Source organism: Mirounga leonina, unplaced genomic scaffold, assembly GCF_011800145.1.
Source record: "Mirounga leonina isolate KUSES-001 unplaced genomic scaffold, KU_Mleo_1.0 Mir_150, whole genome shotgun sequence".
Taxonomy (NCBI): Eukaryota; Metazoa; Chordata; class Mammalia; order Carnivora; family Phocidae; genus Mirounga; species Mirounga leonina.
In genome coordinates this window covers 29720317-29788047 of record NW_023270374.1, presented here as the reverse complement: position 1 = coordinate 29788047, position 67731 = coordinate 29720317, and the positions used below count along the sequence as shown (strand labels likewise).

General features: G+C 48.3%; 2 protein-coding genes and 1 long non-coding RNA gene across 3 annotated transcripts; all 3 read right to left on the bottom strand.

Annotated features, from left to right (window-relative positions):
• Positions 1-12528: 12528 nt before the first annotated feature.
• Positions 12529-17601, bottom strand: LOC118011481. The gene is made up of 2 exons (XR_004679482.1): positions 16968-17601; positions 12529-14486 (listed from the first exon to the last, which is right to left on the bottom strand). It is a non-coding gene; the product is annotated as an uncharacterized LOC118011481 (long non-coding RNA).
• Positions 17602-18159: 558 nt separating this feature from the next.
• ACTR5 (actin related protein 5) lies at positions 18160-45209 on the bottom strand. Its single transcript, XM_035006307.1, has 9 exons — positions 44806-45209; positions 43393-43622; positions 41090-41259; positions 35488-35705; positions 34587-34769; positions 25810-25926; positions 24915-25054; positions 23362-23494; positions 18160-18869 (listed from the first exon to the last, which is right to left on the bottom strand). The coding sequence occupies exons 1-9, from the start codon at positions 45202-45204 to the stop codon at positions 18612-18614; spliced, it is 1848 nt and encodes a 615-aa protein (XP_034862198.1). The 5' UTR covers positions 45205-45209; the 3' UTR covers positions 18160-18611.
• A 7083-nt stretch (positions 45210-52292) lies between these two features.
• SLC32A1 (solute carrier family 32 member 1) lies at positions 52293-56124 on the bottom strand. Its single transcript, XM_035005697.1, has 2 exons — positions 55732-56124; positions 52293-53516 (listed from the first exon to the last, which is right to left on the bottom strand). Exons 1-2 carry the CDS (start codon positions 56122-56124, stop codon positions 52329-52331), a joined length of 1581 nt encoding a protein of 526 aa, XP_034861588.1. The 3' UTR covers positions 52293-52328.
• Positions 56125-67731: the final 11607 nt, after the last annotated feature.

Genomic DNA, 67731 nt, shown 5'->3' with positions numbered 1-67731 from the left:
AAATAAATAAATAAATAAATAAATAAATAAATAAATAAATAAATAAATAAAACAAAAAGAACGGGAGAACAGTGGGTCTTGCATTCTTTCCATTGGCCGCCAGGTGGCAGCAACAGCTCTGCATCAAGGTTGGGAGTGCGCTGGATGGAGAGAGGGGGTCCTTGCCTTTACGGGCGGGCGAGAGCCAGCTCTGTGGGAGCTGCTCTAGAAGAGCCTTTGGGAATTCATGCTGCTGTGTAACAAACTTCCTAAAAACTTAGTGAGGGAAACAACCATTTTATTACGCTCCTAAATTCTGCAGGTCCCAAATATGGAAAGGGCGCAGCAGGGACAGCTTGTCTCTGTTCCACCTATCTGGGGCATCAGCTGGGAAGACTCGGGGTTGGGGGTGACTCAACAGCTGGCAGCTGGGATCATCTGGAGGTGTCTTCACTCACGTGTGTGCCGACTGGCACTGGGTGTCAGCTGGGACCTCAGTGAGGTCGTCAACAGGAACATCTACATAGGGCCTCTCCATGGGGCCCCTCCACGTGAGCTCGGGCTTCCTGCCAGCATGGTGGCTTGGCTCAAGTGTGAACGTTTCCACCCAGTTTCAAGGGGAGACAACATGGACCTGCAAAATGGGAGGAATGCCAAGGTCACTGTAGTGATTTGCTAAGGCCACCACAATATACCACAGACCGAGTGGCTTAAACAATAAAAATGTATTTCCCATAGTTCTGGAGACTAAAAGTCCAAGATCAAGGTGTCAGTAGGTTTGGTTTCTCCTGGGGCTTCTCCTCTTAGCTTGCAGATGGTGGCCCTCTTGCTCTGTTCTCACCTGGTCTTCCCTCTGCGTGCCCACCCCTGGGTCTCTGTGTGTCCAAATTTCCTCTTATCAGCACACCAGTCAGATTGGATTAGGGCCCATGCTAACAGCCTCATTTTAACTTAATCACCTTTTGTTTTGTTTTGTTTTTATTTTTTTATTTTTCTTTTTGTATTATTATTTTTTAAATGTTTTTATTGTTATGTTAATCCCCATACATTACATCATTAGTTTTAGATGAAGTGTTCCATGATTCATTGTTTGTGCATAACACCCAGTGCTCCATGCAGAACGTGCCCTCCTCAATACCCACCACCAGGCTAACCCATCCTCCCACCCCCCTCCCCTCTAGAACCCTGTTTGTTTTTCAGAGTCCATCGTCTCTCATGGTTCGTCTACCCCTCCGATTTCCCCCGCTTCATTCTTCCCCTCCCGCTACCTTCTTCTTCTTCTTTTTTTTTTTTCTTAACATATATTGCATTATTTGTTTCAGAGGTACAGATCTGAGATTCAACAGTCTTGCACAATTCACAGCGCTTACCAGAGCACACACCCTCCCCAGTGTCCATCACCCAGTCACCCCATCCCTCCCACCCCACCCCCCACTCCAGCAACCCTCAGTTTGTTTCCTGAGATTAAGAATTCCTCATATCAGTGAGGTCCTATGATACATGTCTTTCTCTGATTGACTTATTTCGCTCAGCATAACACCCTCCAGTTCCATTCATGTCATTGCAAATGGCAAGATCTCATTCCTTTTGATGGCTGCATAATATTCCATTGTATATACATACCAGATCCCGACTTAATCACCTTTTTAAAGACCTTCTCTCCACATTCCGAAGTACTAGGGTTAGGCTTCGACGTATGAATTGGGAGGGATTCAATTCAGCCCATAACAGCCATACTGTTGGAAGAGCATGGGGGATGGGAGAGAGTCCTATGGCCTCTTGGGAAAACACAATCTGCATGCCCCCCACCTCCAGTTGCTCCAACAGCTTCACAGTGTGTTAAGCCCGTGAGACTCATCCTACCCCCACGTCTTTGAACATGCTGTTCCATCTGCCCGGGATGCCCTCATCCGTCCAGAGCTCACTGCTCATCCAGAGCACTCCTGCCCTCTGTCCCCCGTCATCACTGACCATCATTCTATTCACCACCACTCTTGCCACACTGGCCACAACCACTACCATCCATGGACCGCTTCTTTGTGCTAAGCTAAGCTCTACTGATCTCATTTAACTCTTATAACAACATGTGAGGTCAGTTTTACAGATGAAGATGCCAAAGTGGGGAAGTTCCTAGCCCAGAGCTATGAACAAGTAAATGGCAAAGTCAAGACCCGAACTCAGGTCTTCCTGTTCCAGAGCCTGTGTTTGTCACCTCTGGCTCTTCTGGGCCTCTGATGGCCTCCCCTGGGCTGCCCCAATCCTGGTTCAACCCTCCTACCAAAGCAACAGCTCCCCTGCAATAATTCGGACTGTACCAGTGCCAGCCCCATCTGCTGGTCTTACCTGCTTATGCTCTGGCTGCTCCTGGGAAGGTCTCACTTGAGCTTGTGAGTAGGGGTTGAGGGTCAAGCGTGCCCTGCACAGGACGCTGTCCATTCCATTGTAATGCTATCACATTAACGGTCCCCCATGAACCACACCTCTCGATATCCATGCCTTCGCGTGGCCCCCTCCCACATGGACTTGGGACTTGTCCAAGTGACCTGCTGTGGCCAGTGCGACATCAGCAAATGTGATGCAAGAAGGAGCTCCAAAGGTACATGTGCACAAGCCTGGCTCTCTCGGAACGCTGCCACCTGGTGCACCAGACCAGAGCGGACCCAGGGATGAGAGCGCAGGGGCAGAGAAGGACCCAGCCCGCGGACCTAACTCAGGGGTCCCAGCTGGGGCCTGGATTTCCCTGTGGTCGTAAGCCAGCGAGCGTGTTTGTGTCCCATGTTTGCCTTCTTTGCTGACCTCTCAGTCTCAGGGCTTGCCTATCTTTGCCCAAGTTCACACAGCTTGTGAGTGGAGGACCCAGAATTCCAGCCCAGACCTGTCCATCTAGAAAGCTACAACAGCGTAATAATAATTAATGAATATAATAAAATACAAAATAAATAAATTAAACTTATAAAAATAAATATAATAATAAATACATTGTTTTATTTTACCTTTTTGCTATAAACCTCTACTTAATATCAAGGACCTTATAGATTTTAATTTTGATACACGTTTATCACCATATTCCCTATTTTTTTCAGGACAGCACACAATTCTTTAATTAGTGATGTTGCCTCTTTGCGGCCTAGTTGTTTCTTCTTTAATGGAGTATTATTCTTCCTGTTTTCTTCCTTCTTTAGTCCCCTCACTCTCGGTGCGGGGTCTCATGCTTGGTCTGCGCATCCTGTAGCAGGAATGAGCCAGGATCCCAGGCGTCCAGTCCCATCACACAAGCACAGTGCGGTCCCCAAGAATGTTACCCAGAACTCCGCTTTTATTTTTCAAACACCATGAAGGGCATACAGATACACAATTCCCAGGCACACTTACTCAAACCCTCATTTCTCCGCCCGCCACTCCCCGCACACACCCCCAGGCTTCCCAGTCTGCCTACCTCCTCTGTCTCTCTCGACCATCTCTTGACTGTCCTGCTTCCTCACTTTCCTCCAGCCTCTGCCTCTGCAGTTCTGTCTCCCTCTCCCCACTTTCTGGATTCTACATCGCAAGACTTGCTTAATTACCTGTTGACCACATAACACTAAAAAAGGTCTATGATCTTCTGCATTTAAAAATCCAACAGAGGGCGCCTGGGTGGCTCAGTTGGTTGAGCAACTGCCTTCGGCTCGGGTCATGATCCTGGAGTCCCTGGATCGAGTCCCTGGATCGAGTCCCGCATCGGGCTCCCTGCTCTGCGGGGAGTCTGCTTTGCCCTCTGACCCTACCCCCTCTCATGTGTTCTCTCTCATTCTCTCTCTCTCAAATAAATAAATAAAATAAAATAAATCTTAAAAATCCAACAGATTCTCATTCGGATCATGAGCACTAATAAGAGAGTTCTTCGGGGCTGTGAGATCTAGCTTTGTAAATGAACATCAGTGATACAGATCAGTGTAACAGCAATACAATTAGAAAATATCCTCTTAAAAAAAAGATGCCATTTACAATAGCAATAAAAGCTAAGAGGCATCTCAGAATAATAAACCTGCATAAGATCTTTATGGAGAAAATTAGAAAACTATAATGCCAGACACTGAAGAAGAACTAAATGTTTCATACTTTAATAAAATGAAAGGTACGCACATGAAATAAAGAGCATATACAAAATGTATATGAAAAAGATGTACATCCCATGTCAAACTAGGTAAAGGATATGAATGGGGAATGCTCAGAAGAAATACAAATGACCAGAAACCAAAGAAGTATTCACTAAAACCACAGTGAGATATAATTTACTGAGCATTAGAAAAAGATTTTAAAGTTGTAAATACGTGGGATCTATCCAAGGGTGGAAAATGGGTGGATACCTATAGAAAGTGTAAACTGGTACCGTTTTGGACAGTAATATGACAACATCTGTCAACATTTAAAACATCCTTTGGTCTAGCAATTTCATGTGTAGAGTGAATCCTTTCCAAATATGTGTGTGTGCAGGGATATTTACTGCAGCGTTGTTTGTAATGGAATAAACTTAGAAACAGATCTATTCAAATGCCGTCAAAAGTGGAATAAATTAAGGGACATCTGGGTGGCTCAGTCAGTTAAGCGTCTGTCTTCGGCTCAGGTCATGGTCCCAGGGTCCTGGGATCAAGCCCCGCCTCGTGCTCCTTGCTCGGTGGGGAGCCTGCTTCTCCCTCTGCCTGCCGTTCCCCCTGCTTGCTCTCTCTCTCTCTGACAAGTAAATAAAATCTTAAAAAAAAAAAAGGTGGAATAATTAAATAAATTGTGACATGAAACATCATGGAATACCACTCAAATGTTTGAATGAGTGAGTTTACTTCACAAAAAAAATGTGTAGGAAATATATGAATAAAACTTTTGAAGTCTATTGTGTGATGTGAAGACTTGAATAAAGGAAAAAGGCACTTTTCCATTTGGGGCTAGAAGATTCAATAAAGAAAAGATCCCACCTTTCATCGTTTAATCCATAATTTTAATGGGATGCAAACAAATATTCCAACAGGAGTATTCTGGAATTTCACTAACTGATTCCAAGGATCATGCAAGAATATAAAAATAAGTTCTTAAAAAAAGAGAGAGAGAGAATTCTGGGGAGACAGACTCTGCTACATTTTAAAGTGTGCAACAAAGTGAGAGTACTAGTTCATTATGAATTCAGGAATAGACAGAGAGATGAATAGAGCAGATGAGTGAGTCTGGAACTAGACCAAAAAATATAAGGTCATTTAATAAATAATAAAGGTGGCATATTTTAAATCAGTGGAAAAGAGATGGATTAGTTAATAAATACTGTTGGTAAAACTGGCTAGTTATCTGAAAAGTAATTCAGCTGGAGTTCTACCATAAACCTACACCAACATAAATTTCAACTGGATAAATAAATCATGGTATACACGTCAGTAAAATACTATAGAACAACAGGCCTGAATACAGAACCGCATGTAACAGGGATGGATCTTAAAGACCATGTTTAGGGATGCAGAATTCCGTGGTAAAACTATAAAGAGCACCGGAAGGAATACTCTAGAAGTTGGTACAGTAGCTTCTTACCAGGGGATAGGAGCAGATTTCGATCAGGAAAGATCATGCTGGGGGTTCCTGGGGAGGGGGCTCAGAGTAGCAATGTTCATCTCTCGACCACCGTGATGACGCAGGTGCTCATTTTATAACAAGGTGTTAGGTTGTGCACTTATATTTTATGCCATTATTTATGGTTTTTTGTTTTTGTTTTTTTACATAAAAAGGTTTTAAAGAGGCGCACCTGGGTGGCTCAGTCAGTTAAGTGTCTGACTCTTGGTTTCAGCTCAGGTCGTGATCTCATGGTTGTGGGATGGAGCCCTGAGTACAAGCCCCACTTCGGGCTCTGCACTCAGCGTAGTCTGCTTCAGATTCCCTCTCCCTCTCCCTCCCACTCACTCTCTTTCTCAAATAAATAAATCTTTTTTAAAAAGGTTTAAAAGAATTAAATATATGGAAAGAAAACGGAAGGGTTTTTTTCATTATCTCATACTGCTAAGTATGAGATAAGACCCAAAAGCAATTTTCAAAGATTGTTTGATTTGAGACCATAAGGAATTCTGCATGGAAAAACACCCAACAAAGTCAAATGACAAACACCCATGACAGGAAAATGGTTGCAATTCTTATCACATTTCTTGGTATGAAAGAGCAAAGGATTGGAGGGTGGTTTTTCAGAATCTTGTGAATGCATTTTCCGTTAAACATAAGAACAAAGGAGGGGCACCTGGGTGGCTCAGGTCATGATCCCAGCGTCCTGTTCCAGCTCCCCCTGCTTGTGTTCCCTCTCTCGCTATCTCTCTCTGTCGAATAAATAAATAAAATCTTTAAAAACACACACACACATAAGAATAAAGGACAAAAAAGAGAATGTGGAAGCTCTCTTTGTATTGATGTGGTGTAATCTCCAAGAAACACTGTTGCGCTGTGTATCATCTGCTATATTAGCATATATCTATGTCATGGATATGCAGATCACATTCCCGTGGAGTTCTCCACCATGTTTGTGGCAGATACGCAGGCACATACATTTTTCAAAGATGAGAGAGCAGCCGCTCTAAATGCAGTAATGTTGCATAATATCTGAGACCGATTGCTACAGGACAAAAAAAACAAGGCTAGATTGGAGTACTAGTACTTTACTTTTTTAAATGGGAAACTTCAAACACAAGCAAAAGTAGACAGAGGGATAATGAACAGGGGTGTGCCTACCCCCCCACACAGATGGCCACTTTTCCTCTGTACCTCCCCCACCACACACCCGCCCCTCTGCCCCACTTGATTACTCTGGAGCAAATCCCAGACACATCATTTCATCTGCGAATACTTCAGTAGGTATCTCGATAAGCCTCCCCAGCCCTCTGTCAGCATAACAAGCACATCGGAAAATAAAAACGTATCAATAATTCTTTCGTATCATCAACTATCCAGAGTTCACATTTCCCGGATTTCTTCAGGAGTTTATTTTAACAATTGATTCATTACAATCAGGATCCGAACAAGGTCCAAACTTCATATTTGCGTTTGGTTTCAAGTGTCTTTTAATTCACAGGTCTTCCTTCCTTTTATCCACTTTGCAGTTTATTTGTTGGGGGCAGGGGGGAAAGGTTAATTTATAGGTTTCCCCACTGGGCCTCTTTTCTCCCCTCTTTGCAATTTATTTGATGGAAGTTTCCGGAAAAAAAAGAAGATTGTCCTGGAGAGTTCTTTGCATTCTGAATTTTGCTGATTGCATCCCCAGGATGTTAGCATGTTTGTGACTGATTTTACTCATTTGCCCCACTCAGGTCCTCCTTCCACCCTTCTCCACACTGGTCTTTTCCCCTGGAGGCTGACCTTCGTGGACAGCATCCACTAGGCTGGCTCACACTCTGGCTCCAGGGTTTGGCCAATAGGGAGCCCTGGTGGGAATGGGAGGGAGGGAGAAGAGTAAGGTCAGTATGTTCATTTCCCTGGCCCCCCAACTGCAAGGCCACCTTGGGTTGGCTGTGCTTCTTGACTGAAGGTAATTGTTCCTCTCAAGACACAACTCCCTCCCTTTCCAGTTTCTACTGGTGAAGGCTTCTCTGCCCCTCATCCCACTAATTCTTTCCACGCTGCCTTCACCTGGATAAATAACCCCTCTTGGAATTTTCCTAATCGGAGTTCACCATCTGCTTCCTGTTGGGACCCTAATTTATACAATGTTTCTCTGCTCCCAATATTTCCAGGAAACTGGCAGTTAAATTTGGAGGCCTGACCAGATTCAGATTAAAAATTTTTTGTAAGAGTACTTCATGAAGGTGTTCATTGTGTTATAATGCCTCATATCAGAAGGCACCTGATATCTGTCCATTATAAAGGTACCTTCAGCTCTTCACCCGATGGTTCCTAGCAGGGGTTGATGATCACGGCCCCTTGCCATTATCCGGAGTTAGACAATTGTGGTATTCTATCATTCTTTCTTTATGTATTAGCTGGAAATCCTCTATAAAGAAAAATTCCCTTATCATCTCTTTGTTTACCATGGGAAACAGTTGGTACAGGAAAGGCCGGATCAATGCCTGCTTCTTTCACTTTATATCATTTGCAGAATTATGAGCTGGTTCCTCCAAAGATAACCAATGATGAATTCGTGGATTTTAATATCTGATGTGCTTTAACCCTTCATTTTTATTCTTTCTGAATGTCCAGTGATCTCATTCCTTGGCCAGTGGGAGCCACTTCAAGTTGGCTTCTGAGTTCTTTCAATATGATCCCAGGAGTCTTTGGGAGTCTTTGATAGTTTCCTTGCTTTCTGATGCAACAAGATAGTCCAGGTTCATCTTGTCTATTTCCTGCCCCAGAACTGGAAGCAGCCATTTCTCCAAGGAGCCCTGGTTCCTTTTAATAAGAAACAGTTCCTTCTAATGAGCCCTGGTTCCTTTGAATGAAAAGCCACACTAGGGGTGTTCCTTGATAACTGGGCTCTTCATTATTTCCAGATCATATTTTAGCTAAGAAATTAATACTTTTAGAGAGAAAATACATCACGTGTTCATACTGATGCTTATGACTTAAATTTAGGATTACAGGACTTTTTTTTTTTAAGATTTTTTATTCATTTGAGAGAGAGAGAGCATGAGCAGCGGGAGAGGCAGAGGGAGAAGGAGATGCAGGCTCCCCACTGAGCCAGGAGCCCGATGTGGGGCTTGATCCCAGGACCCTGGGATCATGACCCAAGCCGAAGGCAGACGCTCAACCATCTGAGCCACCCAGGTGCCCCAGGACTTTTCATTTCTGATTTTATATATATATATATATATTTTTTTTTTTTTTTTTGAGAGAGGGAGAGAGGTAGCATGCGCACGGTGGGGGGAGGGGTGGAGGGAAAGGGAGAGAGAGAATCTCAAGCAGGCTCCATGCCCAGCCCAGAGCCTGATGCAGGGCTCCATCTCCAAAATCAAGAGTTGGACGTGTGACCGACTGAGCCACCCAGGTGCCCCTGATTTTATATTTTTATATCTTGTTTCTTATGCTGGAAATCCTAGATTCTAGCAACCATAACATAATAATTCTAGCAACCTTAACATAATAACGTAATAATTCAGAATAGCCATACCAATGCCATTACTAACAACATAATTGCTGAAAACAGCAAGATTTCTTTACAGTCCTTTTTTGTTCTTAGACTATATCCCACTAAAGATGTACATTCAATTACTGGTTTTTTCCTCACTACTGTGAAAAAAGTCACTTAAAATAAAATCACCTAATTAAAGTCACCTCGTTCAAGACTTAAAATAAGACCTCTCTGTGTAAGTAAGCTACCAACCTGATAATTAGGTTCACTTGTTTCACTTTGCCTTTGATTTTTTTTTTTTTAAGATTTTATTTATTTATTTGACAGTGAGAGACACAGTGAGAGAGGGAACACAAGCAGGGGGAGTGGGAGAGGGAGAAGCAGGCTTCCCGCCGAGCAGGGAGCCCGATGCGGGGCTCGATCCCAGGACCCTGGGATCACGACCTGAGCCGAAGGCAGACGCTTAACGACTGAGCCACCCAGGCGCCCCTTGCCTTTGATTTTTAAGGACTGTGTTCTTATTTTGAATAAAATCTTGTTTTATAATTGCATATAACATATATACAATTCCAAAGCCAAATATACAGTATTTGTACATTGTATTGTGTATTGTTCATTTAAAGTCAGTCATAGGAAAAAGAAGAAGAGGGAAATTGCAAAGCTCCTCTGGTCAATACAGACAACGGACAAAGAGTTGTACCTTCATTTTTAAAACAGAAATGTCAAATGAAATGTTATTACTTGGGCTATATATAATTAAGCAAAGCTACCTATTAATTTTTTTTTAATTTTAAAGATGCCACCTTTTTTAAAGATTTTTTTTTTTTTTACAGCATATGATTACATTTTTCTGAAACCCAGATGACTTTAAAGAGTCCTTTGTTACAAATAACATTTGCAGCCCAAATCAGAGCCTGAGGAGAGGCCCACATTTTCTCTGAATAGGCTCTTGGAAATGGCTTTCTGCTGTTCTCAGGAGAGTGTCTGCTTTTCCAAACTTTCAGGGGAAGAGGGAACACCTCCTTCTTTTCTTTCTGAGATTCTCTTCACTAGAAGTTGTCAATAAGGAGGCTCTCCATGCTCAAGGCCAAGCCCCGGAATCCCATTAGACAGCAGCGAGTGAAAAGAGAAGGCCTGGGAACGCCAACTCAGAATGTGGAAAGGAAAAGAGCACTGAGAACTTTTCCGATTCTGCTCCCGGAGCTCACAAGGGGCCGAGGCCGAGGTACCTCACCTTCCCCAGCTACCCGCCCGGCTCTTATCTTCTTCACCCAAGCAGGCTCCTCTGGAAGCTCTTTTGACTTTGGTCCTTCTCCAAAATCGGCTCCGAATTCAGAAAAGAAACCGTGGGATGTCTTGCATTCATGTCTTCTTTGGTGCACCCTCAAAGTTGGGGCACAACTTTGAGGCACCAAAGGGTCTGTCTGCTCATCCTGTTTCCAGAACCCATGGCTCGGCACACACAGAGGGGATGCCAGGATTCACTGGGTGTAGTTGGCAGGTCCCCAAATTTCCCAGTGGACCAAAATAATCTTATAAGAGCTTCCCTATTGTCAGACCCAGAATGTGGGAAAAGCTGTCAAGCAGAAGCTCTTCCTCCTCCTTGGGGGGCTTTGTACATATTCTGGTCAGTTTTATTCAGATTCTTATTTGTGTACTTAGCCATCGAGTGTACCTCCTCACAGTGGCCGAAGGCATGCCAATGACAAAGGCTGACAGAATCACTATCAACAAAAGGACTTCCTTAGCTGATACTCTTGGAATGTCCTTTATTATGAATAGTGACCAGGGCATGGATATTGCTGGCCCAATTATAAAGCCTTCTAGATTTAACAATACTTATACGAAACCCAGTCCAAAGTACTGCTGGTGTCCCAAGCTGGGGAATGATCAGCTGGCCAACTCCTCCTCCCACAACTAAAGTTAAAGAGTTTCCAGAAGTTTGTCTAGACTGAGGAATGTCCATCAACTTGATTCCCAGGCAATCCCCAGATGGTTGCCCAGGCCGGGAAAGGGCGGGCAAGATCTGATACAGCCCAGTCCCTGCCCGGTGGTCATCAAAATGTGACGCAGGAGGGAAAGAGCCAAGCAGGTGAATTCGCCTTCCAGACAATTCTTGTTGTCCAGGTTGAAGAATGGCTGCAGGGAGAATCCCACTGCATTTCCTCTGGGAGGTTTCCAAAAGGTTGTTTCGTTAGGCACCAGCCAGAGGGAAGCCTCTCCCCCATCCTGTTAGCATTCCTAAGAAGAATGTGCAAGCCCTAAAGCCAAGAAAATGTCCTCCTATCCCCGCTTTCTTGACCGGAAAGAGTCAATGTGCAGGTAAAAGACCATCTTTTTAGATTTCTCCAAAAGACTACTGAGTAAATTTAAAAAATTAAAAATATGTTATGGGATTTATAAGTAATAGTAAAGCACATGATACCAAGAGCAAATCCCCAAAGTTAAAAATGGAGTTGTATGTGGCAACATTCTTACATTGTACGTGAAGTATTATAGACTTAATCTATGTTACAATAAATGAAGGATGCATATTGTGATTTCTAGAGCAATCACAAAAAAAAAGAGAGAGGCATAACTAGGCAGAGGGGGTAAAATGGAATGCTAAGAGATCACACACAGCTAACTTATTTTCTTTGGCCAATGAAATCTGAGTACGTATGCTGTGTGTCACTTCTGGGGAGAAGCATTTCGGAGCCAGGACTTGACTCTCCATATTCCTGTTCCTTCCTTTCGTTGAGATGGCAGACTCCTAAGATGGTGTGCAGCGATTATGTGGGACAGTGCAGCCCCTCCCAAACCACACACACGATGACAATCACTAGACACGCACCATAAGAAATAAACCGTGCGTTAAGGCTCTGAGATTTTTGGTAGTTGGTGGCTACACTTGCATTCCTGGAATAAAATCCATTTGGTCACCATGTATTATCTTTTCATGTGCTGGTGGTTTCTTCTTCTTCTTCTATGATTTTATTTATTGGGCGTCTGGATGGCTCAGTCAAACATCTGCCTTCGGCTCAGGTCATGATCCCAGGGTCCTGGGATCGAGCCCCAGGTCAGGCTCCCTGCTCAGTGTGGAGTCTCCTTGTCCTCTCTCTGCCCCTCTCCCCAGCTCATGCTTTCTCTCTCAAATAAATAAAATCCAAAAAAAATAAAGATTTTATTTGAGAGAGAGAGAGAGATAGAGCATGAGTAGGAGGAAGGGCAGAGGGAGAAGCAGACTCCCTGCCGAGCAGGGAACCCAAAGTGGGGCACTCTCCCAGGACCCTGAGATCATGACCTGAGCAGAAGGCAGCCTTCCAACAGACTGAGCCACCCAGGCGCCCCTAGTGGATTCTGTTTGTAAATAATTGACTTGTGTTTACTTCATTGATATTTTAGGTAAGATTGGGCTATCTATAATTTTGTGTGTGTGCAATCTACCAGATTTTGATAGCAGTCATGCATAAAAATAGTTTAGAGGATTTCTTTTGTTTTTTGCGCTCTGAAAAAGTTTAAGGGACATTGGAAGTATCCAGTCTTTAAAGGCTAATAGAATTCTGTGAACTTAACTGGACCTGGAGCTTTTTTGAGGGGGCAGCTCTGTGACAATGGTCTTTAGTTTCTGTATGGAAATGGGTCTATTTGGACTTTATATATCCCTATTAGGGGCAGTTCTGGTGAATTCCATTTTCCTAAAAAAATGACGATTTTTGTCCATATTTTTCAAATGTATTTGCAAAGAATTGTACAAAGTAATTATGATTTTTATTTTAATAATTATTTCCTTATTATTTCGTGTATTCTTTCTAGTAGTTTTAAATTGTTGTTGGTCTTTTTCTAGCAGGTTTTCTAGTATTCCTTAAATTTTGTTTTGTTTTTTTTCCCACATAAACTTATTTTACCATTTTTGTTTTTTCATTATTCAATTTCTTTGGTCAACTTAGTAGTATTAAATTACACAGAGTGCTGTTAGAAAGTCCGATGACATCTAATTTTTCTTGACAGTGCAAGCCATTGTGTCTTCCTGCCTAGAGGCCCAGAGGATTTATTTACCTAGGATTTTCTCAGAGTTTACTCTTCTGAATCCTTCTTCCCAAGCTCACACAAAGCGTGTCTTTACAGTACTTGTATTCGAGCATTTCCTCTTTGGGGGAAAGTATTACCGAATTACCATTTTTAATATGAATTTTTGTTCCATTGTCTTTCTTCTTCCTTTACAATATAAAATTCAGTATGTCGAATTTTCTTCAACTACATTCAACTTGATTAGATTTCCTTTGCCTCTTTTCCTTATCTGTAACTTTCTCTTATTTTCATTTGGTTTTTCCTTTTTTTCTTTCCAGTCGAATATATCTCCTTTGTGCATCTTGGATTTAGGTTTCCGAGATTTTTCTTTTACATTCAGTTCGTACCTGGGTCCCGTCAGTTTCCATTTCACATCCTCTTGGTCCTTTCTACTTAAAGCTTTTCATTTGTTTCGCGATGTCCTCACAGCTGCATTTGCTTGTCTAATTATTTTAATTCCTGTTGGAATGCTGCATTACAATTTCCTTCTGGCTTTTTTTCCCCGTGTGTTTTCTGCTCACAAGTTCGACTTTGAATTTTCTGGTTTTGTTTTTTTCTTGCAGTATCCCCATTAGGGAGCTGGTTTATTAATGTTCATATTTGGGCATGTTAGATTTACCTGAGCAACTATTAGCAGGAGGATATGGGTGAGGAACAGGGCAGGGAGAGGGGTTCGGTGGGTCTCCACGTCTCTCAGGGGCGCCCCCTCCTGGTGCTGCAGCAAGGCAGATTCTCCAGTATTAAGCACCTTTGCGTGTCAAGCTTCCTCTGATCCTCTGTTGCTGTAATAAGTCTCCAGGTGCCAGCCCCTTCCACGCTTCCCCCTATACCACCTCGGACAATCTGGGGGCCTCCCTCATCCCCAGAAGGGGCGCCTCTCCAGGACCCTCAGCTCTGGTCCTGCGCACTTTCCAAACCCCTCCTCTCTACTCCTTATCTGGGGATAGGCCTTTGTTATCTAGGTCCTGCTATTTGCTAGGACTCCTCCATCTTGTGGGCAAGTTATCTGCTTCTTTATGGCTTAAAAGCTTCCCAACCATACCCAGAAACCTTCCCAGATTTAACCTGGACATCGGTGTCTGTAACAAATGACCACAAACATGGTACCTAACGCAACAGAAATTTATTCTCTCACAGTTCTGGATACCAAATCAAGGTGTCATCAGGCCATATTCGCTATGACGGCTCTAGGGGAGAATCCTTCCTGGCCTCTTCCAGCTTCTGGTGGCTCCTAGTGTTCCTGGCTTGTGGCTGCCCTCCTCCAGTCTCTGCCTCTGTCTTCACATGGCCTTCTTCCCAGTGTCATTTCTTTTATAAGGACATCAGTCACTGGCTTGAGGGCCCACCCTAAATCCAGGCTGATCTCATGTCCAGGTCCTTAATTCCAACTGCAAAGAGCCTATTTCCAAATAAGCAGACACTGGGTTACGACATGGACATGTCATTTTGGGGGGACACAATTCAACCCACTGCATCACCTTGAATTTCCCTATAGCACAGACTCCTCTTGACCTCATGATGATTTTGGTCAGTGAAAATGTGTGCTATGGGAAATGCCTCCTGAGCCCCTGGGATAACTGGATTCCACAGGGCTCCCTGGGCCTAGGAAAGGAAGAGGAGCCCTGATGGGCAAGGGGCAGAAGGAAGAGTGCTTGGGTCTTGGTGGCTGCTCAGACATAAGCAGAACAGGGAGAATAAAGGAGAGGACGTCATGGAAAGAAGGGAACAGAAAGGGAAGGCAGGGAGCAGGTCAGTCTACTTGAGGGATTTCCTGGGGCTTAGCAGTCCCTGTCCATCCCTAGGGCTCATCTCGGTCTGCCTCAGTGCCTACTTGTGGTTACCACTCTGGCCTTGATTTTTTTTGTATTCATTTCTGATTTCTATGATTTTCTATGATCGCTATGATTTTCTGTCAGGCTCAGCATCACAACTTTTTGTTTAGTTATTGCCTAACTTTGTAGCAGGTTGGGGGCAGGGGCTCTTCTAGATCAGAAGTCTGCTATGTTGGTGGAAATCCTTAGGTGATTTATCTCATTTAATCCTCCTACAGGGTAAAAGAAATGATCATTCCCATTTCCTAAATAAAGGAATAACTATCACGCTATTCTCCTTATTTCATACTATTTTTTATTTTTCCTAACAAATCCCTGTTTAATACAGAGTTAATGACATTTTTATTTGTAACCTAAAATTTTCGTTGGAAAAATGCTGGTTGCTATAACAGATAAGGCCTAAGAGCTCTGCAGCTTAACACAGTGAGAGTTTACTTCCTCACAGGGGGAGGAATTTATAGAGCCTCTGTTCCAGGTAGTCACTTAGGGACCTGGTTTCCTCCACTTAGTGGCTCTGCACTCCTCATGAGCCTTAGATGGTGCCCCATTCAGCCATCAGGGAAGGAGGAAAGAGAGGTTTATAGAAGCCAGCCCTGGAAATGATGGGTGTCCTTCTGCCCATATTCCACCAGCCAGAACTCAGACGGCCACGAGAACAACCGCACGGGAGGCTGGGAAATGATGCTCTGTTGCTGTAATAAGTCTCCAGGTGCCAGCCCCTTCCATGCTTCCCTCTATAACACCTCAGACAACCTGGGGGCCTCCCTCATCCCCAGAAGGGGTGCCTCTCCAGGACCATGGGCCCGGGAAGAAAGGAGAATGTACTTCGTACACAGCCAGGATCTCTGCTTACAGCTTTGAATCCTCTGGCATCCTAGCATTTTCTAATTTTCTTGGAACGATTTAATGGCAAAATTCTTATTATAATGATAGATGTCACTTTATTCACTTAGTCCCTTAGGTAGGCATAAAATGATCTTTGCGTATTATATTTGTATGAATCTGGTTTCTCCGTTTCTTGGGTTAGCCTCGTCTGCACATCTTTGAACACTTACTGCACTCTTGCTTCACTCTCTTTTTACATTCTTTGTTGGTTCCTTTGACAAAACTGCTTATTTCCAGAGTTGCCATGAGGAGGCAGCGGCAGTGTAAGCAGGCAGCAGCCGGGGTACCCAGAGACGGGGGGCCCCCGTCACTCTTTGTGGCCACCCAATCTTGAGAGCTGCCCTAACTCAAATCCAGAGCTGGGGGGTCCTAGAGACCCAGGCAGTCCCTTCCCCAGGCTATCTCCTCCTGCCACAAGAGCACAGGAGCCCTAAGCTGGGCTACAGGAGTCTGTTTCTTCACAGCTGCCCCTAGAACATTCAGCTGCAGTCATGCCCACCTCTCCAGGAAAAAACCACGGCAGGGTCGGAGGGGAACATCAGATGCCTCAGTATGGCTGAGAGGAAGTCCTCAGTGTGGACTCTCGATCTGTTCCTCTCAACAGAGTGGACAGACTACCCTCAAATATTCTCTGGTCACAGATCTAGCCGTCCATTAAAAATCCACTGTGGATACTCCACACTGAATGGAATACTTCCTGCTCTTGGGAACACTTTAGTTTAGAGGAGACCATCCTGGGGGAGAGACAAAGCCCAAGGCACATGGTGAGTGCTCTGCAAGGGGTCTGTGCAAGGGAGGGAGGAACAGCCTCCCTGAGGGAGAGCCACCATAACCCCTAAGGCGGCTGTGGAAGGTCATGGCAGGCTTAATGTGAGGGGCGAGGGATGAAACTAGAGAGCCCAAGGCTCAGCCCCTCAGCCTGCCCAGCCCCACATCTCCTCTGTTCCAGTCTACGGAAACCCTGAGCAGGCCCAGCTACGTAACTATGTCTGGGTTTACCTGCCCACCCGGGGTCTCCCAGCAGGGCTCAGCCTCCATGGTCGTGCTGAGCTCACCACTGTCGCTCAGGCTGTTGAAACCGCTGACTATGGGAGAGAGACCCCCAGGCCTACTAGCAGTTGGCGTCCTTCTTCCCGGGAACAGGATATGAAAACCTCCCTCACCTTCTTGGCAACTATCCTTTCTTCACAGCTCATGCTTATCACCATCTCCTCAGTCCTCGGGCTCTGGGAGGCCCTGGGTCGGCCCAAGTCTTCTTCTGTCTCCACCATCACCGCTGTCTGCTCCAGATCTTGAGTTCCTGAGCCCTGAGGGCTGCGGATCCAGGCGATCGCCCCAGAGCCAACGGGTTCTGAGGCGGCCTCATGAGAGGGATGGGCTAGAGGCTCCCTGGGATTTAAGTGGATAGATTCTGTGACAGAACACTAGCGTCTCAGGGGCCTCTGGGCTCAACTACCAGAGATGTTGCAGAGTTAAAGTTCACACCGAGCAACCTCTATAAAAGAGAGGGGACATTTGGCCATTGAAAATGAAGCTGCAAGGGTACAGGGAATGTAAGGTTACGGCAAAACTGAGGCGGCTACAGGATTCAACTTTTCCAGACTCTCTTTCTTCTGAAAGGTTGAGAAAGTTAAGCAGCCAACAAACTCGTGGGCATAGAAAGAAAAATCTGCAGGAAGGCCTCATACGGTGCAAAAGTTTCCAGCACAGAAAGTATGAACAAAAATTAGGCTAAGGTGGGCGCCTGGGTGGCTCAGTTGGTTAAGCGACTGCCTTCGGCTCAGGTCATGATCCCAGGGTCCTGGGATCAAGTCCCACATCGGGCTCCCGGCTCAGCGGGGAGCCTGCTTCTCCCTCTGACCCTCTCCTGTCTCATGCTGTTTCTCTCTTGCTCGCTCTCTAATAAATAAATAAAATCTTTAAAAAAAAAAAAAATTAGGCTAAGGCCTCATTTCTGCCCATTCAGAAGTGGGCACAAAGGAGGTCCCTGATGGAGAAACTCGATGCAGTTTGGTTCCCCTTTTTGGGCCCTTTTTACTTATTTTAAGAGGAAATAATAGGAGGATAACATTTCCAGCTCCTGAGATCTCGTGGGTGATTACTTTTGTTATCTTTACTTTATACACATGTATAGAGTGTGTATAAAGTACACTCTACCTTTTCTTTTTTTTTTTTTAAGATTTTATTTATTTATTTTGACAGGGAGAGAGACAGTGAGAGAGTGAACACAAGCAGAGGGAGTGGGAGAGGGAGAAGCAGGCTTCCTGCTGAGCAGGGAGCCCGATACGGGGCTCGATCCCAGGACCCCGGGATCATGACCTGAGCCGAAGGCAGACGCTTAATGACTGAGCCACCCAGGCGCCCCTACCTTTTCTTTATACACATGTGAAAGGCCTCCACCTGCTGGGCATTCACACAATTTCTGAGTAAAGTCAGAAAAATATCTACACGGACAATATAAATTTTGAAGGATTTTTTTTAAAGGATTTTTTAAATGAAGAAATAAACCCTTAACGTTTTGTACATCCCCGTCCTCCATTCAATCTTCATTTACTGCTGCGGGAAGCTGATACCACAGCTCGTCCATGGTTCAGCAAAGACCAGAAAGTCACTTAAAGTCTCTTCACTGCAGAAGCCCTCAAGTGAATGCAGTTCAAAAGGGTAATTTCCAGTGTCCCTTAACTGTTCTCCCCAGGAGAAATCCACCCTGCAGCCCAGCGCCGCCAGCAGGCTCAGGCCGCACCCAGCTAGCACAGCATCCGTCTGTCACACTGGCCACCGCGGTCCCGGGTCCCAGAGGGCGCCCACTAGGCTTGCTCACCAGCACTGCCTCCGCTGGCCCCCGAGCCTCTGCCAGGGGCCTGCGCGTCTGAGAAGCGTGAGGCCTGCTTGGGCAGGCGGATGGGGACGTAGATGTTGGATGCACAGTGCTCCTTGAGGTACTCTCCTCCCTTCTCTTCATACTCTTTCCTGGTGATCCAGACTTCATCATCGTCCAGGTGGTCCAAGGCCCAGTCCCGAGCACCATACCAGGCGTCCAGCACGGGGTTGGAAGCAAGCTGAACCTGAAACACAAAGAGCACTCAGCAGAGGGCCATCTCCCCCTCAGGGCTCGAGGAGTGACCGTTCAGCAGACCCAGCCGCAGCCCCCTCCCTACGTGGTATCCCCAGAAATACACACGCGGGAGGGCCCTGGTGCATAACTGTCTGCATCCTCCAAATACAGCTGAGCTGAGATGCTGCAGACTCTCCAAGAGAGCACACAGAATGCAGAGCACACCAGACTCGACCTCACAGAATCAACAGCTGCCGGCTCTTTCGTGAACACCCACCTGCCACTATGGGCCAGAGAGGGCCCAGCTGGCCCCCTCCTGTTCCAACGCTGTCGACCACAAGCTGCCAGATGGAGAGAGGAAGCAGAGCAGGCACTCCACCTGGAGGAAAGGCCTTCCCATCCTGACGCCCACTCTGTGAGCAGCGAGAAGCAGGGGCTGATACGAGGTGGGTCTCGCTATGGTGACCAATGAGCCTCAGGAGCAGAGAGCAGAGAGAAGAGCCTGGGGTGTTGTCCAGGACGTTGCCAGTGCTGTTTCCACTGCTTATTATTGGAGCAATCCCGTGGTCAGCAGCCCCAGGGGAGCCCCTCAACCCCGCTGACCTGATCAGAGCGGGGAACATCCTCTGTAGCTCAAACCAGGCTTCCTGTTTCCCAGAGTCGCCACCTGCTTTCCCACCTCCCTCCTACCTCCCTCCCCCAACCACAGGAGCTCCAGGTTGGAGTGGTGGTTTCAGAACTTTCCGAAGTAACAGGCAGGCGACATAAAGTGGACTCAGCATGCACAGATGGAAGAGGAAGAAACAGAGAAACACAAAAGTCAGGAGACTGACTGGGCTGATGTGGGAGGGACTTGTAAGAAGGGACTGTCAATAAATTAGGATAACAAGAGCCCCTAAGCTCTGGCTAGAGCCAGACAGAATGAGTGTAAGGCAGTGGGATACTCCTGGCACAGACTAAATAGTCAATAAATGGTAGCTAGCATCATTAGTACTGAAAAAGCAGTAAGATACATGGACTACAACAATGGAACACTATACAGCCATAGAAAGATGACTTGGACATGTACCTACTGGCACAGAAAGACAATAATATGAAAAGTAAAAAAAACAAACAAACAAAACAGGAAAACAGGTCACAAAACAAGCCATCAACAATCTTTCTTTTTTTTTAGTTTATTAAAATCAAATGCAAGAGAAGAAAATGAATCAAAAGTATATATATAACTCACAGTGGCTGAACCACAAGTGTTTTGGTTTTTTCTATCCTCATTTTGGTTTGTTTAAACTGTCTGAGATTTTAGTAATGTTTTTAAATGTTTTGCTGGGGTTTTTTTGAGCTTATATTGAGTTTATTCTTCATTTCACTTTTAAAACACTATTATAATTGAATATTAAAATGTTTTGCTGTTTAAATAAGAAGCCAACAGAAACTTAAAGAATGTACATGTACACATCTCAGGGTCTTAAATTGTTTTCGTTTGAGCCACTGAATACATAACCTAAATGCTGAGTATCAGGGGTTAATTCTGGCCTGACACAACACTTACCACATCCGCAGCTGAAAAGGAGCAGCGAAGGTGGAAGGGACGGAAGCTGAGGCTGTGCCCCACGAGGATGAACCAGCTAAAAGAGAGCTGGGAAGAGCAATCTGGCAGCATTCCTACAGCTAATATTCACAAAGTAATTCACGGGAAAGGCTTTTGCGATGATCAAGAAATAGATCTTAAACATTTGATAATAGTTATGTCATCACAAGTCAAGCCCGCCAGCGCATACCTGTGCTCTCCTTCTGTACCGTCACCCCACCCCCACTCCCCAGTCTAGCCCTCCTCCTGCCTCTCCCACCACCTCTTTCTCAGCCTCCTTCATGGGCACCCCCACCCTCCCAAAGGCCCTTAAATGCTGCTGTTATGTAAGGCCTAATGGACATCACCTATCCTCCAAACAGTGCCCACTAATAACACAGTTATGCTAGGGGATCCGAGTCCACCCTTCTGCCTTTCTCTGGAGCACTCGGCAGCTGGCTAGGAGTCACCGCTTCCTGGGCATCCCACTGGAAACCCAACTCAACCCACCCCAGAAGTGGAACTCATTCTCCACCCTCAAGCCCGCTCTTCCTCTCCCATTTCCTAGTCCAGGGAATGTCATATTTGTCCCACCAGTTGCCCAACCTAGGACTCGGGAATTGTCTTGGGTCCCACACTTCTCTCCCCATATCCAACCTGTTACTCAGTTCTCACAACTTCACTCCCTTAATCTCTGCCACATGAGCTCCCTTCTGTCCTCTCCCAATGCCTACTGCTTATATCCTGCATAGCCACCCAGAGACATTGAGCCAAGATCTGGGGAACAACAATTCACAAAACAGTCCATCCTTCCCTAATAGAGGTGGGTCTAGTAAGGAATACAGGTTAAGGACAGGGAAGGCTTCTGGCAGATGTGACATCCAAGCCAGCCATGAGAGACATGAGTATTGAGCTGGGAAGGGTATTCCAAAGGGAACCAGCAGGTGCAAACACCCTGAGGCGAGAAAACATGGCATACTGGGGAACAAAGTACAGGGTGGAAGGGGGAGTGATGAGAGGTAATGCTGGAGTAATTCAAGGTCAGATCACAGGAGACACTGCAAACTGGTAGGAGGACTCAATCCTAAAGCCTCTGAGCTGCCTCCTAACTGGCCTCCTGCTTCCGGGATTTCTCCTGATACCCCATTTTCCACAACAGTCAAAAATAGCTTCCTAATATTCAAACTGAATGAAACGATTCCCCTGCTTAGACTCCCTCACAGTCCGGTGGGCTTAACAGTAACAACAGCTGTGTAGAAAAGAGTTAACCCGCAGGCCTGACTGCTTACAAGGCTGTCCTTGGCTGGCACCTGCGAACTTGGACTTCTGGCAGGCCTCCACCACTGACTGGTAAGAGTAGATACTGTTCCTGACGTTTGAACAAATAATGTAGTTTATGCTGAACACCTGCTTCCTTCTGGGAGTCTGGAATTTGGGTAAGTGCCAGGCAGGGGGTGCCTACATGATCGGCTCCCAATAAAACCCTGGGCACTGAGTCTCTAACGAGCTTCCCTGGTTGGTGACATTTCACATGTGTTGTCACAGCTCACTGCTGGGAGAATTCAACGTGCTCTGTGAGACTCCACTGGGTGAGGACTCTGGGAGCTCATACCTGCTTTCCCCTGGACGTCACCCCATGCACCTCTTCCCTGTGCTAATTTTGCTTTGTTTCCTTTCAAATCGTAGCCATGAGGAGGATTATATGTGAGCGTGATATGCGATTATATCATATGTATGTATGATTCCTGTGAGTCCTCCCAGCAAATCATGGAACCTGGGGTGATCCTAGGGACCCCTCCCCCCATACAACAGCTAACGTCGAAGTGTTCATTTTGTGCAGGCCCTATGCTGAGCACTTCATTGTACTAGTGAATCCTGGTAACAGGAGTTCTGATTACCCCTTTGCACCACTGACAAAACGAAGGCTTGGCAAGATTCAGTAACAGCGGTGATAGAATGAGGCCCAGAGCCCGTGCCGTGCACATGTAACACGTCATGCAGCACAGGGGACCGAGGCCAGCCTCTCCGCAGGACCTGCAGGGCCTACTGACCTCTCCACTGCAACCCCCTCCACTCCTCTACAGCAACCCTGTGCTCCAGCCACACTCAACTGCAGCTCACTCGCTCAGCAGGCTTCTGGACCCTGAGCCTTTGCTCATGCTAATCCCTCTCTGGAATGCTCCCTCCATCCCACCCCGCTCCACAATGTCTAGATGGCACACACATCCTCATCTGAGGAAGACTCACTTCCACAAAGCCCTTCCTAAATTCCAGGACGTCCTGGAAATTCCTAAATGCCTGGACGTCCATCACATTCTGGGCTATCACAGCCTATTTAATCAGCTGCTGCCCCTCAGGGAGCAAGTTCCTTGCAGCTAGGGGTTGTGTCTAGGACATCTCGGCATCTGCGAGGTGCCCGGTCCTCGACAGGGGCTGAGACCATGTTTCTTAGAGATCAAATGGATTCAGTAGATATACTATGGGGCATCCACACCATACGGAAGAAAAAAAAGTATTTTGGAAGAATGACATGGGAAGAAATGCAGGTTACAAGGCAGGTTACACTCATGTACAGAGAATCTGTGCAAGTGAAGCTTTGCTCTTAGAATGAGGGGCGGGTAAAGAGAATGACTACTCTCCGTGTGTACTCCTTGTATTCCCTGAATATTATTAGATTCGTGTCTTTTTCCAGTTTAAAAAAAAAACAAAAAAAACAGAGAAATACATAAAACATGATTTCCATTCTGCTTCAAAAATTCAACACATATCAAAGACCAGAAGAAAAGCCCCCAAAATGTTAACAGTGGATATTTCTGGATGATGGAACTAAAAAGTTCCTCTTTGCCCTCCTCTATGCCATATTTATGACTTTTGCAATCAGAAAACGAATACTGAATAATCTTACACAACAGCTGGTTATGTGAATAAGCAGTACCTTAAAAGCAGACTGGAAGGGCCTCATCTCCAACAGCTCCTTCTCGATTCTACCTTTCATCCCAGGGTACATCATGTTTCCACCGGTGAGGAAAACATTCTGAACCAGCAGGTCCTGAATGTCCTTTGAGTACCTAGGAGGGAGTAGATTCCTTTTGGCATAGTCCTACCAACGTAGGATCAAAGGAGAATGCTGATGTAGAAACGTAAGGTCTTGGCACAAAACAGAAAACATCTGCACAAAGAGTGTTTTTAAAAAAACTTCCAGGAGGGGCGCTGGGTGGCTCAGTTGGTTAAGCGACTGCCTTCAGCTCAGGTCATGATCCTGGAGTCCCGGTATCGAGTCCCGCATTGGGCTCCCTGCTCAGCGGGAAGCCTGCTTCCCCGTCTGACCCTCCCCCCTCTCATGCTCTCTCTATCTCATTCTCTCTCTCAAATAAATAAAATCTTAAAAAATAAAAAAATTAAAACAATTAAAAAACTTCCAGGGTACCTGGGTGGCTCAGCCAGGAAGTGTCCAACTCTTGATTTCAACTCAGGTCACGATCTCAGGGTTGTGAGACCGAGCCCCACGTCGGGCTCCATGAGATTCTCTCTCCCTCTCCCTCTGCCCCTCCCCACCCTCTAAAATAAATTAAAAAAAAAAACACAAAACTTCCATTTTTCACTTATGACTTTACAGAATTCATTTCCTTAGTAAGATTAGAAGTTTTGTGTCTTTTAACACACTTTTTTAAAAAACTGACTTTATGGAGGACTGATTTCCAAACATTTTGATGAAGTCTGACAAATGTATACCCCCCAGTAACCATCACCACAATCAAGAAACAGAACATTTCCAACACCCCAAAAAGTCCTGCCTCCCTTCTGCTGGCCCACCTTTTCACCTGCGTGGTTTTTTTTTTTTCCTTTTTTTGTTTCTTAAATAACAGCTTTATCTTACACATGTTTGAGCACTTTCCCATTAAGACAAAGCTCAAAGCCACTCATACACATTGGCCGCAGTAGCTTTTCTTCCTTGCTAGGTGCCAGTTTTCATCCTGTTTCAACCAACAGCAGCCAGAAAACTACAAATCATGCTCTCCACTTGTCCAGCTTGAATTAGGACAATTTCACACTGCAGGAAAATGCCTGTATAAATGGGATGGGGGAAGAGCATTTTATGGAAGTGCAAACTTAAATAAAATGTCTGCGAGGAGGAAAAAAAACTTTTATAAGCTCTGCACGTTTTTAGGGAACTTAAAAATCACCAGTCTTCAATAATGTCAAGGTTTATATGAAAGCCAATGCACATATATTGTTGTGCTGCTTAAACGTCAAAGAATTTCTTAAAGCTCCTCAAATCAACTGAGCATTTACATTTTTAGAAAAGAATTACAGAGCCTCTGCAATGTGCCGGGGTTGGGGAGAGATGAAGAATACTATCTGAGCACAGCAAGTCAATAAAAAGGAGGGCGTGAGGCAGATTTTCAAATGCCCACCTCATCTACTACTCAGTGCGAAATCTGAGGAAACGGTTCCGGAAAATCGAAGGAAAAGAAGGTTCAGTCTCACCTGTCCAGGATGTACTGAAGGGTCTCTGCTATCCCAGCCTGCTCCTCCCCTATGAGGGATGGCTGGAAGATAATTTCTGGAGCTCGAATTCTTTCTGTCCCGACAAACAGCTGATGATAGGCTGCCAAGTTAAACACGGGCTTTAAAAACCCAAGGTTTAGAAGATATTTTTAGGCCACAGTGACAAACATTCCAGTTGCCAGTTCCCTCAAACTGTATTTCTTATGCCAACATAGCTTCTGTCCTTCGTTCCTGCCAGAATAACCTCTCTCCAACTCTCCTGATAGGATAATTCCATTACCTGCCTTTCTCCCACCTCTGTATTACAAATACCTTCACCTTTGCATCACGAAATGGTCCCCGCATCGCAGGGAAAGAGCTCATGAAGAGAGGTAGCAGGAAGGCCCGGCACTGGCCGGCCAAGCCTCCTACCACCACCCTGCTCAGCAGCCTGGTCCCCGCGCGGCCGAGAAAGCGCTCTCCCAGGTGAGCCCCAGACTCAGGTCAGTCTGTCTGGTGGCCATTTGCCCTGACAGATACATAGGCCCAAATGAGGATTAAGCACAATTACACTGGCTTAAATTTAAATGAAACCACTAAAGCTAGGCTTCAGGTCTAAAGTCCTCAATTACTTGCCTAAACATTTCTACCAAGGCGGACTGTTTCCCACAGGGTCACAATCTTAGTGCTAGAACCCCAATCAATCAGTAGGAAAAGCCCTGACTTCAGATGTTTTAGTGTTAGTACCCTAGCCCCCAACCTTTCTAGAAAATACAACTAGAATTTTTTTTTTTCTTTTTGCAAAAATATTCCTGAAGAAGCAAACTAGGGCAGACTGGTCTTTTATGTCAAAGGTTTCAAAGCAGAAGCATGGTGCAGGCTACAGGGGCCCAACCTGGACAGTGGTGACTGGCTTCTCCGCTTCAGGGGTTTCCTCTGAAAACAAGGGTTCAAAATCATGGATGCTTTCCACATCTTCCAGAGACGGCTCTAGCTGCTCCAGGTCAGGGGTCTAAGAACAGAAGAAACAGAACAAAACAGCACCTGTAGCTTCAGGAGGCCTTCACTCTATCAGTTCACGGTCACAAACAAGAATTGGTGTTTCGCTCAATGTCCTGGAAGTTTATATAGAAACTATGAAAAATTTTCTAAACTATTAAAAAGAATAAGTTAAGACATGTGAACACAAGGATTAAAAGCCTAAAAAGCCAGGCATGGGCTTTGCTCCTGTCCCCTCCCCCTCACACAAACCTCAACAACTCCCATCTCCTCTCTGAAGCCCTCCGGCGGGCCCGGAGCGGGGGGCGGGGGGGTCATGCTGTCTGCGTTAGGCACGAGACCGCACATGCAACTCTGCAGGAGAGAGAGCAAGAGTTGTATCCTACAGAGTGGCCCAGACACCTGCAAAATTAAATAAATCTCTTAACAATTAATAAATCCAAGTGCCAACACTAATGGGCTTTAATAAGTAGTCTCTTATCGGCTGGTCCACTGGGCTGGAGACGTGACTAAGAGCTCCTGAGGTGGCAGAGAGCTTCGGGACTGTGGTGCCCCGCAGAACGGGCTTTCCGCTTCAGCCACAGCGAACCTGGGTAGAACCTACACACGCTGGCACCACTCCCAGTAGCGGACTTACGGTATATTGTGATTTTGACCCGGACAAAAGAATTTGGGCAGGGGGTGGTGTGGTTCTAGGTGACATTCTAGCCATCTGTCGTTCTGCCATGTGAAAGGCAGAGAAGTTTTACCATTTGGACTCAAGGGGAAGAAGTTACAGGAAGAAATTCTAGGCAAAACCTCTCTAACAATGACAGCTGGCGGAGAAAGGACTGTTTTATGAGAAGGCATCTTGGGAGGACACAAGCCGACTCAGTACTATCCACCTGGCATGCCCGAGGGGAGGTCCCTGCGTGGAGTATGTATCCTGAGTCTGGCCTTACCCTTGGAGTCTGTGAAGTATATAAACTACCAACATCATTCAGAGCACTTAAATACAATCTCTAGAACATAGCCACATATACTGCCAATGTAAATTAGCATTCAAACTTCCTCCTCCTCTTTTTAAAGGTTTTTTTATTTTTATTTTTAGAGAGAGAGAGAGACTGCACACGAGTCAGGAGGGGCAGAAGGAGAGAGAGAAAGAATCCCAAGCAAGCTCCATGCTCAGTGTGGAGCCCGATTCAGGGCTCAATCTCAGGACCCTGAGATCATGACCTGAGCTGAAATAAAGAGTCGGATGCTCAACCGACTGAGCCACCCAGGCACTCAAACTCACTCTTAAACAAGGCAGTGCCCTTCAACACTCCTCTGGCACACACACACCAGAACAGTCACATGCATATATGGCTTATAGAATGGGGGACAACGTATCCTAAATTCTGTTCAATATAGAGCATTCTACCTCTACATAAATTATAAATTTAAGGAAGGAGTAAACCCTGGAAAGGACGGGGAACATTTCTTCCTCTGAGACTAGAGAACAGGAAGAGAGGGACTGGTCTGGAAATAGGTAATTTAAGGAGGAAAGAGGGTGGGCTGGGAGGTGAGAATCCAAGGACCTTGCTCTCAGGGAAGGAGGCAAGAGCCATCGGAATACTGAACCCAATTCAAGAACAGGCAACCCGCTCCTCCACAATCTTCCCTGCAGAGATGACTCCTGAGCTTCATGGGCGAGGAAATGGGCTCAACGGGGGACCAAGACTTGCCCAAGATCACATCACACTAGTAAGTGGTAGAAACCTGGCCCAAGACAGATGGCTTAGCTCCAAAGTCTTTGCGCTGCCTCAAGCTGAAATTCTATACATCGTGAGTCTGAGTGCGGCAGGACAACTGGCTCTGCAAGTATGGAAAAGAGCTCCCTGAGGTCAAGGTGAACAAGAAGAGAACAAAAGATCTACAAGCGGCAGCAAGGCCAGCTGAATGAAGCGACAGGCTTCTCTGCCCCGGCAGGGGCGGCAGGGGCGGCAGGGGCCGCAGAACTCGTTAGAAGGAATGCTCCCCTGGAGGTGTGAGGTTTCTAATCTGGAAGACTCTCATCTCCCAGAAAGAAGCCCCAACCCTGGGAATGCCTGTGCCTGTTCTGGCTTGGCACTAAACTCCGGGGTCCCAAGAGAGGATCAGAAACGGATCGCGAAAATTCTCTCTCATTTGGTGGCTTGTCATCCGGGACGACAAGCAACCAGGAGCGGTGCGGTGTTACAGAAAGAGGCAAGGCTTAAGGGTCACATCGGTCCAGCTCTGAATGGCTCAGTCTGAGCCCACTTCCTCCTCTGTAAGTAGGGCGCACCCCTAGGGCAGTGGTGGGGTGAGAACTGAACACTTCTTCCTTCTTCTAACTAGGCACTCACTTTGGCCCCTTAGATAATTGTTACAATACCAGGCTGGTGGCACACAAATGTCACCTGTGTATTTAAAATAACTACAGGCCAAACTTGTGGGTCCTTCCCCCAAATAATAATGAGTAAAGGCAAGCCTTGGGCTCCATGGAGTTCTCTCCTACCTTCTGCTCTACCCCCCCACACACACCTCCATCTTCCTCATCTTCATCCCAACCTCCACTCCTCTAACCTCTCTGACCTCCCAGTGATGACCTCCCTTGTGCATTCACACCTTCCTCTACCCACCCCGGAGCCCAATCGCAACTGCCACCCTCCAGCCCGACCCTACCTGCTCTACCAACAACCACTCTCAAATCCTAAAGGGTGCCACCCAATGCTCTTTCCACTTCTGCGCTGGGGTAGATTGTATTTTTCAAAAACAGTCACAACGATATCTTCCATCCGACAAGCTCTTCCTCAAGGGGATTCTGAGGTGTGGTTTATTTCCTCCCCTTGAATCTTAGCAGGGACCTGTGGGACTCCAACCAATAGAGTATGGTGCAAGCGGTGTCATGTGACTTCCAATGTGAGGTCATACGAGGCCACACAGTTCCCTTTACCTTGACCTCTTGAAACACTGGCTCTCTGGCTACTCTCCCTTGGGGAGCTCCCTGCTGGAAGCCAGTTGCCAAGCTGAGAAGCCCAAGGCACATGGACAGGCACGGGCTTTGCTCCTGTCTGGGTGCTCGGTGGGTGTGGGTGCTCAGGTCCACCATCTTGCTAAGCATGGCCTTTGAGTCATTCCAGCTCAGATGTTAGCAAAGTGAAAAACCATCCAGGGCTCCCAGTCCCCAGATGTCCAAGTCTTCCCAGCGGAGGCCCCAGGCATCACAGAGCAGAGATCCCTGCTACGCTCTGCCCGAATTCCTGACCCGTCAAATTCGTGAGCACAACACAATGATCATCATTTTATGCTACTAAGTTTGGAGTGCTTTTCCACATGGCAACAGGTAAGTGAAATATGCTCCTGGTGGGCGTGGGCAAGAGTGGAGAAAGAAAGTGCCAGGCTGCTGCTGGTGGGCCTATGGTCCTCTTCAGCTCCCCTGTGCATTCCCCAGAGCAGGTGTCTGCAACCCCTCCCAGCACTTCTCCTCAGGCCCCTTTCCAGTCACCGCTGGCGGTTCTCAGCAGCTTGCCTCAGGTGTTTCTATTTCTCCTGCACCCCACCTCTTCACCCGTCCTCCCGTCCTTCCATGCTCCCGTGCCATCGCCCATCCGAGGCTGAGCCCGCCACCCCTGCTGCTCTCTCATCTCTGCTCTTCCTCGGCCTCTTCCCCCGGCTTTTCCTCAGCTCCTGGACCCCTAAGCAGAGGCCTTCCCCAGGCATCCTTTTCTCACTCCCCATGCGATTCTAGCTCCTTCCATGGCTGGGTCCTGGCAAATTCCACCTGAAGTCCTTTGAAGATAAGGTGCTCAAACCAAAGGTACTACCCCCAGCCGGAGCCTTTTAGGAGCACCTCCGTGGGACCTCAGTGGGACCAGAGTGAATCTGCAATCGGATCGCTTGGGTCCGATCCTCAGCTGCGTTACCTCTAGCTGTGCAACTCTGGGCAAATTCTTTCACTCTCCTGAACCTGAGTTTCCTTATTTGTCCAATGGAAATATAACAGTACTCACAGAATCAAGACGACACTTACAGAAATGCTCAGTACAGGGTCTGGCACGTGTCACACGTTCTGTTACCAGCCACCGCCACTCCTGTCACCATTGCCCCTAAGTGGCACCCAAATCCTTGGAGCTACCTCTGAAGTGTCTCCTCCACCCGCCATTGCCATGGCTACTCTCCCACCCCCTCCACCGGCTCTCCGCCGGACTGCCGCAACACATTTATATCCTGCCTTCCCACTTCCAGCCTCACCTCTCCATCTAACTGCCACCAGTTCTTCTCCTAACAGCAAGTCTCCTTGGATTACTTCCTTGCTGGACATCCTTTGAAGACTCTGTCTTATAAAGGATAATATCCAGGCTGACTGACAAAGACCTTTATCGGCCGGCCCCTGCCTCCCTCCCCTGCTCCATCTCCCGCACTCCACACCCAACCTACAGTGCTCCCTGCCTGCGGGCTGCTTTGCATCTAAACGTCTTGATCCACAATGTCCGTCCCTCGTCACCTGATACCTACTGAAATCATATCACCTTTCAGGGCCCAGCTCACATATCCAATCCTTTCTCAAAACTTCATCTAAATTCCCACACACATGTACCATCACACCAGATAAGCTTCATTAGTCAGCTAAGTATGATCCAAAAGCCTTATTTTTTTAGGTACCAAGGAGTGCAGGAAATGTACCTTAATTGCATCATTAGTCCCTAGCATACCATACCTACCACTGAGTGGTGAGCCCTGGGATACACCCTCCAATTTCCCTGGAAAAGAGGACTGTAAAATGTTCGAGTTTCAATAGGCTTCCTCAGCTACGGCAAAAACATCATCATCCACCTTCACCTAGCTGTACTCAGAAGCATGTCACCTTAAAGATAACTTCTAAGCTTCACTAAAAATGATAAAAAGATACTTTACTTATCCTAATTCGTGTGCTCACTTCGGCAGCACATATACTTATCCTAATTCGTATGATTCACAGAAAAACAAAGCTAATAATTTTTTTTTTTAAAGATTTATTTATTTGAGACAGAGAGAATGAGAGAGAGAGAGAGAGAACACATGAGAGGGGGGAGGGTCAGAGGAAGAAGCAGGCTCCCTGACGAGCAGAGTCTGATGCAGAACTCGATCCAGGGACTCCAGGATCATGACCTGAGCCGAAGGCAGTCGCTTAACCAACTGAGCCACCCAGGCGCCCCAAAGCTAATAATTTCAAAGCAGACAATGGGCTATAGAGACCCTATAGAGAACAGATTCCTCTACCATGGCTGGCTTCTCTCTCTCTACGGTTTGCCAGAGCCTCCACATGCATTGTGTGGCGTTCAGGAACACAAATAGGCATTCTTTTGGAACTGAACAGAATGATAGTTTGCCAAAGCACATCAGAGAAGATGCAGCATGGTTCCCTGGAACAATCTTGATTGAGCGGCATCAGAACAAGCAGAGGCCAGGGGCACCTGGGTGGCTCAGTCGTTAAGTGTCTGCCTTTGGCTCAGGTCATGATCCCAGGGTCGTTTCAAGCCCCGCATCGGGCTCCCTGCTCAGCGGGGAGTCTGCTTTGCTTCTCCTGCTTCTCCCTTTGCCACTCCCTTGCTCATTCTCTCTAATAAATAAAATCTTAAAAAAAAAAAAGAACAAGCAGAGGCCAGCTCTGATCTTGGCTAATCAGGCAAGAGAACCTTCTGTATTAAGCTCATTGTGTTCTCCAACAGGTAATGGTGCTCTAAAACTGTGCCCACCCCCCCCACAACCACTGCTGTGCTTACAGTGACAGAAGGCTAACATTCTCTAGTCTAAATGCTTCCTTAAGGGGTGCCTGGGTGGCTCAATTGGTTAAGCAACTGCCTTCAGCTCAGGTCATGATCCTGGAGTCCCGGGATCGAGTCCCGCATCGGGCTCCCTGCTCAGCAGGGAGTCTGTTTCTCCCTCTCCCGCTCCCCCATCTTGTGCTCTTTCTCTCTCTCACTCTCTCTAAATAAATAAATAAAATCTTTAAAAAAAATAAATAAAAATAAATAAATAAATACTTAGTTAGGAATGCTAACAAAGCCTACTCCTTTACAACATCTTCATCACAATATTTGCAGAATAGCAAGGGCTGGAATGGCCTGGTCTGTGGGGAAAAAAATGGACTTTAGGAAACACTGTAAGTTAAAAATTTTGCTGGATTAATCCAATTTAGCCATTACTGCATTTCAATATGAACTTTGATCCACATAAATCCATTCCCTCCATTCTAAATGAATTACATAGTTGGAAAACACACTATAAATACTTTTTGAAAGGTAGAACCAGCCGGCCAGTGTTGTGGTCACATTTATCCCATGAAAGTTACTGTAACCAACCCTAATCACTAACAATCACCCCCAGTAAATGCTGACACCCTCAATGCTTTGGGGACAGATCAACTTATCACTGTATATGGAGAAACTACTGGAAGTCCAACACTTCAAAACCTCCCCAAGCCCAGAGAATACGTATCCCCAGAGCACAGAACGAAGTAGGGACTTAATAAGTACCTGCTAAATGTATGAAGGAGTGGCTGAATCACAGCCTGTAACAAATGCAGAAAAATGAACAAAGGGAAGGAAAAACTAGCTCCTCAACTGCTCAGGAATCACATTTTACAGTCGTTTGGGCTTTTCTTTTTAAATCTGAAATCCCTCGCCTGCCCATGGCTTAGCGGCACATCTCTGGTATAAATATGCTGATGTCCTATTGGCGCATTAAGCACGATGAAAACTGAACACAGATGAATAGACAACAAAGGCAACATGGGTCTGGATCCCAGTAAACAGCTGAGATCCGATGCACAGCCGGGAAACTGGGAGAGGCGAGCGAGGAAAGGCACACCGGCTCTTCGAGGCTGACCTGGGACACCACACCAGAGTAAGACAATAGTCAAGGCCCCTCGCCCCCACCTCAGCCATCCCGGAAGCCACGTGCAGGAAGCCTGACTTGGGGTCTGCTCTGACACGCATGCCCTGGCCGGTTGCTGGCCTCTGGGAGTCTCAGCTGCAGGAGAGCTGGGATGGAGGCTGAGCGCAGCAAGCATGTGAGTGAGCCTCTAACTGAGAGCCGGGAGCAAGAACAGGCCTCCTGCCAAGCCAAAGACACATCTCAAGTCAGTGGCAAGCAGCCGCACCACGCCCAGCACCAAACTGGATTTTTCCATGGGACTGTTTCTTTCTAAAAGTATAGGTTTTAAATGAATCATGGAACACTACATCAAAAACTAATGATGTAACTTACGGTGACTAACATAATAAAATACAATTTAAAAAAAAAGAGCCATTTCCTCAAAACGGTGAGGATGAACATGTATCTTTCACTATTAAAGGCATAGCCACCTACAGAAAAAATAAATAAATAAAAATAAAAGTATAGGTTTTAGAATTTAAAGCAAGTTGATTGAAAAACAAAAAGCCACCACACTAGATTGGTTAATCCTGGCCTAGAAGTGTCACAAGGCAATGAATAAGTCCTTTGTCTTAGAACTCCAGAGCAGACAGATTCGGGAACAATGCACACACTTTTATTAACACTTTCTTCCAGTTCTAAAGCCAGGCGAGCCAACTCATGAGTACAGGTGTGCAGCGCCCAGGGTGAGGGTGTGCACCACCGGGGCCCTCACTCAGCCCTGCCACCTGCCTTTATGCCACATCAACACTTATAAACAGGCCACTGGTGTGGAAACAAAAAGGAGAGACAGAGAACACCAAAGAGCTTATTCAAACAATTAGTTTTAGTCATAAAAGGCTGATCTTAAATCAACCCATGGATATTTTATTAAGCACGTCTGCTATTTGCTGTAAAAAATCCATCAATTATCATGAAGCATGATCCCTGTCCTTAGGGGACATGAAGATGGAAAGGAAGTGAAACATGAACCACAATATATTAAAAAAATATCAGAAGAGCACTGGGTGTTATGCACAAACAATGAATCATGGAACACTACATCAAAAACTAATGATGGGGCGCCTGGGTGGCTCAGTTGTTAAGCGTCTGCCTTCGGCTCAGGTCATGATCCCAGGGTCCTGGGATCAAGTCCCACATCGGGCTCCCTGCTCGGCGGGAAGCCTGCTTCTCCCTCTCCCACTCCCCCTGCTTGTGTTCCTGCTCTTGCTATTGCTATGTCTCTGTCAAATAAATAAATAAAATCTTTAAAAAAAAAAACAAAAAACTAATGATGTGGGGGGTGGGGGGATGGGTTAGGCTGGTGATGGGTATTAAAGAGGCCACGTACTGCATGGAGAACTGGGTGTTATACGCAAACAATGAATCATGGATCACTACATCAAAAACTAGTGATGTAATGTATGGTGATTAACATAGCAATAAAAAATTTAAAAAAATATATCAGAAAAAAGTAGAAAGGAGTGTGTGACTAACTGCAAATAACCATCGAAAGAGAATGTTCAGATTCCAAGATGGCACCACACGGCAGGTGCGTGAATGTTCTACAAGAACAGTTCCCCGTCCCAGGGGGGCCAGAGGTCTACAGGGTAAAAGCCATCAGGTCAGCACGAAGTCAGTGCCATCTCTGCCCCGTCCCTGTCCGCGTGGACGGCACGCACCGCACTGCCTTCCCAAGTGTGGTCACATCTCTGATGTCAGCCTTCTCCAGACACTCCTCCCACCCTCAGGCTAAATGACCCTACAGGACCCTCCTCCTAAGGTCCTTGGTACCTCTGGCTTGCTGTCCACCACATCCACCTCGAGGGTGACTTCTGCGTGGAGGATTTTCTGCTTTGCCTGCTCCACCGCTGAGCTGAGCTTCTGGATGTAGGACTGCAGCTCTTCCGGGGAGTCCATGTTCAGTTCCACCAGAGCTTTGTGAAACTGATCCATCTGGCCATCCTCTAGAAGTTCCTGAAACCCAAGCAGTCGCAATTCATCTTCAAAGATGACAGCGCAATCATATACAGGAAGGAAAGAGAAACAGCTTGGAAGCCAAACAGAAAAACTACAGCAGGAGGGGGCTCCCAGCACTCCCCTAGCCTGCCCCTCCACAAAATCTCACCTCCCACGCGTGGTTCACACACCGCCCTCCTCCCCAGCTGTCTCTAGGCTGCATCGTTCCCTGGTCTTAGCACCACCTGAATAGGCAAAACTAATCTATGGTGCCAGGTGTCAGAAACGTCGTTACCTTTTGAGTGGGGAAGACGTGGGAAGGTTACTGGCTAAGAGGGGACACGCGGGAGATTTCCGGGGTGCTGGGAGAGCTCTGGATGGCAGATACATGGGGTGTTTCATGTTGTGAAAATCCATCGAGCTACACACTTGAGATCTGTGCACTTGGTAGCACATGTGCTACCCTTCAATTAAAAAGTTATAAAACAAAGATGAAAAGGCCAAAGTGAATGAGGGAAGCCAGAGTGCACAGCTCTGTCAGAGACACCTGATGCTCTGTGCACAGCACAGGTCCTCTGTGCTGCGGAGCTCCACACTCAGCACCCGTGACTCCTTCTTGACCCCAAGGGGGACTCAGACAGTCACTGCATCTCCTGGCCGAGGAAGAGGTAGGGAGAACCCTTTCTGGGACTGCCTTGCGCAAAGGCCGGAGCCCGCTGCCGGGATGCACACGTACCTGCACGTAGAGCAGTCTGTCCAGACGCTCCTGGTCCAGCTGCAGCTTCTCCTCCCGCCGGCGGGCGTTGAGCTCCTGCAGCCGTCGCAGCTGCTGCTGCCGCCGTTCCTGCTTCTCCTCTGAGCTCAGAGTGCTGCCGAGGAGCTTGCTGGAAAACGGGAGCTGCATCTTGTGGACGTTGTTTTCGTAATAATCAGGGCACTGCCATTTCTGCAGTTCTTCAGAGAAATAATTTTGGAAGTTATGAAATGGAAAACACTATTAGCACAGAAAATTAGAAAGTCAATACCAGGGTTCCAGATCCAGGTAAGATGGAGCAAGCACGATCCACCCAATCTCTGATTCCACCCAGTCGACAACATGCAGCTGTACCACCTGGACATAATGCCCACAGATCTGCTCTCAAAGAACTGCTAAGTAAAGTTCGCCTAACAGATGTGACAGCAGAAGGAAACTCAGAACATCAGGAAAGAAGGAAGAGCAAAAGAAAAGACAATCTCGTTCAATGTGACAGACTAACCTCCTGAGTTCTTTAAAATATGTTTGACAATTCAACGTAAAACCATCACAATGTCTGTTGGGTTTCCAACATACGTACATGTGATACATAAGACAACCCAGCATAAAGGAGAAAGGAGAAAGGAGCCTCTGGGGTGCTAACGTTGCCACATTCCACATGAAGTAGTAGAAGAGAGATTCTAAAAACAGTGCGAAAAGTCTATTGATTATAACCTCAGGGAAACCACTAAAAAAACTACACAGAAAGATACAGTAAAAACACAATAGATAAATTAAAATACCAATACCAAAACAAATTTTTTAAATATCAAATAACACAAAAGAAGGCAGGAGAAACGGGAACAACAAAGAGAATAAGATAACAAATAATAAAATGGTAGAACTAAATCCAACATATGAATAATTAATTTTAAATGGTCTTACCAGACTAGTTAAAAGATAGAGACTGACACAGTAGATTAAAAAAAAAAAAAAGAAAACCACCAACTATTAAGAAACTCACTTTGAATATAATGACATAAGTAGATGAAAAGGATGGAAAAACTATTCCATGCAAGCACTCAGCAAAAGAAAATAGGAGTGGCTGTATTAATGTCCAAGTGGACATCAAAGCCAAGAAAATTGCAAGGGATAAAAAGAGATACTGTATAATGATAAAAAGTCAACTCGTCAAGATAACCTAAGAATTCTAAATATGTCCCTAACAAAAGTGCTTTAGATACTTTAAAGCAAAAACTGACAGATATGAAAGGAGAAATAAAAAATTTACAATTGGGCGCCTGGGTGGCTCAGTTGGTTAAGCGACTGCCTTCGGCTCAGGTCATGATCCTGGAGTCCCGGGATCGAGTCCCGCATCAGGCTCCCTGCTCGGCAGGGAGTCTGCTTCTCTCTCTGACCCTCCTCCCTCTCATGCTCTCTGTCTCTCATTCTCTCTGTCTCAAATAAATAAAAATAAAATCTTTAAAAAAAAAAAATTTACAATTATCCCTTAAGATTTCAAAACTCTTAATAATCAACAGAGTTAGAGCATGGAAAAGGAACAGGGACATAGAAGAACTCACCACCACCATCAACCAGTAAACCTAAACAACATCACAGAATACTCCACCCAACAGCAGAGTCCATGTTCTTTTCAAGTATAAATGGAACATACGCCAAAGCAGACCATGCCCGGGTCATAAAACCAACCTTCACAAGCTCCACTGATACCACACAAAGTTTCCTGACATAATGAAATTAAACTAGAAATAAGTCATAGAAATACAACAGAAGTATCTCCAAATACTTGGCTATAAAAAAACACCTTTCTAGGGGTGCCTGGGTGGCTCAGTCAGTTGGGCGTCTGCCTTCGGCTCAGGTCATGATCCTGGGATCGAGCCCCACGTGGGGCTCCCTGCTCGGCTGGGAGCCTGCTTCTCCCTCTCCTTCTGCCTCTTCCCCCACTTGTGCGTGCTCTCTCTCATATAAATGGATGAAATTTTTAAAAAATAAAACAACACTTTTCTTTTTTTAACTTTCAGCTTTCTACATCAACTATTCATTAAAATATAAAGTTAGACTTAACCTTAAAACCTGAAGGTTTTATTTTTTAATTAAGTTTTTATTTTAATTCCAGTATAGTTAACATATAGCATTAGTTTCAGGCGTACATGATAGCAATTCAACAATTCCATATATCATCCAGTGCTCATCACAAGCGTGCTCCTTAATCCCCATCACCTATTTCACCCATCCCCCCACCTTCCTGCCCTCTGGTAACCATCCATTTGTTCTTGATGGTTAAGAGTCTATTTCTTGGTTTGCCTCACTCTCTCTCTTTTTTTTCCCCTTTGTTCATTTGTTTTGTTTCTTAAATTCTACATGAGTGAAATCGTATGATTTGTCTTTCTCTGACTTATTTCCCTTGGCATAATACTCTAGTTCAATGCATGTCATTACAGATGACAAGATTTCATGCATTTTTACGGCTGGTAACATTCCTTTGTGTATATATATACACCACATCTTCTTTATCCATTCATCTCTCAATGGACACTTGGGCTGCTTCCATAATTCACCTATTGTAAATAATGCTGCTATAAACATAGGGTACATATATCCCTTTGAATTAGTGTTTTTGTATTCTTGGGGTAAATACCCAGTAGTGTGATTACTGAATCACTGGTGGTTCTATTTTAAACTTTTTTTTTTTAAGATTTTATTTATTTATTTGACAGAGAGAGACATAGCGAGAGGGGGAATATAAGCAGGGGGAGTGGGAGAGGGAAAAGCAGGCCTCCCTCGGAGCAGGGAGCCCGATGCAGGGCTCGATCCCAGGACCCTGGGACCATGAACTGAGCCAAAGGCAGATGCTCAACGACTGAGCCACCCAGGTGCCCCTATTTTTAGCTTTTTAAGGAACCTCCATACTGTTTTCCAGAGTGGTTGCACCAGTTTGCATTCCCACCAATGGTATAATAAGAGGGTTCCTTTTTCTCCACATCCTGGCCAACACCTATTTCCTGTGTTTTTGATTTTAGCCATTCTGAGAGGTGTGTGATGGTATCTCCTTGTAGTTTTGATTTGCATTTCCTTGATGGTGAGTGATGTTGAGCATCTTTTCACGTGTCTCTTGACCATTCTGTATGTCTTCTTTGGAGAAATGCTTGTTCATGCCTTCTGCCCATTTTTAATTTGATTATTTGGTTTTTTTGGGTGTTGAGTTATATCAGTTCTTTATGTATTTTGGATATTAACCCTTCATTGGATGTGTCATTTGCAAGTATCTTCTCCCATTCCATAGGCTGTCTTTTAGTTTTGTTGACTGTTTCCTTCACTGTACAGAAGCTTTTTATTTTGATGTAGTCCCAATAAAACAACACATTTCTAAATAATCAATGGTTCATAAAAAGAAATCTTGAGGGAAATTAGAAAATATCTGAACTCAATAAAAATGAAAATATATCAAAATCTATAGGATGTAGGTAAAGCAATGTTGAAGGGGAAATTTGGAGCATTAAATGCTTAAAAAGAAGAATGGTCCCAGGGCGCCTGGGTGGCTCAGTAGTTAAGCATCTGCCTTCGGCTCAGGTCATGAGCCCGGGGTCCCGGGATTGAGCCCCACATCAGGCTTCCTGCTCAGCAGGAAGCCTGCTTCTCCCTCTCCCCCACTTGTGTTCCCTCTCTCGCTGTGTCCCTCTCTGTCAAATAAATAAATAAAATCTTAAAAAAAAAAAAAAAAAAAAGAAGATTGGTCTCATAATGATCTGAACTTCTACCTTAAGAATCTAGAAAAAAGAGAACTAAACCTAAAGCAAGTAGAAGGAAGGAAATAATAAAAAGACATCAATGAGATTACCTAAATAGTCCTACATCTATTAAATTGAATCCATAGTTAAGTCTTCAGAAAAAGAAATCCCCAGGCTCAAATTGTTCCACTGGAGAACTCTATCAAACATTTAAAGAAAAAAAGTATCAATTATCTACACAATCTTTTTCAGGAAATAGAAGAAGGGGGGGGCGCCTGGGTGGCGCAGTCAGTCAAGCATCCGACTCTTGGTTTCAGCTCAGGTCATGATCTCAGGGTAGTGAGATCAAGCCCCATGTCAGGCTCAAGAGGTGAGCACGGAGCCTCCTTAAGATTCTCTCTCTCTCTCCTGCCCCTCCCCCACCAAATTAATTAAAAAAAAAAAAAGGAGGAACACTTTCCAGCTAATTTAACAAGACCAGCATCACCATGATACCAAGACCAAAGACAATATAAGAAAACTATAGATCAACATCCCTCATGAATACAGACATAAAACCCCATAAAATATTACCAACTCAAATAAAGCAACATATAAATATAATAATATACCTGAATAAGTGGGGTCTATCACCCCACCCAATCAAGGCTAGTTCAATATCCAAAAGCAAGACAAAGAAAAAAAAGGCAAACAGACTGGAAAGGAAGAAATAAAACTGTCCCTATTCATAGATGACATGTCTACACAGAAATTCCCAAGGAATCTACAAAAAACTAAAATAAATTTAGCAAGGTCCAGTATATAAGGTCAACACATAAAAATTAACTGCATTTTTTTTTTTTTTAAGATTTTTTATTTATTTGACAGAGAGAGATACAGAGAGAGAGGGAACACAAGCAGCGGGAGCGGGAGTGGGAGAGGGAGAAGCAGGCTTCCCGCTGAGCAGGGAGCCCGATGCGGGGCTCGATCCCAGGACCCTGGGACCATGACCTGAGCCGAAGGCAGACGCTTAACGACTGAGCCACCCAGGCGCCCCTAACTGCATTTCTATACATTAATAATGAGCAAGTGGAAACTGAGATGAAACAAGCAAAGAAAGACTTAGGCATAAATCTAACAGAACATGTACAGGATCGGTATGTCGAAAGCTACAAAATGCTGAAAGAAGAAATCAATAAAGGACCTAGGTAAATGGAAAGACCTACTACGTTCATGGATTAGAAGATTCCATATAGTACAAAATGTCACTTCTCCCTAGTCTAGATTTAATATTACATCTTGATTTAGTATTGTATTTGGATTTTTATTTAAAATGTTGTTGTTTCAGGGACACCTGGGAGGCTCAGTCGGTTAAGCGTCTGGTTTTGGCTCAGGTCATGATCCTGGGGTCCTGGGATTGAGTCCTGCATCGGGCTCCCTGCTCAGCAAGGTGCCTGCTTCTCCCTCTGCCTGCCTCCCCCCTGCCTGTACTCTCGCTCTCTCTCCAACTCTCTTTCATTCTCTCTCTCTCTGGCAAATAAATAAATAAATAAAATCTTTAAAAAAACTGTTGTTGTTTCATATCCAATCTAATCCACAGATTTCATACACTTTCAATCAAAATCCCAACAGAACATTTTTGTAGATACGAACAAGTTAATCCTAACATCTATATGGAAAGGCAAAGGAAGTAAATTAGTCAAAACCCTTTTGAAAAAGAACCCACATGTATAAGTTATCAGTTTATTGAAAAGTTTAAGTAAATACGAAAAGGAAGAGGGGATACTGAAAAGCGAAAAGAGTCATCCCGGGAACAATTTAAGGAATACCTCCATGTACAATATCTACAAGCCACAGGCAAATGCCCTCTTCGTTACCTTCCACATAATCTTCAGCAACATAGCTGTGCTCGTGCAGGATCTCCTCCATGCGGCTGAGAGTGATGGCTGCCAGGTGCCCAGGATACTTCAGCTGCAGGAGGCGCTGGAGGTAGCCAGCTGCTTGGCTTCCTCCCAGATTGATGCGTTTGCAGTTTTTAGCATCTAACCTACAATCAAGGAATGGAAAACAACACTGACACTTTGGCAACATGGAAGAAAGAACAGGGAACACTTCGTGGGGAGTTTGGGGAAAGGATAACAATTCAGATGAACAAAGAAGAAATGGACCCAGTGAGGAAACAGAAAACTTTACAGATGAAGGGACTCTAAAGCTCCCTTGATTCAGCCTCTTACACTATGCAGGAAGTCCTAGTCCACACCCAGATACATGGCATCTAACGTCCATCAAGAGACGCAGAAGGAAACAAGGTTTGATGGGAAGATTGTGCACTCTGAATTCAGACCCTTATGTCACTTGTCAGGATTTCTCAAACTGTGGTCCTTGTAGAATTAGCTGGGGGAAATGTTAAACATGCTAATTCTCAGGACTCATTTGCTTTGGGGTAAGCCTGGGAATACACATTTTAACAAGCTTCCCAGGTAATTATGGCACAGGCTGGAGTCTGAGAACCCTTCCCCTAGACACTCCCCTTCTACTGATGCATACACATTAAGTACACACATACTGGCTTACTGTAATCCCCTAAAAAGACCAGGTCCCTTTTCACATGATGCGAAAGGGAAGAGAACCAGAATAACATTTTTCTTAATGCGAAAAATTTAGAGAAGCAGAGCACTAGGATCTTGCTGCATATTGAAATGTTCTGCTATATCACCCCTCACCAGCAGATGCCAGTACAGAACAGGTCAGGCTCCACTGGGATCATTTTTTTTTTTTTTTTTTTTAAGATTTTATTTATTTGACAGAGAGACACAGCGAGAGAGGGAACACAAGCAGAGGGAGCAAGAGAGGGAGAAGCAGGCTTCCCGCAGAGCAGGGAGCCCGATGCAGGGCTTGATCCCAGGACCCTGAGATCATGACCCGAGCTGAAGGCAGACACTTAACGACTGAGCCATCCAGGCGCCCCTCACTGTGATCATTTCTTAGCTTTCAGGTAAAATACTTTTCTCTCAATACGCTATAAAAATAACATAATGTTATTTTTAATTTCCACATATTCTGCTTACATAAAATAGAAAATTCCATATATCAGGAGTGTTTGGTAATGTGTAAAAGAAGTATTATCTTCATAAATTTTTATAGAAACTTCAAAAGAAATGACCATTTTAGGTCTCAATAAATTCAGCAACATTTATTTTGACTTAAACATTCAGACTCTTTTATAGTTCACAAAATGCCATCATCTACATGATCTCATTTCATCCTCAGGGTAACCCCGAAAAAATCAGTTTTTCCCAATTTTACATGTTAAGAAGCTATGTAAAGAAGGCAAATAACCTCATCCTCAGCAGGGCTGCAAACCCAGGCATTCAACTCTAAAGCCAGGATTCCACTCCTTACTTACACACCCTCTTTATGCAGTAAGAAACCTCAGGAGAGCATGATGTTGGTGTAGTCTCTTCTCAGACAATAAAAGTCCAACTATAACATGGAAACACGTTTAGGGGTGCCTAGGTGGCTCAGTCGATTAAGGGTCTGCCTTCAGCTGGGGTTATGATCCCAGGGTCCTGGAACTGAGCCCCGAGTCGGGCTCCCTGCTCAGTGGGGAGGCTGTTTCTCCCGCTCCCACTCCCCTGGCTTGTGTTCTCTATCAAATAAATAAAATCTTAAAAAAAAAAAAAAAAAAAAAACCAGGTTTAAAAATGACAGAAACTACCCTCACCTTTTATCCAACTTGGAAATGTACCTATATTATGTGCCAGGCACTGTACCTGAAAAAAAAAAAAGGCCTAAACAATCATGATTAACAAAAAGGTGACTCCAGAACACAAAGACCATTTAAATTACTCAAATAATTTATTCAAAACATTTTTATGAAGCACCTACTACCTGTAGGTACTATGTTAGCTATCTTGCCATAAATCAAAACAGTAAAGTTCTAGAATTATTGATCTGGACCTCAAAGACTATCTACTGCAACTCCCACCAGGAGGTCACAAAGGATGGAAGGTGAATTGACTTAACTGAAGTCACATAGTGAAGTATGTCAGCGCCAAGCCCAGAGGCCAGTTCACAGTTCAATACTTGTTCTTTCCACTTCACCTTTCAAGTGGGCACCCAATAAATGTTTCCCAAATGCTTCTCAAAACAGCACTCAAATGCTGTCAGTGCTACTCACCTCCCTTCTAAGATGGGTAAAATATGTGTACACTGGTATCCAGAGGAAATGATGAGCCCACTGGAAATCAAGTTCTTTGGCTTATTGTGGTAGAAGCTGAAAAGGCTGTCTATTCCATAGGCAACCTTAGGAATCCCATAGCACTCAAAAAGAAGCTCAGACATCATTTGCCGAGAATACAGTGGGTTGCACACAGCTTCTGTCAAAACTATGGGATGATCGACACAGCCCTACTTTGAAAGAAAAGGGAGAACAGATGAGTAACAAAAGAATACTCTTTTTAAAGCATAAAAGAAAGCAAAGTCCTACTGTAAAGACTGAATTTGCTTTTGGTCTTCAATCAAAAACCTGACCGGAAGCAACTGTAAAACACTCATCTCATCCTTATTAGAGGTTGTTTTAGAAAATATAAAAGTAGGGTCAATTTAAGGTTATTAAGTCAAGCCCCATCCAAACTGCCAGCAAATCATGTTGGCTCTATCTTCAATTTACCTCCAGAATCCAACTGCTTCTACCACATACCCCTCCCCTGACCTCCTTCACCTAAGTCACCACCACCTCTCACTTGGATTATTCCAACAGCCTCCTTACTGGTCTCCTGGTTCTACCCTATGACCCACATCAATCCATTCTTCATACAGCAGCTATAGTGATCCTTTCGGAACAGAAGTCATGTACCTGCTCCACTCAACACCCTGCAATGGCTTCTCATTTCACTCAAGTAAAAGCCAAATGTGATTTGCTCCCTCATCACCTCTCTGACTTCCTCCTCCACTGACTACTCTCCTCTTACTCTGGCTGCTCTCAGGATTAGGGCACACTCCTGCTCAGGGCCTTTTCACTGGCCGTTTCTCTGGAATACTATCTGCTCAGACATTCACATGGCTTACTCCCTCAATCACCTCCTTCAATCCTTGCTAGAGCATCACCTTCTTCCTGAGTTTTACCCTGACCATCTGAAAAAACGTAATCCTCTCCTCTCCTCCTACCATGTCTTAGAATCTACTACTTAATTCTATTGGTTATTGTCTGCCTTTTCATTCTAGGTCCATAGCACAGGAAATTTTCTGTCACATTCATGGATGTATTCCAAACGCCTAGAAAAGTGCCTGACACAGAGTAGGTGCTCAATACAGATTAGTTAATAAATGAATTTGATAACAAACGAGCACCTACGCCAAATGTACGCTGCAAGAGAGAAGGAGCGCTGTTTTGTTCACTGCTGTACTCCAAGAGCCTAGCCCAGGGCTTACACACGTTGGGCACTTAAGATTTACTCGAATGACGAAATGAATGACTAAAGGACAACGAGAACTACTGTTGTGACTACGTCCTCTCGGAGAGCAGAGTGCGGGGAGCTGCGACCTCACCCCTCCCCTCAAGCCCAACCCCCTCCCCCCCCCCCCGCCTCACCTGTGAGGAGACACCCAGGTGCTGGAAGCTGTAGTCCAGCAGCAGCTCCTGCAGCTCCAGGTTGACCGGTACGTTGCGGTCGAAGGGTGAGCGCAGCATCCAGCGCAGCGGCTCCAGGCTGCCCAGCGCGTTTCCCACCTGCGGGCCCGCCCCGCCCCGAGCCCCGCCACGCCCGCGGGCGCACACGGCGCGGAACTGCAGGCGCGGCTCGGGGCCCGGGTCCGGCCCGGGGCATGCCCAGCCGGCGCGGGCCTGGAACGACCCGTTGTCCAGCACGAGTGGCACCGGCAGTGGCCCGTGTGCCCCCGGGCCGGCCTCCAGCACTGGGTCTGGCGCGGCGCGGGCATCGCGGAACGGGAAGACATTCGCCACCGTCCCAGCAGCACCGGTGGCCGCCATTTTGGAGCGCGTACGCTGTGCCCGCCCCTCGCCGCAGCGTCCGCCCAGACGGCGCTAACCCCGCCCCTCGCCGCAGCGCCCGCTCAGAGGGCGCTATCCCTGCCCCCCACCGTAGCACCCGCACCGACGGCAGGAGACTCCGCCCCGTGCGTGACGAGAGCCCCCCCAAGCCTCCTCCCCTCGCTGCGCCTGGCCACCCTTTCCGCGTGATTCGCCCCTAGCGACCCAGGCCGCCTTTGAGATCACTAGGCCCCGCCCATGCTGGCCTCGAAGTCCCGCCTTTGCTTAACCTCGCCCCACCATCCGATCTGGCCACGCCCCTTCGCTCTATCCGGGACGTCGGCCAGTAAGCCCCGCCCCTGTATGCGAAATACCATCAGGCTCCGCCCCTTCCCGGCCTCCAGAAAGGGGCGCGAAACTACGCCGGGCCCGCCTTTTCGCCTGGCCACACCCAGTTTTGGGGGTAGCTCACCTTCAACCGCCCTTGGCTCCTCCTCCACAGGGTTTTGACTCCCTTAGCCGGGCAGTCAGGGAAATCCAAACGCTGGGGTACTGACAGAGATCAATTTCTTTTTTTTTTTTTTTAAGATTTTATTTATTTATTTGAGAGAGAGAATGAGAGAGAGAGCATGAGAGGGGTTAGGGTCAGAGGGAGAAGCAGACTCCCTGCCGAGCAGGGAGCCTGATGCGGGACTCGATCCAGGGACTCCAGGATCATGACCTGAGCCGAAGGCAGTCGCTTAACCAACTGAGCCACCCAGGCGCCCGACAGAGATCAATTTCTGGACCAGAGATCTTGCTACGCACTTTCACTTTGTGAAAATTCATCAAACTGTCCACTTAGGATTTGTGCACTTGCCTGTGTGTAATATTTTGTAATACAATAGTGTCTTAATACATTTATTATTAAATAATTAAATTATTATTTATTTATTAACTCCCACAGACTATGCCCTCTCACTGAGACCTCAGAGACTGAGAAAAGGACTAATTGATCCTCAATATGTATATTCTCTCTTCCTTTTAGTGGTATAACTCCCACGCAAGGTCATCTAGTATGAGTCTATGACTAAATTCTGGCCAATGGGGGTAGGAGTGGAGATAATGTGACACCCCTCCCTCCCAGTTTTAGCTCTAAAAGGATTAGGCAAGCTCTCCCCTACCCGATTTCCCCCAGCTAGGGGGATACAAAGGTTTAGGGCAGCTGCACTCTACACTTCCAGTTCTGGAACATGTAACTTTGAGACAGAAAAGCAAGTTAATTATAAAAGATGGCTCCGAATAAACACTTTTAGCAAGAGATAAGACCTTAAGCCTTTCTCAAAATCTCTGTGAACACCTCTAGGCCAGATTGAGAACCAGCCTAGTGGCAAAATCAGGTTAAGTGTGTTGCCTTCCAACACAAACCCATGTCTCAGATATCTGAAAGTACCCATCCTTGAGCTGAGAAAGCAGGAATAAGCAGAACACAGAGAACAGTAAATATAAGTGAACATAAGTTTAAGAACTACATCTATGTGTGCTAACATGGACAAATCTTCAGGATTTATTTTTAAAAGGAATAAGTGAAGGCAGTACAGTGTATAGTGAACTCCCTTTACGAAAGAGAGGGAACAAATACATATGGTTTTGCTTGTATTTTCATACAGATAGAGAGGAAACTAATATGAGTTTACTTGTAAAGGGAGGAGTCAAGGTGGGAGGATCAGGTGTGGGAAAATTTTCACTGCATATTTTAAAACATTTTTAGCCGTGTGAATGTATTACTTTTTCAGGAAAAAAAAAAAGCACTATGTATAAGTAAGGTAGACTGGATTCTTGATCCCAGTTCTTCACTCCCATACAATAATAGGATTATAATCCATACCATCTGCCACGTAACTTTGTAGGGCCTCTCACTGCAGACGTTGATACTGGGCTTGGCCATGTGGCTTGCGTTTAGCCAAGGATAACCAAATGTGATCTGAGCAAAGACTTAAAATGTGCTTTGTGGTTTAGACTGCCCTCTTGCACTCCTGCTGTTAGTCAGGAGAAGAACATGCCCTGAGTCTAAAGAGGATGGAAGACCCATGGAGCAGACAAGAACGCAAACTACAGCCTGGAGCCAAGTCCAGCTGACCTGCAACCTAAAGTTGACCTGCCCTGTGGACCCATGAACAACAACAACAAAAATGTTTGTCCTTATAATCTGCTGAAATTCTGGGTTGCCATGCAGCATTATTGCAGGAGAACATTGACAGCTACACTAGACCAATGCTGTCCAATAGTACTTTCTGCCATGATGGAAATGTCCTACAGTCTGCAATGTCTAATGCATGAGCCACATGTGAGTAGTGCAACTGAGGAGCTGATTTTTTTCTTTTACTTAATTTTAACTTACATTTAAATTTAAATAACCATATGTAGCTAGTGGTTACTCTGTTGCACAACATAGCACTAGTCAAATCTATGGTTGTAACTATTTGCCCATGGAAATGACTAGAAGAAAATAGACAAAAGCCTACTGTATTAGTTTCCTAGGGCTGGCATAATAAAGTACCACTAGCTAGAATGGCTGAAAACAACAGAATTTTATTCTCTCATAGTTCTGGATGCCAGAAGTCCCAAATCAAGGTATTGGCAGAGCCATGCTCTCTCTGGAGACTCTAAGGGAGAATTTGTTCCATGCCTTTATCCTATATTTTGGTGTTGCTTTACACACATCACTCCCCTCTCTGCCTCCACTGTCACATGGCATTTTCCCTGTACGTGTATCTCTTTTCTTCTGTTTATAAGGACAACAGTCATATTGGATTAAGGTCCCGCCCCACTTCATTATGACCTTATCTTAACTAATTACATCTGTACACCCTGTTTCCATCCCACCCACAGAGTGTTGTTGGGAGCTGCTGGAAGTGTAAAGCCCCTCCCCCACCCCCCCACCCCCCACCCCCCCACTTGCCTTGAGCTTGGCCCTCAGCACTGCTGGACCAACCGGCTGGGTGTTTCTGGCTAGAGGCCTCTCCTCTCCTGGTCCCTCCTGACCCCCACAACTGGCAGAGATGGCACCCACAGCATCACTGTGGGATCAGTCACAGCTGGTCTCTTGAACAGACTCAATCCAAACCTCTAGGAAGTAGAGCTCATCTCCCAAGCCCCTACCTCACTGAGATTAGCATGAGGCAAGTGAAGCATTTGTCAGGAGAGCAAAATTTAAGAAGGTACAAAAGAATTCAATAAGATATTTGATAAACGATTTTCAAGGTCAAAATTCAAAACTGAACTATAATGTTCAAAATAACATGAACAAAATAATAAAATTTGAAATCAAGACTGGATCATTGCTGATCCTTTCTTTTGCTTCAGACTCAGGATGGCTGAGCATAGTGCTGCTACCGGTCTATACTCTCTGGATGTCACTGTTACTGATCCTGCATGCTTCAGCAACAGGGAAATACACTGAGGTCTGCATCTTTGAAATGCATTTTTTTTTAAAAGGTGGATTGCTAGATGAATAGATGGATAGATATGGGATAGCTATTTCAGCACTGTAAAAATGTTAATTGTTCAGTCTAGGTGGTGGGTATGTGGGCTGTCAGTGTAGAATTTTTTTACCTTTTCTGTATGCTTGAAATTTTTCTTAAGGTTGAAAAGGAAAAAAATAAAAAACAGTGAGAAGGACACCCAAGGCTGGCTCTCTGGGGTCAAATCAGCTCCCTCTCCTGAATCCCTGGATGTCCAGGTCTGGGTTTTCCATCACACCCTCACTGGCAGTGAGGACTAAGCCCTGTAGCTGGTCTGCTGCCTCTTTGACTGAAGTCTCTCTCTGGCCCTTGACCTTGAGATCCTTCATCCCCACCAACAGAAAGTCAAGGATCCTCTCAACTTCCTGACTGGTCCTTATGAGCCTGTTTGGCTCCCTCTTTCCCTCCCAAGTTCCTAAGGCAGGAACAGATCAGTCCCTGGGGTAAGACATGTCATTTAATTCCACAACAGAGCATCTTTTTATATTTGAGGGGAAAACGATCAAAAGCCCATTTTGAAATATGGAGGACCTGAAAATAAAGCACTAGAGATAAACAGTGATTATCAACTCGGTGGGGTGGGGGGGCGGATGGCAGGAAGGGAAGAAGCATTTAGAAATCTGGGGTCTGCAGGAAAGAGTTTATCCAAATTCTAAAAGTGGAGAGCCTTCTTTGAGGGCTGACAGCTTGCGTTCTCACTGCTGGGGGACAAGACAGGGCTGTCTCGGGACCAGGTGGTGGCAACTCCTGGGTTCCCGGGGGGGGGGGGGGGGGCGGCAAGGGTCTTGGCTCCAGGCCAGGGGCCCAAGGCATTGAGCCAGGTACACCTATGCACAGCTGTCTGTCGTGGACGCCGGAGGGGACCACTTATCAGGATCCATGCTAAGACCTCCTGGGTACAGATGGGCACCCTGGGGGGTGCAGAGGTGGATTCTCCCCACCCCTTCCTCAATTCGACCCCCTAATGAAGATTCATTAGGCCAGGCCTAACACCTCCCTCAGACTCAGACAGTGCCCTCGCTGCGGACCCAAAGCACGACCGGAGTGCTTCCTTTCAACTTCTACCCATGCATGCTGGTGTGTTGGGGGCAGGGGCACGGAGATGGGTCCCAGCTACCTGCTCCCTATTTCTCCCGGCAGCCTGAATATGAGTCTGAAATGGATGTCCTACCTATGAGGGTGCGCCTAGAAGGCTGGCTCTCCTGCCCCATCACCCTCAGGACCCGCCCGGGGTGACCAGGGCTCCTGCAAGCTGAGCACAAAGCCCGGAGCTGGACTCAGGGGAGTGGATCTAGGCAAGTCCGCGGAGGTGGCAGCCACTGCATCCAGACTTGCCTGCTGTCTCATTTGTCCTTCTAAAGATGGGAAGGATGGAGCTGGTGCACGTGACGCCCCCACTTTGCCTTCCACTGCAGCATTCCGGGCTTTTTCTGAAGACTACAGACTGCCCTGAGACTCAGAGCACATCCCAGGGTCGGCGGACCGGTGGACCAGTAGACCAGCCCAGGAGAAGTGGCAAGCAGGGCAGGGGGAGGGTCAGCTTCCAGGCCTGGGATACATCAGAAAGCCTAGGGAAGCTGGAAACTGAGGATTCTTTGGCCAGCTCCGGATCCTGGACAAGAGACAATTGTGACAAGGGGGGATTAGGTGTTTGACATCTGAACATCTCAGATGGCCCATTTAAATAGTCAGAACCTCGGGCAGCAGAGAGGACCAGATCCTAACCCTCTTCTGCTCCATGGCTGCAGAACCAAGGTGGTGAGAGGTCACCTCTATCGCAGGCATGCCCACAAAGATGCTCTGTGTGTGTGCGTGCGCGTGCACACACACACACACACATTCATCAAGGCTCTCACAAGACACAGATGTAGCCTTCCCCCCACCCCACACGCAGATCTTTATATCTCCTACACATGCGCGCACGGGCACCCACAGCCGTTGCAGAGAGTAGGGAGAATGGACATTGTTCTTGGGCATTCTCGCAGTTCTTCCTCATGCACAGTTCACATCTAGAGAAATCGCTCCAAACTAGTCCTCTGCCTTGGTGGTGGAGACTGAAAACCTCCCACATGGCTTGTCTCCTGTGAGGACCCTAGGAATGGCCTGGCCTTCCTGCCTTCCTCGACTGCATCTATTAAGTCTGACTATGACCTTCTCCAATGGGTCTGGGATTGGCACCCTGGAGTCGGATCTACACCAAAAAAGGACTGGATCCTCTAGGTTAATTAAAAAAAAAAAATTCTCAAACAGGCTGTTCAAGAAGAGGGGAGATTGGGACACAAATTGCTCAGGCTGTTGATTCTAAACAGCCAGATTTCTTCACTGTGGCCGTATAAACCTCAGCTTGGACTTGAGTGGGGTTCTCCTGGGTGAGAGATGCCTGGGCGGCCAGGTTGGCCCCTGGCCCTGGGAACCCCCCGGGGAAATACACAACCTGCTGTTGATTTCCTTTACAGTTCTCTTCACAGTCCACAGCCAAGTGTGGATTTCTGCATGCCCTTGTTTATTGTCTCCCCCCCCCATTGGAGGTTGAGAGAGTCCCCAGAATTCTCAGATGGATCCAACCCCCAGGAGGGATTCAGAACAAATATTGTCCTGTTGGCTGCGGCACGGAGGCCACACTGAAACCGCAGGGAGCACGGCATGCTCCTTCCCCTGCCTCCCGCAAACACCTGGAGAGCCTCCTCTTACTGCAAACCATCCTCCTCATTCCCCCGGGCTCTCCCAGGACCCATTAACTACAGGTGCTCCTCCACCCACACCTGCTTCACCCGGCCTGGCCAGAGCCGGTTCCCCTGCGGTCCAACGCTTTGGGATTCCCCTCCCCCCAACCCGGTCAACCTCCCCCAACCCCAGCCCCGGGCGCAAAAATGCAGAACTGACACAGGCGCGGGCGCCTTTGTTTCTTCTTTATTTGCGGATATAATTATGTACCGCACTCTAAATTAGAGATAGATTTTTTTTCTGATATACATTTCATCTTATTCACCACGAGCACACCACACGCACAGTAGAACAGTTCCACAACCTGATAAATTGCACAAGATGAGTTTGGATTCCTGAAAACCGGCAGACAAGCCGGCCCTGCCTCGGCCTCTCGCCTCCCCGCTTCGCCGAAGGAAATCGCCCACCCGAAACAGACTTCCCGGACAGCCTTTCCCTCTGCAGGGTTGAAATGTCCCTGGAATGGGAAGCGCTCTTGCTGGAAATGGCTGGACGCTGCAGATTCCGAGCACTGGATGGCTGTGAAATGCCCCCCCCCAAGGTCAAGTTTCTGCGCCTGCGAGCTGCGCCCCCTCTCCCTCCCTTCCCACCTGCCTCGGTGACAGGGACCAAAGAGTCGGGGTCCCTCCGGGAAGGACAGAGAGCCCGACCCACAAATTCGCCCCCGCCTCCCCAGAAACTAGGGTGTTGTGGAAAAGAAAGGACAGCAGAAACGCAGACGCGATGGATTGTGGATTCCTATCCCCTCCCACCCCACCCCCCATCCCCGATAATCAGAAACTAGGAACCAGAGATGTTTAAAGCTTGGCTTCCCAAGCACGGCGGCAGGGCGCACAGGGCCGGTGGAGGTGGGTGGGGAGGGTGGGAAGAGCGCGGGAGAACCTGAGCCCTGGCGCCCTAGTCCTCCGCGTTGGTTCGGTAGGCCTCGATGAGGCCCTCCAGCGAGTGCACGAAGCCGGACACACTGCAGATGCCGCCGATGACGAAGATGGCGACATCGAAGAAGACTTGGTGCCACAGGAGCTTGCGCCAGAGCAGGCGCAGGTGGAAGAGGCTGGGCAGCAGGAAGCAGAGGCCGGCGCCCGTGAGACTGCCGGTGAGGCCCATGAGCAGCGCGAAGTGCGGCACGTAGATGGCCATGAGCAGCGTGAAGACCACGAGCGCACAGCGCAGCGTCAGCCCCCACGACTTGAGGCGCCCGTCGCCGCCGTAGCAGCCGGGGAAGAACGCGCGGCTGCCTTCCTGGAAGAGCGACTTCTCCAGCACCTCGACAGCAGCGAAGAAGGGCAGCGGGTAGGACAGCAGCGCTTTGGCCACCAGGAAGATGTTTACCACGGCACGGATGGAACCAGGCAGGTTGTCCGTGATGACCTCCTTGGTCTCGTCGGCCCAGGTGAGGTAGGCCACCAGCGCGAAGAGGCCTTTGAGCACGCAGGCGGCGATGTGCGTCCAGTTCATCATGCAGTGGAACTCGCTGGGCTGCTGCATGTTGCCCTCCAGCGAAGGCAGGAAGATCTGGGACGTGTAGCTGAACACGATGATGCCAATGGAGATGGGAAACTTCTTGACATCGATATAGAACTTGACCTTCTCCCAGGCCCAGTCGCGAGCCCGCGAGAGGCAGTAGGCGATGACCAGGATGTTGATGACGAAGTGAGCCAAAGTGCACAGCAGGCTGAACTTGGACACTGCCTTGAGGTTCTTAAGGAAGGCGCAGGGCAGCAGCACGGCGGTGGCGATAATGGACCAGGACTTCTGCGACACGGGCAGCCCTGGGAAGCTGTTGTACATGAGGTTGCCGCTGACCACCACGTACAGGATGCAAGTCATCACCAGCTCGATGATCTGCGCTACGTTCACCACGCGGCCTCCCAGCGTGGGGAAGCGCGGGGCGCAGCACGCGTTGGCTATGGCTACATACGAGTCCCGCACCCGCACCACCTCGCCATCCTCGTTCTCCTCGTACAGGCAGGCGATGAGGATCTTGCCGGTGTAGCAGCACACCACGGCGGCGAAGATGATGAGGAACAACCCCAGGTAGCCGCCGTGCAGGATGGCGTAGGGCAGGCCCAGCACGAACATGCCCTGCGAGGCGGAAAGGCAACCAGACCCGGGTGCTCAGCGGCCGCAGCCTAGCCAGAGGGGACCTGGGGGCGTGGCTTAAGGCTGCAGCCGCAAGGGGGCGCTAGGTGGAGTGAGAACGGGACTTGAGCCACCGGGAGGAGAGGTTAAGAGTAGGCTGGAATGGGGGTGCACCGAGGCCTACTGGGGGAGTCAGTCAGAGGTGGAGAGGGAGGTGTTCCAGGCTGCAACTGAGGGAAAGGTGTGCCTACGGCTGGGAGGTGCGGAGGAGGCTGAGTGTGGGGTCAAGACACAAGGAGGGACTGGTATATGGACAAGGGGCTGGAGGAGTCGTGGCCAGAAAAGGGCGCTGAGAAAGGTAGAGCGAGGCCTGAGCCATCAGGAAGAGGGGGCACGGGATTTAAGGTGGGACTGGAATGGGGGACAGGGAAGCTAATGAGGGCCTATGGCCTACTGGAGAAGGGACCACGAACGCGGCAGTGGGAGGGGAAAGAGCTAGGGTAGGACGGAAGAGGGGCTGAGGGTGCACTGACGGGAAGCAGAGGGAGGCAAGAACGGAGGGAAAGTGAGGATGCTCCCAAAAGCTTTGGGGGGAGGGGGGGAGGCCAGAGGCGCACGGAGTGAGAATCCTAAGGCAAGGCTTCAGTAGGGTGGGAGAGGCTGGGGCCTAAGAAGGGGCTGAGAGTGGTAGAGGCAAGCAGGATAAGGGGCCTCTGGGGGAAAGTGCAAGCGGGTGAGAATATAAATCAAGGAGTCAAGCTGCAGACTCAGGTGGGTGGACCGCGGAAGGAGGGTTTAGAATCTACAAAGGGAAGAGAAGCTAACGAAATCCAGGGTTCCCACGGCCTCCAGGCCTCCAGTCTCCCTCCCTGGCCTCCTTCCGGGCCTACGGAACGGGGCCTTCAAAGACGCCCCTGGCGAAGGCGCGGGTGGCAAGGAGGCGGTCGCTGTCCCTTGCCCATGGTTCTGCATGGCCAACTCGCAGGGCCCGGGAGCGGGAGGCGCCTCGAGTCGGACCACTTAGTGTGCAGGGCCCTGCGCAGCCTGGGTCCCCGAAGCAACCCCGCTTTGGCCTTCCGCTCCCGGGAGATCCCTGTTGTGCGCCCCAACGACCGTGCACTCCGGGGACGCCAGGGGGACCAAGCCACAGGGCCCGGGGGCTCCTTGGGCTGAGACCTCCTCCTCCCCTCAAGCCGCGGCCTGCCCGCCTTTGCCAGCTCCTGGGGTCGTTGTGCACTCTCCAAACCCGCTCCCCGTGGAGTCCGGCGCCGCCTGGTGGGGAGTGGGGCGCTGCGAGTAGGGTGAAGGGGTGGCAGGCCTGGAGACCAGAGACTGTTCAGAGCATCCAGAGGCTGCTTCTCCAGTCACACGCGGAGAAGCTGGTCGCCTCTTTGCCGTGTAGCCGGGATTTCGGGCGAAAGGGGTGTCTGTGCACAGGGAGCACTGAGGTACCACAGGCTAATTGTGCTTGTGTGAGCACATCATGCATGTGCTTATGTTTGTGCACACCTGTATGTCCCCAAAAGGGCAGCACCTGAGAAAGTGGGCTGGATCCTGTTTGCAAGAATCTGTGCTTGTGTGCATGTGTATGTTCAAGGTTCGTGTGTGTGTTTGGTATGTACAGGTATGTGCTTGTGTGGGGGTGTAGGAAGGTGCCTTTGAGGATAGTCTTGTGGTCTCTATATAGATGCATGTCGTGTGCACCTGTGCGGCGATTGTTCGTGGGGGAGGGTGGATGTGAGCAAGTGTGTCTTGTGCCTGTGTCGGGGGAGGAGACTCCCAGCTCAGCAATTTCCCTCTCTCCTTTCCTCCTGAACGTGCAGCTGTGAATCCATTCCGGAGTCCCAGGCGACACCGTTCCCTCCAATCCTGATTTTCTTTCTCCCTCACCCCTCCCCGCTCCCCTCCCCCTGTTTCCCTCTGGTTTGCAGGGTCTCAGGGCAAGTGCCTCGGACCAAACCTCAGCCTAGCAGTCGTGCGCCTGGGGCCGCTGGAGGGAGTGCGGATCAGGGCGGGAGACCCCGCTTGTAGGGTTGTAGATCCCCCCGCCGCCCCCCACCACAGGGCTGGGAGGGATGGGGGAAGGTGAGATCCTGGGTACGGGAGGGGATCTCTCCGCTGAGATCGCCCGGGGACTCGCACAGGGGTAGAGCCTGGTGCTCCAGAGCTGGAGGAGGTGGAGGGTAGGGGCAGGCAGAGCAGGGAATCCCGCGCTCACCTGGATAGCGTTGGTCACGTTCCAGCCCGCCTCCCACGCGGTGATCTTGGGTTTGTCGTGGCCCCCGAATTCGCCACCAGCCCCCACATTCTGATCTTTGGAGCCCGAGGGCGGCAGGGGCGCGCCACCGCCGCGCTGGTAATGGATGTCTCCCTCGACGGGCGGTTCGGCTCCCTCGTCCCCGCAGGGCTCACCCTCTGTTTTCAGGATGTCCATCTGCAGGCCCTGACGGTGCTCAAAGTCGAGGTCATCGCAGTGAGCAAAACCCACCGCTTCCTCGTCGGTGGCCGCCTGAAAACCCATCCTGGCGAACATGCCGCTCACCTTGGCCTGGGACTTGTTGGACACGGTTGTGGCCACGTTGGACAGCTTGCTGCGGAGAAGGGTGGCCATGGCGGCGGCGGGGTCCGTGGAAAGGACAGAAGGGGCCGGGGACGCGGGGGATGCGCGGCGAGGCGGCGAGGGCCAGGGGGGCGCGAGGCCGCTATCTTCGCTCGCTTTCCCCGCGGCGCCCCAGGGCGCTCTGGCTCATGACCCCCTCAGGGGGCGTCTGAGGCTCGCTCGGAGCCCACCCTGCGGGCGGGCAGCGGGGCTGGCGGAGCGGCGGCGGCGAGTGCACTGCGGAGCTGCCGCGGGGCGCGCGCTGGGCTGCGGAGGGCGGCGGCGGCGGCGGCGGCGTCAGAGCGGCTACGCGAGGCCGGCGCGGCGCCCCCACCCGTGCGCAGCCCACTGCGCTCCCGCCCCTCGGAATCAGGCGGGGGGCGGGCGTTGGGGAGGGGGAAACACCAGGAGGCGAGGGGTTGGGGGAGGAGGGCAGCGAGAAGAGACAAGGGGCGCGAAGGGACTCGGGAGAATTGAGATGGGGGCCGGCGAAGGGCGCCCGCCGGGTGGCACCGAGAGGGAGCGCACACGGGAGGGGGCGCGGAGGGCACGGTGGGGGCTAGAGTGCTGCAGTTCTGGGGGAGGTGCTAAGCTCGGATCCTAGCCCTTCCCACCTCGCCGCCGCAGGGAGGGAGGGGGCCGGAGCGTGCTGATTCTCGCGGTCCCGCGGCCGCGACTACCCCCTCCAGAGCCCGGGAGTCTTTCGGCCCCAGAGCCTCTGGCCAAGGACCGCTCTGGAGGTCCAGAAAGGTGGCAGGACAGTTACCTGTCTCCCGCGGCGCGGGCCGTCTGGGCGTCGATCTGTACCCATTACTCACACTGAGACCTGGCCGCAAGCCCCCCTCGGAGGCAGAAGTGTCCGTCCTGGACCGCTCTCGAGAATGCTCAGCCCGTCCGGGTCACGGGGCTGTCTCAGCCCGTCCAGAGACGCCGCGATGAAAGCGACTCTGCGGCTCGCTCGCCACCGACCGGCCTCCAAATGTGTGCAGAATGGAGGCGAAAGGTTGGCCTTTCGCTTTCTTTTCGTTTGGGAGTCTGGAAGGAGGCAGGACTTCGTGAGGGCCTCTCTCGACAGCCTCGTGGCGGGTCTGCGAATGTCCACGGAGCAGAGGGGCGCAGCCGGTGTCCCGCCGGTAGGAAAGCAGGGCTCGCCGTGGGCCCCGGGCGCGGAGGTGCGCCGTGCGCTCGCCGCGGTGGTGAAAACCTAGACCCTTTCTGTTGAGTGGGGTGCGTGTGTGCGCGCGCGAGTAAGAGAGCGACCCCGAGACAAAGACCGATACCTTATCAGATACTGCTACGGGCCGAATCTGAGCGGATTCCGAGGGTGAGATTTGGTAACCGTGTTTGTTCTGTAAATGTGTGGTTTCGTGCGCATTTGAGCCTGTGCGTTCGCAGGGCTGGTGTGTTCGATTGTGTGGTTAAGTGTTCCCGAATGGGTTGCCTGCGTTTTTGCCTGTGTGCGCCCTGTTGTAGCTGTGTCTCCCTGAGGGTCCACCGCTCGGTATGGGTCCCTGCCTGTGTTCCCAGCTGGGCTCCCACCGGGACTCCTCTTGAGCCTGAGCAGTAAACAGCAGCTATGCGACCTGGCCTAGGTGGAGGAGGACTGGCGGCTGTGACTGGGGTGGGGGTAGGGGTAGGGAGAAACTGAAGGAAAGGAAAAGAAAGGGATCCCCTATCTCCCCCTCTCAAGGCTCTGTCTCTCTGAGAACCCCAGTCTCCCCCTCCCCTGTAGTATTTCTAGATTAGCCCACGTCAGCGCACAAGTAGGGCGTCAGCGCACAAGTAGGGCGGCCTGAGGGCTTTGACCAGCGAATTGGAACTGCCAGGACAAGACAGGCAAGACAAGACTTCCCCCCTACTCCCTGTCCCCCCCTCTCAGCGCCTCAGTCTTTGGCAAGCTCCTCTCCAGATAGGGAACCTCCACCACATTGGACAGAGATGCTCTTGATCCCTCCCCAGGTATCCCCTTAAATTCCCCCAAGAGCCTGCTTGCCAGAAACCAAGACAGAAACCCACCCCCCATAAGTAACCTGAAGAATCCATCCCCCTGCACCAGCTGCTATGACAAGAAAACCTTTCCATAGAGCCTGACCCCAAACACAGATCCTCCAAGTCATGATACGACTCAGAACAAAGAGAACAGAAATCTTTCCTCCCCAAATACAGATCATCTCCTCCAGCGAGGTTTGAAAAAGAACTGATCTCCCATCCCAGAGATTTGCCCTATACAGAGACCCTCCTCCAGCCCCATCCCCATCCCCAGAGGCTGGGAAAGAGATCCCTTTCCCTAGACTCCTACAGACAAAGGTCTTCACCTCCTAATCTTCATGCCACCTTTTCTGTTCCTGGTGAAATTCTTTAGTTCCACACAAGGTGATCTGGGCAGAAACTAGGAGTCCCTAGTGCCTGCCTCTAGCACATACACACCCAGACCTGAAGACGGCCATTGATGCCTTCTTTGACAAGTGAGGCAGTGCCGTATATGTATGAGTTGGTCATTGCTGATTTATGTGTGGATTTTAGGTGGGTCCAAAATGCTTATCCTCTCTTTCCTTTTCCCTTATGTTGTTCGCTGCTGTTAAGACCCAAGGGGCGCTGTGAAGTTCTTTCATTAGTGAGAAATGGGGTCATTCATTCATTCAGCAAACCTTCTCACTGCCCTACTGTGCACGTGACTACCTTCCCACTGTTGTGGGAACCACCAGGACCATGCGAGCATGGTCCCTGTCTAGACTCCCCACCACAATTTTTGGGTCTATGGGGACATTGGAGAGCATTCAGTCCAATCATCCTTCCTGCGATGCTTAAGCCATCCCTAAAACACCCCTTCTTTTACAGATAAGCACACCCAGGCCTGGCCATGAGGTGTCCTGCTCAAGGTCACCCACAGTCCAGGGTAGAGCCAGGGTAGAGCCCCAGGAATCCTGATGTTCCTCCTGTGCCTTCCCTTCTGTGACCTTGTCCGTCCTTCCATCTCCTCTCCCTGGTTGTTTGGTGTTTGGCCACCACACTGTCAAGAGATGACATTTGAAGCAGACACCTGTCCCTCTGGCAGTCATCAGATGTCAGCAGTTGGAGCAGGAAAGCCTCTGCATCCCTCTTTTCCTGCTAATTGCCACAAATGCCTCTTCCCAGGCCAGGGTGGCAAGCTCCCAAGCAGCCTTCCCTCGTTGGAATATTCTGCTCCCTCATGTATTAACTGTGCGACATTGGACTACGAACTTAACTTCTCTTAGCTTCTACTTCCTCATCACTAAAATGTGAAAATAATAGTAACAGCTTCATCTGGTTCTTGAAAGGATTCGGTGAGTCTTGTATGTAAAATGCCTAGCAGGGAATGCTCAGTGCCCAGGACATGGTAGCAATTATTCTTTTGTTTTTGCTGCCATACTGAATGGCCATGTCTCATTGTTTGGGGGGGAAAGTGAGTGTGCAAGAAAAAGCCCTTGATGTGTGTGGAAGTCAGGGTGAGTTGGCATGTGCCCTCTTCTGTCTTTGCCTCACCTCCCCATCCTCACACCTTCCAGGGAAAGGAATGGAGGTCAGGAGTTGGGCAGAGGGCAGGGGACCTGGCAGGCAGCCCCAGGAGGCAAACAGGACACCCTGCCTAGCTGGTAATGAGCTGGGCGTGCTCTAGAGAAGCCATCAGCCTCCAGATTCTCCTGATAAGCTCCTCTAGGGGCGCCCTCTCGAGAGGAATTTGCAGCAGCGTGGCCCCCTGCGCTGAAACACAATGCACACATACACACATGCACTCACACACACAGAATGACAAGGCAACTGACGGATGGACCAAGAAGCGAGGGCCAGTGCCCAGATTCAAGCACATTGGCAGACTTACACTGGGCAGTGCACACAGGTCAAGGACAGGCCAGCACGCAGACACACAGAAGATCTGAACCGAGACTGCCCACCACACAGAGAAACCAGGGCAGACCCCCCCCTAGATGGAGCCCCAGGGGCACCGTCACCCAGATGACAGACTTAGACACACAGCAGCACAGGATGGGCAGGTAACACGGAGAATTGTACACACACTGACAGACACCCAGACACGGACCACACATACAGTTCACACCCACACCCATAGTCAGGCACCCCCCGGAATGCAAGCGTACCCCTATAGGATTACGAAAGGGGAATAGAAGGGAGAACAAAGGGAGGAAAAGGGACAGAGGAGATATAAAAAGGAACAAGCTAGAAGAGGGAAGAGGGAGACAGAGAAGGACATGCCAGGCAGAGGCACCAGCCAGCAGGGCACAAAAGAAACAGAGGTTCCACAGCCTTCCTCTTGGCCCGAGCCAGAACCCAGCCCTGGGACTGAGAAAATGGGAGCTGGGAGGGTTGTGGGGAGGGAGCTGGAACTGTCGCTGCTGTCCACCCTGGGAGTGGGGCCGGGGGGCTCTCCTCTCAGGGCCACACAAGGTCCCATGGTCTTCAGGGGCTTGGGAGATCCCAGGACTCCTGCCAAGCCCCATGAAGCAAGGACAGTATTCTGGACCATCCTGCAGTCTGGGCCCAGGTGGAATGTGCACCCCTCTGGCAACAGGAGATCCGTTTCTGTTTCTGATGCGTTCAGTACCCAAGGGGTTAAACGCCTGGCAAACGGAGATGGAGGCCACTTTTGGGAGGAATAAATAGGGTTAAATAGAACTGGGCTTATCTCCCAGAGCAGGCAGCAACATGGGGGATGGTGTAGGGAGCCCTTGAATTAATGGCCTGGAAAGCCAACATCATGAGCATCATTTTGGGGCTGAATGATCACAGACAGACCCCTCCCCTTCCTTTTCCAGAGCAAATTCTGTCGGTGAGCCTTTTCCTGCTGAGGAGACAGATGCTGGCCCTATAAATCGACCTCCCTCCCTCAGGCTGGGGCAGTAGTGAGGGTTTCATGCAGCTGGAGGAAGCCATGCCTACCTTGCCCCAACCAGAACTCAATTTCCTGATGCTGTGTCTGTGGGCACAAGGGAGGAGAGGGGGCAGCAGGGCTGAGGGTTCCGAGTGGGCAGCCCATGCCTGGAACAAAGACCCTGAGTCTTCCTCCCTTTGGTGTGACAAATCAGGTGGGACCACTGGGGGTGTAGGTGTTGCCTCTGATAGCTCAGGGTACAACAAATTAAAATACATTAATGACTAAATATGAGTGGTTTTCCTTCCTAAATTAGCAGCCCATCTCTGGAGGCATGCAGGCAGAGACCTGATGCCCATCGGGGACAATGTCCAGGGGAGTCCTGTCTCAGGGCAAGGGAGGCTGGCTTTCATAACTTCTGGGCTTCTAGATTCAAGCCTTCTGTGCAGATGGCTCTGAGAAAAGGCCAGGGAGCCGGGGACGTGGGGACCCAGGCCTGGTTCTCGGCAACCTTGGAAACCATAAAAAGCTGCCTACAGCTGAAGGAAGAGCGCTGGGGTTGCCAGCACTCAGTAGACACTGAATAAACATTAATGGGGTTGAATTAAATCGGTGTCACAAAACCATTTGCCTCCATGAACTTTTAGTATAATTGGCTGAGGAAATACACATACACAATGACCAAAATCCAGCTCTGAATTTTGGGTTCCATAGCCCCTCTAAACAGATTTGTCTTTTACACCCACATCACCTTCTGCAGGGTTGGAAGCTAGTCATACATGCAAGATGTGATCTTTGTTCAGATGGGCTTGGGTGCACACTCAGATTCAGGGACTCCTTTCTTTCTTTCTTTCTTTTTTTTTTAATTTTATTTATTTATTTGAGAGAGGGAAAGAGCGCACAAGCAGGGGGAACGGCAAGCAGAGGGAGAAGCAGACTCCCCACTGAGCGGGGAGCCCAATGCTGGGCTCGATCCCAGGACCCTGGGATCATGACCCGAGCCGAAGGCAGACGCTGAACCGACTGAGCCACTCAGGCGTCCCCAGGGACTCCTTTCGAGAGCACTCAGCACCCTTAGGAATCTGTGGGTCACTGGTTCTAGCGACTTGGAGAGACAACCATGGGGGAGGCTCTGACTCTTGTGAGCCCTGCATCAAGGACCCTGGGTTCCAGAATGCAAAGGGGCTGGGGGACAGTCTGACCTCCTGGACCCTCAAACCTTGCTTGTTCTCTCTGCCACATGAGGACACAGTGCCAAGGTGGCCATCTGCAGGCCAGGAAGAGTCCTCCCCAGAAACCGACCCTGCCAGACCTTGATATGGGACTTGAGCCTTTGGAACCGTGAGACAGTGAATGTCCCTTGGGTAAGCGACCCATTCTGTGCTGTTTTGTTAACGGTGCTCCAGCTGACTAAGACACTGAGTACCTCTGCCAGCCCCTGACCAGCACTAGCTTAGTGGGCAAAGATTTTTCTAGGTCACAATCCCTTTGGACATCTGATGAGGCTGAAGGTCCTCTGTCCAGTTGCATACACATGTCACACCGAATTTCAAATCCTCTATAGCCTGCCCGTGATGACTCAATGGCCTCCAGCTTAAGAGCCCAACCTCTAAGTTTCTGTCTTTTCCAGTTGTGTTGAGAGCTGGAGCTGGGTGAAATGTCCACGTTACTATTTAACAAGTGTTTATTCCATGCATGTTCTTTCGTGATTGCCTTACAGCATCCCTGTGAGCTTGGATTGGTTTCATGTCTATTTACAAGATGAGGACAGCAGAGTACAGAGAAGTTAAGTAAATTGCCCAAGGTCTCATAGCTAGGTTGTGGTGGATCCAGGATTCAAACCTAGGTTCAGAGCTGTCCTGAAAACCTCAGCACTCTAGGTGAGTCCTCCTGGTAGGGCTTGGACCCTGGACTCTGGGGAAGGGCTACAATCTAGATCTGGCTCCCACTGGCCGGATAGCTCTCCATGCATTGACTGGTGTATATGTCTACTCCGGCCACCCTCTTCTTCCTCCCGGTTATACAGGCAACTCCTCTGAGACAGGGAGATGGGGAGGCACAGAGCAGGCCTCTGGTAGGTGCTCAGAAGAGCTTGTGGATTTCTGGGTGCAGTCTGGCCTCAGAGGGCTGCTCCCTGTGTCTGGGCTTTCCAGCCTCAAGAGAACATGACTCTTCCCCACAGGATGGCTTAGCCCAGAACAGTTGATAAAGGCTCCTGGGATGTCAGTTGTTTCCTAACCTGGGATGTGTGAACTCTCACCCAGAATTGGTTCATTTTATATTATATTATTCTTTTAAGATTTTACTTTTAAATAATCTCTACACCCAACATGGAGCTCCAACTCAAAACCCTGAGATCAAGCAAGAGTCACACGCTCTACCCACTGAGCCAGCCAGGCGCTACTATATTATATTATTTTATATCTAAAAAATCTACCAGCAGATTCTGAGTCTCCTGGATGACCAAACTGCTGTAATTGTCATAGGCCTCATGACAAAAGACCAGAGGGAGGCTAAATGCTCAAGCATACAGAACCATACTCATTGTGCAAGTGGCAATTTAATTTCAGCAGTACATCATCCATCACATGAAATTAATTGTGTTATTTTGAATCTTTTTATTTTGTAGCTTTGTTTGTATCCCATTGACACATTGTCTTAGCTTTTCTTGTTGTGTAGAGCTAAAAGGGTAAGGATTTCTACCTAGCTTTATGTTTGTACGTATTTCAGTAAAATTGTAATAAAAATAACCCATCAATTGTTGGGAAGGGGCTGTGTTTTTTTCCCCTTTAAAAGTGGCTCGTGTATGACTCAAGTGTGAGCAGCATGCATTTAATTCATTCTGACCAAGTAGAAAATAAGCTTCGCACATTGGTGCCCCACACACAGCCCCTGCCACCTGGATGGGTCCCCATCCTCCGTTTGGCTCCCCCACTGCTGCCTTCGAGGGGAAATATGACAGCGTAATGAACAGTTGTACGACGTGCTATAAAAAGGCAATTAAGGGAACTATTGGACTGGGACAAGCCAGCGTGACCTGGTTAATAGCTCTGAGCGGAGCTGGGCCGCGGGGAGGAGGGGCAGGAGGAGGGGGAGGGGGCTTGCTGTTCCACAGTCTGGCAGAGGTTGATTGTCCACTGCCTGCTATGTACCCGGGGCACCCCCCCTTCCAACCAGTGGGTCCAGGGACAGTTTGAGGGGGATGTTGGTTCACAGCTCAGCTCTGGAGTCCCCTCTGCCACTCCTGGTTGAGTGACCCTGGGCAGGTGGTTCAGGGTCTCTCAGCCTCAGTTTACCCATCTATAAACAGGGACGAGAATGATTGTCCTAGAACTACGCCCTGGCAGTGGGAAGAAGGGGTGGCGCATTCACTGTTAAACTGGTCAGCGCTCAGAAATGCACACGGAGTCCAAAGGAAGATGTGGAAGAGGCTCTTGCTGTGTTTTCAAGTAGGATCGTTCAATTCAACACAATCTGTGGTGTGTGTGTGTGTGTGTGTGTGTGCTATTCTCAGCTTACCCAGGCTCTGCAGGACAGTTCTTTTTTTTTTTTTTTTTTAGTGTTTCAAGTTTTTATTTAAACTTTAGTTAGTTAACATATAGTGTAATATCGGTTTCAGGAGTAGACTTTATGATTCATCACTTCCATACAACACCCAGTGCTCATCATAACAAGTGCCCTCCTTAATCCCCATCACCCACCCACCTCCCTCCATCAACCCCCAGTTTGTTCTCTGTCATTAAGAGTCTCTTATGGCTTGTTTTCCTCTCTCCTTTTTTTCTTTATCCCTTTCCCATATGTTCATCTCTTTTGTTTCTTAAATTCCACATATGAGTAAAATCATATGGTATCTGTCTTTCTCTGACTGATTTATTTCACTTAATCTAATACATTCTAGCTCCATCCACTTAGTTGCAAAGGACAAGACTTCATTCTTTCAGATCCCTGAAGTTCTTTGATCAGATCTCCTGGAGTCGTCCATTTGACCATCCGCCTTGAGACGACCCCTCCCCTTTGGACCCTCTCTCTTATCTCCTCAGGCCATCAGTCTTTGTTCTCTCCAAATGCTCCTATTTCTGAACCATCTTCCGTCTGTGCCAACCTTCAGGATGGAGACAGAGAGAAACACTTCCTGCCCCATGCAAGTGCCTGTCGCCCTCTCCTGAACAGTGTTGCTGGGAAGATTGGTAAACTGTAACCTGATACGTAGGCAGCGAAACACCTGGCACATAGTAAATGCTCAGTAAACACTAGTTTTTCTTTTTTTTTAAATATTTTATTTATTTATTGACAATTGACACAAAGAGCCAGAGAGACAGGGAACACAAGCAGGGGGAGTGGGAGAGGGAGAAACAGGCTTCCTGCTGAGCAGGGAGCCCAATGCGGGGCTCTATCCCAGGACCCTGGGATCATGACCTGAGCCGAAGGCAGACATTTAATGAATGAGCCACCCAGGCGCCCCTATTCTTTTTAAAAAAAATAAAAGATTTTATTTATTTATTTATTTATTTGAGAGAAAGAGCATGAGCAGAGGGAGGGGCAGAGGGAGAGGGACAAGCACGCTCCCCACTGAGCAGGGAGCCCGATGCAGGACTCAATCCCAGGACCCTGGGACCAGGACCAGAGCTGAATGCAGATGCCCAACTGAGTGAGCCACCCAGGCGCCCAACTCTAGCTGTTCTAATTGTTGTCACAACTGGAAAAACTCTGGGTTTATATTTAACACCGAGCACAGTGCTTGACACAGAGTAGGTGCTCAATAAATGTCCACTGACTGATAATGAATGAAACCTCACTTGGTTCCACGCTTTAGGATCTGTGAGCATACACTAACCCCTCCCTGAGCCTCAGTTACTCATTAGTCCACTAAGGATATGATCCTACCCCACAGTGCCTTGTAATCTGTGAAGTCCTGCCCACTGTGGGAACTGGTTCTGTCCATCTCCACCTTCACCCCCACTCTTCTGTGCCTTGCACTTGGATCTGAGAGCCTGGGGGGGGGTGGCTCAACCCCCCACCACATGCATTTATCCTAAAATAAAAAACCAGCAGAGCCTATTGGTCTGCATGACCCCCATTTCCTCCTCCCCACAGTCTCAGATGGAAATGGCATTGAAAGCCCGCCCACTGACAAAGGAGCAATCAGGAGTCATTATGGCTCATTTGGGGGGGGGCGCTTTGTGATTGGCTGAGAAGCACCTGCTATTTCCTCACTCAAGATGAAGAGGGTCTGCAGAAGGCGGCTGGAAACCCAGTCCCTCAGCTCCCTCCCTCCAGAGCCTGGGCCCAAGCTCTGAGAGGCTCTGAAGGCGGGGCTCAGAAGGAGGCTCTGCCCTCCAGGGAGGAAGCTGCACTCAGGCTTAGGCACTGCCTCCCCTCTCCACTACCACCGAAGTTTCCTCTGTGGGCATGATGCTTACCTGGCAGAGGTCTAAAGCCAAGTCTGGGGGTGCCTGGGTGGCTCAGTCGTTGGGTGTCTGCCTTCGGCTGGGGTCCTGATCCCAGGGTCCTGGATCGAGCCAGGCATCCGGCTCCCCGCTCAGCGGGAAGCCTGCTTCTGCCTCTCCCACTCTCCCTGTTTGTGTTCCTGCTATCGCTGTGTCTCGCTCTGTCAAATAAATACATGAAGATCTTTAAAAAAGAGAGAGAGAGAGAGAGATGCTACTTTCCATGTTTGACAATAGTGAATGGCTTCTTAGCTGTTAATAAAATAAAATAAAATAAATAAAGCCAAGTTTAGGGCGCCTGGGTGGCTCAGTTGGTTAAGCGACTGCCTTCGGCTCAGGTCATGATCCTGGAGTCCCTGGATCGAGTTCTGCATCAGACTCTGCTCAGCAGGGAGCCTGCTTCTCCCTCTGACCCTCCCCCCTCTCATGTGCTCTCTGTCTCACTCATTCTGTCTCAAATAAATAAATAAAATCTTTAAAATAAAGCCAAGTTTAGCGTTCTCCATCGTCCAGCTGCCCTCATGACAGAGTCCAAACTCCCTCCCCACCACTCAGTCTATGAGGCCCTGTGAGTTCTGACTATGGCTTCAGGCCGGGCCGGCTTCAGCAGCCTCCTATCCAGCGGGTCAGGAGGATCTCTTTGCTCCTGCTACAGGTGCTTCCTACCCCTGCTCCTGCTCACCCTCGTTTCTGGGGTTCAGAACCCACACTTAAACCAGGCATGAAAATGACTGTCCTAGAACTACGTCCTGGCAGTGCGAAGAAGGGGTGGTGCATTCACTGTTAAACTGGTCAGCGCTCAGAAATGCACACGGAGTCCAAAGGAAGATGTGGAAGAGGCTTTCGCTGTGTTTTCAAGTAGTATTGTTCAATTCAACACAACCTGTGGCTGTGTGTGTGTGTGTGTGTGTGTGTCTAATCTCCACCACTTTGAAGCTATGTGACCAGGAGACTCACTTCACCCAACAGAGCCTCATCTGTTTAATGGGGATAATCAGCCCTCCCTCCACGGGTGGCAGAAAGGATTACCTCAAAGGATATAAAGCATCTAAAAGATCTCATATGTAATACATCCTTCGTGGATATTAGCTAGTATTATTAGGCATTCTTAGGTCACTGTTTAGATGTCACCTCCTCCTGGAAGACCTCTTTGATTCCCCAAGGCTGGGTTTGTCCCTCCCAGGTATTCCTGCCCTCCTCTGTACTTGGCCCTGGTCTACTGCATGTACATGCGGTATGACTGTGTCTTACTTGTCCTTATATCCTGGTGCTCAGCATGGAGCCTGCTGTGGATGATGCTCCTCACAGGCCTCTGTACAAACC

Coding starts and splice junctions, on each gene's coding strand:
- SLC32A1 (XM_035005697.1), bottom strand. CDS start 56,124: ATGGCCACCCTTCTCCGCAGCAAGCTGTCCAACGTGGCCACAACCGTG. Junction 53,517..55,731: donor ACGTGACCAACGCTATCCAG/GTGAGCGCGGGA, acceptor TCCGCCTCGCAG/GGCATGTTCGTGCTGGGCCT.
- ACTR5 (XM_035006307.1), bottom strand. CDS start 45,204: ATGGCGGCCACCGGTGCTGCTGGGACGGTGGCGAATGTCTTCCCGTTC. Junction 43,623..44,805: donor ACCTGGGTGTCTCCTCACAG/GTGAGGCGGGGG, acceptor CTTTCAAAGTAG/GGCTGTGTCGATCATCCCAT. Junction 41,260..43,392: donor TTACCCATCTTAGAAGGGAG/GTGAGTAGCACT, acceptor CCTTGATTGTAG/GTTAGATGCTAAAAACTGCA.